We start from the raw sequence: 56,944 nt of genomic DNA on the forward strand, positions 1-56,944 counted from the left end.
ACTGCAGTGTTCCTATGACAGTCTCAAATGGGAGAATTCAGATAGCCATGATTTATCAGGTCATAACCAACTCTTGGCAGAGCTTTCAGGCTGCAGGTGAACAGCCCAGGGGCAGGCAGAGGCAAAGATGGGACATTCATAAATCTGTACATACAAAAAGAAGGCAGTTGTAAAGTGTTGCACCTGGCACATTTAAGGCATTAGGGGATAGTTGTTTGTTTCTTTCTTGCACAGCAAATTCTCCAGTGTTAAATCAACACTGTTAGTTTAAAATGAACACTGTTAGTGTAATAATTTAATTAACACTCTCAGTGTTAACACTAATAGTCAACACTGGAGAATTTGCTGTGTGGAATTACTGTATAATTATGTAATGTTGATGAACAGGGGATATGTTTATTGAGTTTAACCTATAGAGGGAGATTTTAATGACATGTAGAGATCTCGAATGATCCGAGGATTTTCCCTAGCTATAAGCAGGAGATTAGTTTTGTATCGTTCTCATAAGCGTCACTGTGTCTCTGGTGCTTTTTGTGGTACATTTTATTGGCTGATGTTTTGAAAGCCACAGAATAACCGGAACCATATCTTGGGAAAGACGCTTCTACTCCAATACCATAGATGGCGCTACAACAGCCATAAGCACTTAAAAACGATACAGCATGGCGCCGGTCGTCACGGTGTTGTTTTGTCTGTGGTTTGTGTTAGATATTTCTACACAGGCTCAGGAATCCAGCGCTGATAAATATTCGTGTTACAAGCGAGTAAAGGACAGCAGACCTGCATTTTCAAGGTGAATAAACTTGAATATGAGAATGTTATTGCGCTTTGTTGCTTTAGTACAACCGATGGTAGATTATTACCACTAGTTCTGCTATAACACTAGTATTATTCCAACACTACAGCTGTTAGTATAAAGTACACACACGTTTACTACTATTATTACTGCTACTATAAGGTGACCAGGTAAACAAGCCTGACGTAAACAAGGACTACTGACGTGCAGACTGGCCAATTAAATGTTTACAGAGAAGGTTATCGACCAATAACGGTAGCGCTACAGTCAGACCGTCCAATCAGAAGATTTTAGGCTACTTCACCACGCCCCCTTCTCACTCAAGCGAACCAATCGGAGTAGGGGAGGGCGGGACTAGTTTGTAAACGAAACTTCTCGAAATTCTATGTAAGCTCTAGAAAAACAAAATTTGTGAAATTCCGCCCGGACATTTTTTTAAGTCTAAAAAAGAGGACATGTCCGGGTAAAAGTGGACGTCTGGTCACACTATGCTACTATTATTACTACATAAAATATTTAAATATTACCGCTTATAATATTACTACTGCAGGCACTATTAATAGTAGAAATAATGCTGCTATTAAATGACTGCAGGCACACAAGAATTAATTACTATTAATACTACAGGTAATATTACTACTGTATTAGTATTACTGGTATAAATAGTAGTCCAGCTGCTAATATCACTTTTCCAGTACTATTATTACTATTATTACTACTGCTATCACTCCCATTTTAGGGCCAAAGGACACCCTATTCCTGCAGAAACATTTGCTTTTAAATGTACGTATGTACAAAAGTAACTTGAGTTTCTTCTTGCTAATATTTATAAGAGTAATAATAACAACATCCACTGTTCTGAATGTTACTATGTATTATAATGATAAAGGCAAAAGTAAAAAAATAATAATAATCTTAACGCTAGGGTTGGGCAATAATCTAGTATCAGTATGTCATAATATAAAATGTTTCAATAACAATGATACATTAATTCATTCATTCATTATCTGTAACCGCTTATCCAATTCAGGGTCGCGGTGTGTCCAGAGCCTACCTGGAATCATTGGGCGCAAGGCAGGAATACACCCTGGAGGGGGCGCCAGTCCTTCACAGGGCAACACACACATTCACTCAACAATGATACATTTTTAACCTTATTTTCCATATTTCAGTGTACAATATTTGCAGCATCTGTCACTGACTGATGTTCATTACAGGATGCTGCCATCAGTTCTTTACACTCAGTTTTTCAGAGTGTATCATGTCGACTGAGATTCAGTAATATAAATTTTGGCCATATCCTCTAGCCCTACTTTACATATTTGATAGTTAAATCTAGTACAGTGATTATAATGAAAAAGAAAAATCAGAAACTCTGGACTGAATTATTCTGGTAAATTTTTTCAAAACACTATTTTGACCATGCTTTAAATTGCAATTATTGTCTACAAATTAAGGTCCAGCATTTTAAACATAACACTGATGAATCTTTCAGCCCTACTCACTGTTTCTCCTGTTTATATGGCTGACTTAGTACCTACCCTAGGCCTCATGAGTTCCTGAACGCTTCGGACCTCCCCTCAGCATGGGATTGGCGCAATGTTTATGGGAAGAACTATGTAAGCGTCACACGAAACCAGCACATCCCACAGTACTGTGGCTCTTGCTGGGCCATGGGGGCCACAAGTGCACTTGCAGGTAGGAGTGCAGGATGGAGATTTTCTGTCCACAGCATCCTGTTTTGTTTTGTGGTTTCTATGGGGATTAGATAAACTGCACACACAGTGCAGTGGCAGAATGAATTAATTAATTACAATCAGTGTCTACAAACCTTTAGACACGTGTGTGTTTCTTAGACATTTGAAGAATATTTTTTAAGTGTAGAATTATGGAGCTGTTAAAGGTTTAATTGAAGCTAAGTGTATCTTATCTGTGTTTCCTTAAGATCGTATAAACATAAAAAGAAAAGGGGCATGGCCATCAGCCTACCTGTCAGTGCAGAATGTGATTGACTGTGGAGGGGCGGGGTCTTGTTTTGGAGGAGACCATCTTGGTGTGTATGCTTATGCACATGAGAAGGGCATTCCCGATGAAACCTGCAACAACTATCAAGCCAGAAATCAAAGTAAGTTCACAACACTCCTTCCATAACCAACTTAACTATACACATACATCATTTCTTAATACTCCACTTAAATTACATGCATTAAATTGTGTTTTATTGACATAAGCTGAATAACAAACCTGCAGTTTGTTTCAAGTTTATCACCTTACAGGGTAAAATCTATTAATCATGTAATTAACATTAATTGATCTGAATGATTAAACGAATTAAAGCAATCAGTATCAATTTCATTGATTTTCTTCATGTGTGTAGAATGTGATCCGTTTAACCAGTGTGGTACCTGCTCATTCTTTGGTTCCTGTTCCATTGTGAAGAACTACACTCTGTGGAAAGTAGGAGACTACGGGGAGATCTGGGGACGAGATCAAATGAAAGCTGAAATATACAAGAATGGGCCAATCAGGTAAAGCTGTCACCTCCCATCTACCATGAATTATCCTTATTGTTGTTTTTTACTCACTAATATTCTTAGACGATAAAGCTTTAACATTTAATAATTGCTTTAAGATTTAAAGCTTCACAATAATTGGTTAACTTGGGCATTTGTTGACTGTCAGCATATTATTACACAATATTTTGTGCAATACTTCATTCATTATTTGTAACCCTTATCCAAAAATCATTTGGCGCAAGGCGGGAATACACCCTGGAGGGGGCGCCAGTCCTTCACAGGGCAACTCACACACACACACCTATGGACACTTTTTTGAGTCGCCAATCCACCGACCAACAAGTGTTTTTGGACTGTGGGAAGAAACCGGAGCACCCGGAGGAAACCCACGCAGAACACACCACACTCCTCACAGACAGTCACCCGGAGGAAACCCACGCAGACACAGAGAGAACACACCACACTCCTCACAGACAGTCACCCAGAGGAAACCCACGCAGACACAGGGAGAACACACCACACTCCTCACAGACAGTCACCCGTAGGAAACCCACGCAGACACAGGGAGAACACACCACACTCCTCACAGACAGTCAGCCAAAGGAAACCCACGCAGACACAGGGAGAACACACCACACTCCTCACAGACAGTCACCCAGAGGAAACCCACGCAGACACGGGGAGAACACACCACACTCCTCACAGACAGTCACCCAAAGGAAACCCACGCAGACACAGGGAGAACACACCACACTCCTCACAGACAGTCACCCGTAGGAAACCCACACAGACACGGGGAGAACACACCACACTCCTCACAGACAGTCACCCAAAGGAAACCCACGCAGACACAGGGAGAACACACCACACTCATCACAGACAGTCACCCAGAGGAAACCCACGCAGACACAGGGAGAACACACCACACTCCTCACAGACAGTCACCCGGAGGAAACCCACGCAGACACAGGGAGAACACACCACACTCCTCACAGACAGTCACCCGTAGGAAACCCACGCAGACACAGGGAGAACACACCACACTCCTCACAGATGGTCACCCGGAGCGGGAATTGAACCCACAAACTCCAGGTCCCTGGAGGTCCACTGCAACACTACCTGCTGCACCACCATGCCGCCCTTGCAATACTCCAATACCCCTGTGCACTTCCAAATTATCTAAAAGCTTGTGTAATGCATGATTTGAGAACATTTATCAACCCGTCTTTCATAAGTTTTAGCGAGTGTTTTGATGAATCAAGGCAAGGCATTCATGTGATCCAACAAGCGTTAATGATTCACATAGCAAATCACAGCTGTAACATGTAGCAACAATCACAATATAATGTTTTTGTATACTGTGTAAAGCCCAGGAGAAAACCTTTTTAATCACTCTAAATTATTTTCTGATTTATTTTCAATCGTTACTCACATTTTGAAGTGTATTTAAATATGTGCAGCTTTAATTTCTTCTCTCTTCCTTTCCAGCTGCGGTATTATGGCAACGAAGGGGTTTGAGGCCTATCAGGGAGGGCTGTTTGCAGAGTTTCATTTTGTCTCTCTAATGAACCACATCATATCTGTGGCCGGCTGGGGTGTGGATGAGGATGGCGCAGAGTATTGGATAGTCAGGAACTCTTGGGGAGAGTTTTGGGTCAGTCCTCATATCATAGTTTTGCTAAATATATTTTAGTTCCATATTTTATACAAAGAGAAAACTATAAGTTATAGAGTGCTGTGGGATTTGTTGTGTGACCCCTGTATCATTGTCCTTTTAAAAACCCAGAGGTATTACATAGTAAACTAAAATTTAGACTGATAACTGAATGTAGTTGGAAGTCTTTACACATTGCATTATTAGTGCGGTTGGAGTATCCTAATGATGGATGTAATTTGACCTTTTGTCCACAGGGGGAGGCTGGCTGGGCCCGGATAGTTACCAGTGCATATAAAGGAGGAAAAGGACACTGGTATAACCTCGCCATTGAGCAAAGCTGTGCATATGGAGACCCCATAGTACCCTAGAGGAAGAGAAACCATGGAGAGCCAGCTCTGCCCACATGGTCTTAACAGAATCCAACTGAGCACAGACCTCACTAAGCACCTTATGGACTTTTTCATTCATTGAAAGATGTGCCTGCCTTGATATAGAGCCAATACTTTCTATGTAAGGCTCCATTCCAAGGCTCTGCAGGATACGCACGAGAGACAAGAAATCAAGTGTCAAAAATGCTATACAAAGCAACTCTTTCTGTGTCATATGTTTATATTCTTAGGGGTTGAATGAGACTAATGGAATTCAGCCCTGGGTCCAGTGATTCCGGGTCGGCTCGGTATCCTCCGCGACCCTGAACTGGATAAGTGGTTACAGACAATGAATGAATGAATTAATTGAGCCTAATTTGCACATCTGATATTGTGAGAGATATTGTCATTTTCTTATTAATATACGGTGCTGTAATTACGCTGGAAAGGATTAAGTGAGAATCATAAAACCTAATCCTGCAAGTACTGCACTAATAATCATTATAAGAAAAACATTATACACTACAGTAGTACCTCAGAGTCCAACAGTGTTAAATGCAGAAATTGCCACCAATTTGGAACCTGTAACAGAGACAAGGTTTAAACACCCCAAATTAATCTCCTTTTGTTGTTTTCATATAGTTACTGGGACCTGTGGGTAATTTTCTGGTAAATAAATGTTTTCCGAGGCGGCACGTGGTGCAGCAGGTTAATGTCGCAGTCACACAGCTCCAGGGACCTGGAGGTTGTGGGTTTGATTCCCGCTCCGGGTGACTGTCTGTGAGGAGTGTGGTGTGTTCTCCCTGTGTCTGCGTGGGCTTCCTCCGGGTGACTGTCTGTGAGGAGTTGGTGTGTTCTCCCTGTGTCTGTGTGGGTTTCCCTCGGGTGACTGACTGTGAGGAGTGTGGTGTGTTCTCCATGTGTCTGTGTGGGTTTCCTCCGGGTGACTGACTGTGAGGAGTGTGGTGTGTTCTCCATGTGTCTGTGTGGGTTTCCTCCGGGTGACTTGACTTTGAGGAGTGTGGTGTGTTCTCCCTGTGTCTGCGTGGGTTTCCTCCGTGTGACTGTCTGTGAGGAGTTTGCTGAAAATTTTAAAAAGTTCATTATGATTTGGAATTAAATAAATTTGAGTTGAGTCTGAGTTCGCATGATACTATAAAACCTTCTCATAACGAGAACATGCAACAAGTTTTAGAATATTTCTTCAAACACCAGATATTTCCAGATACAATAAACATGTGCCAATGAATACAAACACTCAGTAATTATAAAAGATATGTAACAGAATAATGAAAACCCTGCTATTGCCTGTAATTATTAAACTCATTCAAGTGGAAAATTACAATCATTTTGTGGAAACTCTTTATTCAGACATAACCTGAATTGAATTGAGTGACACCGAGCACGCAGTTTAGTTGTGCACCTTGTGCGTTTTGAACATACACATTTTTAAATGAACTCTACAGTGGAAGTGTTAGAAGAAATCTTTGCCGTCCTGCTGTGTGCTCGTCTCCTGGGTGATCTCTCCACCATAGCAACAGTACTGGAATCTGGAGGCGTTTTATTGGTCAGCGCCAGAAGACGTAACGCCAGCGATTGGTCAAACAGCACGCCAATCAGAGGACACGAGCAGAAGGCCCCGCCTAGCACGGTTGCAGAAAACAAGGGCATTGGGTTGCCAGTTTACACGCCCGTTAATGGGGATGTGTGTGACCTGTGGAAGATGCCTATGGAAAACTAGCATGTTTTCAGACAATCTAAAAATGAAGCAACGACGCCAGTCGTTTCAGGCGCGTTTTTGCACAACCAGTAAATCATAGGGCAGAAGCTTAGAAACATCACAGGTCGTGGAGTTTTTTTTTGCTTTCGAAATCGAATGAATTGCCACTGTGTCGCTGCGGAGGACGAAGGGCTGCAGAGACTCCATCCCTGAGCAGCAGCATCCCAGGTAACCTACAGCTGATACTGCACATAAATCCAAACCTACTGAATTTAAAATGTAAGCTTGCATCATTGTGCATTCTAAGGGTTGCATTCAGACTGACGTTACTTTGCAGCCTGTGCTGTGATCAATAACACTGGATGCTGGTGTTTTATTACATTAGCCCAGCGTTTAACATGCACCTCCATCCTGCTATAGGACAGCCTTCATGTACTGTATGTGTAGTGTGTGTGTGCTAGGGGTAAATGCCTTTTCCATGCATCATATGAGACTAGTCTCCAATTTAGTGCCATACACAGTGCATGCACTGATCTAATAACTACAGTAGTTTTAGTATGTGTAACATAGCAGCAGCTGGTTTGAATTAAGGAATGTTCCATTCCAAAATATATTTAACACCACATCCAAGAATTAAATTAGTAAAGGTTTGGGTTGTGCTTGACTCATGCAAGAAATAGTAATACATTATTAGGAATAAAACAATGGCTAGTCAATAAACAAAGTTATATGGTTATGCATAGGACTGATTAGGACAATACAAGCGTAGACCGTGTTCTGTATAAATGTTGCCCACACTTATTGCGGGCCTGCACACTAATTCTGCATTGCAGACTGAAGGCGGACACGTCAGAGGCTCATCCCACTAGGTGAAAATATGGGCCAGTCCATGTACGATTTAATTCACATGCTCACACGTCCTCAGGAATTGGCTGACCTAAATAAGTCAATGGAATTAAGCAAAAACATGTGACAAAACGTATTGATATGACCACGGGCTATTTAATTATCCTCATCAGTGTTCTGATTAAAGAGCATCTGATGAATTAGTGAGTAACTGCAGGATTAATGTTATCTTGCAGGCAGTCTCTCCATTGATAAACTGGGGATGCCTCTTAGGCTACAAATGGAGGGATTTTTTCAATGACTCTTTATAATATAAAGAGTCTGTAATGTATTTTTCTCTGGGACATCATGTAGGTCCAAAGATGCTGTGTTGTTATACATGTTGATAACTGCACAGTCATAATCCAGTCTGCAATATATTCCTCTTCATTTTCTTATATGCACTGAAAATGCGTCACATGTTCATGGTTTCTTGTAGAGCCTTGACTGACAGGTTATTGAGCCTCTGCTGTGTTCACTTATTCCTCACTCCTCTCTCTCTCTCTCTCTGCCCTTCACTCCCTCCTCATCTATACAGCTCACCCCTCCAATATCGATCCACGTGCAAACTCCAGTCTGTTAATGAGCATCCCTGTGGAGAGGAGAATCCTTTATTTTGCCAAATTTAAAAGAGCCAATACACCTTCCTCCTCTCAGTAAAACACTGCTGTTGCATTTGAAATGTTGCAATGATGTTCAGCTTGGTCCCAGTGTCCTTCCTGTTGGCCCTTTTCCTGTACTTCACATCGGAACCAAAGTCAAAAGTGGGCATTCAGGTATTTTATAGCAGCAATAGCAGCTTTGATCAACAATTACAGCAACAACAGTCAAAAATGCAGAACTGCTGGCATTTTCTGTGTCCAGTGTTGACAGGCTTGGAGCGAGTGGTGGAATGGCTGTTTGGCAGTTGCCATGTTCATCAACACCCATGTACTTTGGTAGGATTTTACACAAAGTTGGGAAAAACCCATTTCACCCAGTGGTCAGTGTTGTTTAAATACTACCTTATTAATTTTTGGTAATTTTCTATAAAAAATTATTCAGCAGGGATACCTCATCTTTGTCCTATGGACAGCATGCTGCACACTTTTTTGTATGTTTTCTCCACTCCACACAGCTGAGGAACTCTAACTTTATCCCTGGTGGAAGATGTTAAGTTGTTTTCAGTTGGAAAACTAACAAAAAACATGTTTTACCCAGAGGTATCCAAATTTTTGTATACGACTGCAGACTGTGGGTTATGTAAACTTGGCAGCCTTCCTACTGTTTACAGAATTGATTTTAGGGAAGGCACTGGTGTAGACACCTCAGCACAAACCCTCTGTGCCAGCAGAAAGTCTAGAAAATTCATAGCAGCATCTAAAGCCCAAGTCGCAATTCTATCCCTGTCGCCCTGAGCAGTGAAAACTCAAACTACCCCCTTTATCAAAATCAGTGCAGACCATGGTTCTTTAACATACAGTTAACATTTGAAGCTAAGTGGTTTGGACTGTCTCTGTTATAAAGTAATATGTGCTCTGATGTAGTACTTACAATATTCTATATTAAATTTAATGTGTAGAAAATAGGATGTAAAAGAATAAACATCTGGGAGCCATAGTATATAATTTACATATCAGAAAACACAGCTTTAGTAGTTTAGCATGAGATTTAAAACATGTTCCTAGTGCTTGTATAATATGTGGTTACCTTTTGATTTCTCATTGAATTTGAAGAGATGCTCTCCTTGCATCACAAACATAGTGACATTGTCTGTGCCACAGTGTCAGAAAAGAAATTAGATCTCATTAAATCAATGCACCTTATCATATTAGCACCCTGGAATGCAGCAAGGGCATTCAGGTGTTAAATTCTAGTCCCAATGTCACGGCAGGAAGCAGTTCCACAATAGCTGGACTAACAGTAAGCCTCAAAGACACTGAATTCATCTTGAAAGTGTTCTTTAATTATGAATAATTTAGAGCCAAAATCCTCCTGTTAAGTCTAAATAATGGATGGCGCCCCAGTATGAACCCGGGAAGAACAAGTGGAGGTGGAGAGGGAGATGGAGGTGGAGTTGGGAGGAGCAGAAAGACAGTGGTGGAAAGGACAGACAGAACTGTGGTAAATTATAGAGAGGGGAATGATATAGTGGTGTTATTAGGCTGTCCGTTATAGTGCACAATATGTATTAATTACAAATCGGAGTTAAAGTCTTAAATGTGTCTTAAAGGTTGCATTCACGATTTTAATAAAAAAATTCTTCTTCTGCGGGCGGCACGGTGGCGCAGCAGGTAGTGTCGCAGTCAGACAGCTACAACACCTGGAGGTTGTGGGTTCGATTCCCGCTCCGGGTGACTGTCTGTGAGGAGTGTGGTGTGTTCTCCCTGTGTCCGCGTGGATTTCCTCCGGGTGACTGTCTGTGAGGGGTGTGGTGTGTTCTCCCCGTGTCCACGTAGGTTTCCTCCAGGTGACTGTCTGTGAGGAGTGTGGTGTGTTCTCTCTGTGTCTGCATGGGTTTCCTCTGGGTGACTGTCTGTGAGGAGTGTGGTGTGTTTTCTCTGTGTCTGCGTGGTTTTCCTCCGGGTGACTGTCTGTGAGGAGTGCGGTGTGTTCTCCCTGTGTCTGCTTCGGTTTCCTCCCACAGTCCAAAAACACACGTTGGTAGGTGGATTGGCGACTCAAAAGTGTCCGTAGGTGTGAGTGTGTGAGTGTGTGTTGCCCTGTTAAGGACTGGCGCCCCCTCCAGGGTGTATTCCCGCCTTGTGCCCAATGATTCCAGGTAGGCTCTGGACCCACCGTGACCCTGAATTGGATAAGTGGTTACAGATAATGGATGGATGGATGGAAATTCTTCTTCGTCTTTCGGCTGCTCCCATCCGGGGTCGCCACAGCGGACCAACCACGATCCGCACAATTTTAATCAAAAAATACTTTTCATGAAAAGTATATTTCCTCACCATTTGCGAGCTCTCCAGTCTGTGTGCATGCTCAAAACAGATCTTACGTGTTTACGAAGCCCCAGTGTCTGTAAATGGGTAAAAAAGACTGTGAAGAGACAGACAAATGTTGAAAAGCATGAACAGAGATAAGGATATTGCTTCATTCTTGCTCCATAGGTGGGTAATATTGACTTGTTTTTGCTGTAGATGGAACTGACTCTAAATTCGGGAGAGTGCTAACTGCATGAAAGTAATCACCAACCTAAAATGCTACAAAACCAAACAACTCAAGTACCACGTGAGATTCTGTGGTAATTCAAACAGTAAATAAAAACTTACAAAATACAAACAATAGTAATTTTTTTCCCTTCAAACCTCTGGTTCCACATTAAGGAATGCAGAGCTTCTGAACGTAAACAAAACTGAGAACAGCGTTTCCTCACAATCACAGATGACCCCTTTAAAGTTCAAATTTGATGTTTTATATTTGTAAATATTTGAGTTTTGTGTCTGTTTGCTAGATTTGTAAATCTAGCTTGGGTATATTTATGTGGATTTGCGTACAGCTCTGTACAGGATGCACCATGATATGATAAGTAACATATTAAATATAATTTTTTTTTTGCCCAGTGTATTCATACTGAGGATGTTTGGTCTCAGTAAAGATTTAAACCTGCACATTAACAGTCCAGATACCTCTTGATTTGGCCAAATGTCATCAGCAAATAACCATTAAATGTGGATTAAAATGTGCTTGAGTGTGATCTGTATAGAATGTGTACTTCAGTTCTCTTGGAAAATCAACAAGAAGCAATTTGACCAGGAGTGTCCAGGCTTTTGAATGTACCTTAGGAGTATCCATCTATCTTCTTCATCTGTCTGCTGCTTGTCATGAAACCGTCAGCTCCCATCAGCACTCTCATCGTCCAGGAGTCAGTCTGGGTCCAGTCCGGCACACAGGGGACAGGCTGCTGCCGTCTGCTGACTAATGCTGCTACACCTGATCAATACAGAAATGAAAAAGTGAAATCCTTTCTGCAAGAGATGAGATAGACACTCAACTGCATTAGAATAAGACTACCCAGTAAACAAGGAAGGTCCCTGGACGTTCAAAATAGGTCTAAAAGTTGTCTGTCCGTCAATGACATATTTTAAATGTCAATGGACGTCCAAATCCCATCTTAATAAGTTAGTTAAGTTGTGACCAATCGATAACGTCAGTGGACGTCCAAAATGCGTCTAATAGTCGTCTTTTCAATGTCTGTGTTTGGACGTCTTTTCAACTTTCATTTTCAACCTTAAGAAAACGTTGATTAGACGGCAGTCATTACGTTATTCCAACGTTGAATCAACGGCTAATTGTTTACTGGGTAAACTGTTTTATTCATCATAAGTTTAGTATTTAGGAACAAAAATTAACAATTCAGTGTAGCTCTTGGCTCAAACATGGAAACAGGAGCTCTGTCTGTGTGTGTGTGTGTGTGTGTGTGTGTGGGGGTGGGGGGGGGGGGCACAAGAGATTGAGAAGGAAGGGTCAGAGTTAGAGTTAGTTATGATATTTAATACATATTTGAACATAAACAAAACGTAATCTACCTGCTGAACTCAACAGTACTGACTGTGAGTGCTGTGTTTACATCGACAATAAAACCGCTAAGACGTCAATATCTCCTTCCCTCAGACAAAATGACCACACTTACAAGTAAATCATTTCAGGACTAACAAACCAAGCCAAAGATCTTTACATCAAATGTGATGTAACTGATTGACCACCTAGTATTTTCTCCACAGTAACGGCAAAGTCCCAGATCAAGCTCCAGATCCGAAGTCCTCTGGTTAATGTCCACATGCACATTTTCCCCCACCCTAATTCTGATTTGTGCATTGTTTGACTGTTTATATTTTAGCAAACATACACTATATACACCTTCTTACAGACAGCTGCAAGTACTTGTGAATCGTGACTGGACCACAGATGGCTGGCAATTGTCCACTATCAACAGAAACCCAAGCCTGCCTCCAAAATAGCATTCATCTAGATGGATGGCACTGATGCAGTCATGTGCTTTGGGCCACCTTCTCTATTAATACTCAAGGGAAACATGATGGAAGAGCCCTGGATATTTTTAGACCCAAGTGTAGGTCAGAATGCAAAGCAGTGTGTGTTCACTCCCATGAACACAACAGTGGTGAGAAAAGCCACAAGCAGCCTATTGTGTTCCCCTTCCCACTTAGCTCATGCGTATCAAATCAAGTCATTAATATGGGTGAGTTTTTGGTCTTGCTTTTTTCCTTGAAGTACTCGGTGATGGGAGTTCCATGTAGTACTCGATTACTGGTCTTCAGCATTAATGTAAAAACAGCAGAGAAGTGTTTCTGAATTGCTACTCTTCATATGCCCTAAGCTCAGGAAATGTGCATAGACTCGAAGCTCCCTGAAAGCCTTTTTGCAAGCACTGTACATTTTGTTGTGGCTGTGAAAATGCTTACGCTTTGCAGGCTGACAGAAGCTGTCAGGCACCACATCAGCAATCGCATGCAGCCTCTTTTGTGTGTGTTTCTGTGCTTGCATTCCATGCCTGCAGTGTTGATATGGTAGCCCATACTCTGAAACTACAGCTTTAGTACAACCAGGTTCAGATGTAGTGGGGTATTTAGGTGTTGGAGCTCATTTGAAAGTCACTGTTTGAATCCTTTTCCTCAGGGCTAAAGAAACAGACCCCATTACTAATTGTTGATCTTCAATGTGTGCAACAGAGCTATCTGTGTTATATTTACTGATCAGTACCTATATGCATCTGTGCAGATAAGCAGACACCATGCTGACTAGCATCACGGAGAGCATCCTATGCTGTCTGACGGGCAAGACTGCCAATGTGGTCCTGCCCGTGGAGTCTTCGGATGCCGGCCCGGCTGATGGCTTCGAGTTTGTGGAGGTGAAGCCGGGTCGTGTGCTGCGGGTGCGCCACATCCTGCCCGAACGTCCAGCTGTCTCTGAATCCCAGCCGGAACAGGGTGCAGTTATCCACTGCAAGCGCAAGATTACTCTGTACCGCAATGGGCAGCTGGTGATTGAGAATCTGGGTGACGTCCTGCACTCCGAGATCCTCCAGTGCCAGAACGGAGATGTGGAGCAGTGCAGTACAGTGGAGGTGGATCTGGCTGATTATTCCACTGCCCCTTCGTCTCCTGACCCCAAGCCTGCACCTCCACTTCCAACCACGGACCAGCAAAGACCCGCACCTCCACCAAGACGCCGCAGACGGAAGCCCAAGCGCACTGTCCTGATAGACTCCGAGAGGCGCATCACCAGCTGCAAGGGCACGCATTCAGACGTAGCTCTCTTTTTCATCCACGGTGTCGGGGGCTCACTGGACATCTGGGGCCGCCAGCTGGACTTCTTCTCCAGGCTGGGTTATGAGGTTGTTGCCCCCGACCTGGCGGGGCACGGTGCCAGTACGGCCCCACAAATAGCAGCCGCTTACACCTTCTATGCCCTTGCAGAGGACTTGCGGGCTATATTTAAAAGATATGCTCGTAAGCGGAACATCCTCATCGGCCACTCATATGGGTAAACCTATTGTTTACGATTACGTTTGACAATTACTGTTGGCAATTTGGTGTCTAAACTTGCATGTTTAAATTTCACCTAGTTATCTGGTTTCTGTGACACTTTCTTTTGAGGAAATGTAATGAAATGGCATCTTCCCTGCTGTTTTTCTCATGCTCTAGGGTGTCATTTTGTACGTTCCTGGCACACGAGTACCCTGAGCAGGTGCATAAAGTGGTGATGATTAACGGGGGAGGCCCAACGGCACTGGAGCCCAGCTTGTGCTCGATCTTTCAGCTGCCCTCTTGTGTCCTGCACTGCTTGTCTCCCTGCCTTGCCTGGAGTTTCCTCAAGTATGTAGCCACACTTATCTACTCTTATTGCACCAAATGCAAAGGACATTTACCGTGTAACCTAGCACAGGATTTACCACTTATCTCCTTCCCTCCTTCTCCATTAGAGCTGGCTTCGCCAGACAGGGCGCTAAAGAAAAGCAGCTGTTAAAGGAGGGAAATGCCTTCAACGTGTCGCCGTTTGTGCTCCGGGCCATGATGAGTGGTCAGTACTGGCCGGAGGGAGATGAAGTTTACCATGCCGAACTCACAGTGCCAATATTGCTGGTGCATGGCCTCTATGACAAGTTTGTGCCGATGGACGAGGACCAGCGCATGGCAGAGGTATTAGTTCGTAATATACTTCACAATAGATTCAAATAGAGAATTAATATTGTTTGACAATGATTTTAATGGATACAACAGAATCTGCAACTGTGCTACAGTTAAAACTCCATGGCCGGCAAGGCCACAGTGAACAAGAGAACCAGTGTGAAGCATATCCTTGGTTAAGGAGCATTACGCATATGCAGATGTCACTGCAGGAGAGGCAGATGTGTACTGCGTGAAACAAAAGGCTTTTTATTTTACTGAGAAGAGGAGTGTTAACAGGCAGGATGTCAGAATTAGTTATTCCAGAGTTTAAAAGTTTTAAGACTTATTCCAAACATTGCTTGATTGATCATAATTCAGCCAGACCAGCAGGGTTTTGTAAAACATGGCAGAACATTCAGTGACTAGTTCCATCACCATTTGACTGAACTGTAATGCCATATATTCTATAGTTCTCACTGTGTTTATATATTTCCAGATCCTTCTTTTCGCCTTCCTGAAAGTGATCGAGGAGGGCAGTCACATGGTCATGATGGAATGCCCTGAAATAGTGAATACCCTTCTTCATGAATTCTTTCTCTGGGAACCAGACAACTCCAGAAAGGATTCTGACTCCAAGGCTCCTGTTGACCAAAGCGCCATTGATGCCACCATCACAGATGGAGTGACTGCAGAAACCACCGGGACACTCAAATCCAACAAGCCTCTGAACAAATAACCAATGAAGATTGGTGATTTTTTTTTTGAGGGGTAAACTAATCCGAAGGCTGTTTGACGGCAGGCTGTACCAGGTGGAACAGTCACCCAGGCTGAGAGGGCTGTTATTTGCAGGTGTAGTTTGAGCTGAGGGTTCAAGCAAGTTGCACCAAAGCAGCGAAAAAAGTCCAAGTGGTGAGACTCTGCCAAAACTGGCCAGAGAAAGAAAGATACGAAAGCTTAAAACAAGTTTCAGACCAGAAATGACGGTTTGTTCAATCTTGACGGCTTCACTTCTCTCTGCTACCTTTGGACTTATATCTTTCCTTGTCGTGTTGTCTAAACAAAAAGGACTGGAGGTCCGGCTAACGGATGAAGTGCTTGGACTCTGACTGGACCACAATCCGGACCAGGTTGTTCTGGACTGATCCAGGCTGGTCCCCATGCTCGTACAGTGCTTGTGAATCTATTATGTGATCTATTGTGACCCAGACCACGTGAGCATATCAAAAAGGGAGAAAGAAAGTCTAATCTAATCTGTCGTGATTTAATAGATTCCCTTTGCTGAACGCTGTTATCTGTTCAGACTTACTTAGTAACAACAACAATGATTGTCATGACAGACAACGTATCTAAAGTAGTGGTATCGTCTTCCTGTGTAACGTGCCCACCGCCCCAGGAAGACCAAACACATGGGGGAGGCTGGTAAGGAGACCTCCGGCAAGCAATCATTTCAAATAAATGAACATGGTACTCCTCATGTAGCTTCAGAATGTCAACACTTATATAAATATATAAATACAGTTATTCTATAATATCCAACTATATGTTTTTCCCATCTGATGTTTCCTTTAAACAGAAACAAAACAACAGCTCAGAGGCTGGTACCAATGGGGAAATGTTGGGAAAAATAAAGTGCGCAACAAGCAGAAAATTCTGTGTCAGTAGGAGCACTCGTATCCTAGCAACCAGGAATTAGAGGAAAGAGGGGCGTTGGCGGTGCCGAGATGCTGTTGCTATGGAAACGCTGATATGATTTTGGTGCTGTCATAAAAAAACAGGAAATAAGCTAACACATTGCAGTACTGCTACTATAACCTGCAGATATTAATACACACACACACCTAGCTGTATATTTATAGTCGCAACTGGGAGGACTGAAATTAATAAGTAGCATTTCAAACGCTAAATAACAAACAGATGCTGACATTTGCTTTGCTCCGACTGCAGAATTAGGCCCCGTTACTGTGTGCCACTTGACAAAATATATAAAAACAGCCGGGCAGTCTGAGCAAAGCACAAAGTAGGGCTACTTCAAGGCACAGGTTGTCATGACAACAGCAGGCAAAAAGCCCATCTGGTCAAAAAGCTGCAGGCCTGGTCTGTGTAACTGGGGTCTATCAAAGATAATTGCATCCTAGAAGAACACAAGGCATCACAGCTTTCTAGCATCTCATCAGGTTAATGTAGCAGAGGTAATGCAACAAAACGCACAGAACGCAGTCATAATCTATCTGCTAATTCCTCTGGATGAACTCTGGACTGGATTCGTTGTTTGATTAAAGCTCAATTGGCTCAGTATTCTTGACTGCAGATGTTCATTTGGGATGCCAGTTTTTAAATCTGTAAAATTTTAATCTTTACCTTGGTGGATTATAGTGTATCTCATGTATATGCATCTTCCCAGTGAATTAGTGTCTTATTGGCTTAGCGTCAAACCTTAACATCATTCATATTAATGGACATAGCCCTGACTCGAGCATGTTCGGGTTTTCATATAAATCACACGAAAAAGAAGAGCAATGCAACGAGAGCATACCTCCGTCTTTTAAAACATTCTCTTTGACAGGTTTTTAAATCTCCTGTCAATCACTAATCCACTATGCGATGATTTTACAGTGCCTCTCTGTGACTGTTTTTGTAGAGGCTCTGGGTCTAGAGGCAGAAGACCTGGCTTTTCTAAAATTATTTTATTAAACATTGTTATATTCACGGGTGGTAAAAAAGCAATTTCAGACGCAATATGAATCAAGCTTTCGGGATTACCCACAATGCAGTTTTAAAAGAGTGTAATGACTTTGTTTCTGCCAGGCGAGGAGTATGACTACCCCCTCCCCACAGAAAGGAGTTTTATATGGAGGGAAACAACCCGCAAATCTATATACCAAACAATAATCAAAAATTCTATTCTTAATTGAGGATTTATTATGGGTTTATTTTTGTGTGTGCAAACAGAAACATGGATTCACATACTGACTAATAACAAATATTTCAGCTAGCTCTACAGACTGATACCCACTGTCGATACGATGTGTATCTCTTTCATTACATCAGATTTATCACCAATTTAAAATATAATAATAATAAAAACTTTCACCTCTGGTACAAACTCAGCATATATTCTAAACAAAAAGGGTGATGACTACGCCAAATATCATTACTACTGCAAGAGTGAACAACTGAAATAAGTGAAAGTGTAACTAACCACTGTAAATGGCTTATTTCCTGATAACACACTGTTATTATTAATGCTACAGGTGGACGGAGTGGCTTTAGATGCAGTGGAGCTATGTGATTATACGATCTAATGGCTGTTCATATAATGAACCAGAGTGACTGAGATCCCAAAGGACTGGAGACAGGGAGAGAGTGTTCATCCAGGTTTAGGTTTGGGGCTGTTCTGGTTTAAAAGAGAGGGAAGCATTAAGAGACGGTCACTGGAGCATTTTTTCAAAATATAATAAAAGGATAGATCTTGGCACTGTCCAGGACTCTCTCCTTATCTTCCTCGGGATGTGTACACGACGTCAGTGCTCTAGTGTGCTGCTCCCTTTTGTGGTTCTATTTTACGCCAGTCTATGTTGCATTAAATGTGGAAAACACACTGCCTGGAAATGTGTGGATATAAGATTAAATAAAAGTCACCTATAAAAATGTTCAACCATGTGTGTGGTTTGTGTCGGAAAGAACGGACATAAATAAGCTTCATGTCATTGCTCCTTTAAAGAAAACAAATAAGGAATCACAGATTGGAGGTTTTTGCTTTGATTATTTTAGACAAATACCACAGGATCCAAAAACCCAGTGAACATGTGAATACTGTGTGTATCGCCAGTTGGAACTTGAGGTATTTGGGCTTTGGTGTTAACACATCAACCAGCTGTAATTTCTAGAGGCTGACACAAGGGGGCGCTGCTGATAAATGTAGACTACAGGAATGCAGTTTAAACAAACATTTGAACAAAGTCAAAGAACGTGTGCATTGTTGATTTTCTAAGAGAAAAAAAAAGATAACACCTTCCGTAAGCGAGAGACATAAAACAGACATGTCAACGTTTTACACAGGCACTGTTTTGTTTATTTCAGTATGTTAAATTTAGCAAAATAACTTGAAAATGTGTATGATAAAAATATGTAGAAGTGTGTTGATACTGTTTCCTATTTTCACTTTCATTAAATAAATATTTTCACTTAAAAAAAACAACAACAACAAAAAAACAGGTGACCGGTGACCAAGCTTTAACCAACAGTACACGTCCAATGTAATAGATGTACACGGCATCTAGGTTTATTACTATTATTATTATTATTATATATAATAATTAAAAATGATATATTCTTGATAAGGCGGCACGGTGGCGCAGCAGGTAGTGTCACAGTCACACAGCTCCAGGGGCCTGGAGGTTGTGGGTTCGATTCCTGCTCCGGGTGACTGTCTGTGAGGAGTTGGTGTGTTCTCCCCGTGTCCACGTGGGTTTCCTCCGGGTGCTCCGGTTTCCTCCCACAGTCCAAAAACACACGTTGCAGGTGGATTGGCGACTCGAAAGTGTCCGTAGGTGTGAGTGTGTGAGTGAATGTGTGTGTGTCTGTGTTGCCCTGTGAAGGACTGGCGCCCCCTCCAGGGTGTATTCCCGCCTTGTGCCTGATGATTCCAGGTAGGCTCTGGACCCCCCGCGACCCTAAATTGGATAAGCGGTTACAGATAATGGATGGATGGATATTCTTGATAAGTATAATTTTTCACAATTACAAGACAAACAAAGATATGATTTAAAAAAAAGTATTTTTTTCTAGAAAGTAATAGATGTATCGTGAGCAAGTGTGAAGTTTGTTTTGATATATTGTCCTTAATAATACGGATTTGTTAAATCAACACCACACTTCATTTACTAACCGGTAAAGCTAGGTATGGGATGATAACCTCAAATAATGCTGCACATCCACGAGGAGCAATTTGGAAAGGGTTAAACCAACACATTCACACAGAATGTCACCACTTACTTTAATAATGAAATTTGTTTTCATTCTGGTATTAGGGATTTTTGTAAACAAAAAAGCTCTTACTTCTCAGGTTAATAGCTTTTTAAATCTCATTAAATCTCTAAAGTGTTTTCACAGTACTGTACAATTCAAAATGTATGTGCAAAATATGTAAAAATGTAAGTATTAACCCACAGATGTGAGTGTATGAATGCACTATTGAATTCTATAGAATTAACCTAGAGTGAATTTAGACAGTAGAAAACATGATAGCCAATGCTAGCCATATTATTCATTCATTCATTGTCTGTAAGCGCTTATCCAGTTCAGGGTCGCGGTGGGTCCAGAGCCTACCTGGAATCATTGGACACAAGGCAGAAATACACCCTGGAGGGGGCGCCAGTCCTTCACAGGGCAACACAGACACACACACACATTCACTCACACACTCACACCTGCCACACCTGAGCCACTGTGCCACCCGCTTTTTTATATCATTAATATATGATGTGTTAAATATGTTTTCATAAGGTGAATTCTAGCTAAAATATTTCAACTTTGAAAATGGCCAAATTCAAAAATCTTGGCATAATGTAACATTTATGTCCATAGGTCTCAAATATAATCTAGATGTTAGGAAATCTATGTACTGTAGTATCATATTTGATTTACATATTCACATATACAAGTTTTCTGGTCACTTCATCTTGTAGTGCCAAGTTAAGGATACAGAAAATATAGTAAAATTTAAAAAATTTAACACCCATCCAGCTGATCTGATAACTAATGAACAAGACTAAATATTAGAATCCTTCACATACCATTCACAACACAGCGGTACTAACCCTACATCTTCACAACTGTGAATTAAACAATTGTTTTAAGTTTGATGAGAAGACAAAACAAGGCCTAGGTCAAGGTTCCTTTCTTAATGATTTCCCTCTAACGCTTCAAGTAAGCTGTTGAGTTTAAATCTTCCAAAACACATGCAATGGTCATCAGGAAGCCCTGAATCACAGGAAACAGCCAAATATTTATGTTCCACTGTCTCAAAGCCGTCATCCTCACAGCAACAGGTTCCGATCACTTCCAAAACATTGCTGACCCCTGTGTCACATGGCTACCCCACCCTGCGTGTATGTATATTTTTACAATTACTAAAAGGTGGAGCAGTTTCCCCCGGACGTCCCAGAGCTGAAATCACCTTTTGACTCTGTTTAGCGTCACAGACAGTTTCAACCACTTCACAGAATTTAGTTACCAAGGAATTAAACAGAAATCACATATATCATTACACACACAATCAAAAAGTATAAAATCTAACTCTCTTCGTTACAGATGGTACTATCTTTCCGATTTGGCTGTGAGGCAATAGAACATTCCATAACTGGTCTGTTGCAATACATGGGAAACACATTTTTCCACTGGTGCTTTGCTCAAAATTACGTGAAGATGTTTACAGGATTTCCAACCGCAGCCATGTCAGAATGCCCTTGGTGTGCTCTGTAAATTATGCACTGATCCAAATAAACATTTTTTAGGTCACATTTGTGCTAGTAGTGGATTGTGTTACTAGTAATTGATTCCATCGTTTGAGCAGTTGTGTTTCAAAATGTCTGCCTTGTTTTCAATCATAAAATCTGAAAATTCCTTGCTCATTTGGATGTTTATAAATTATAATAGCACAGACAGGAAGATGAACAACAGCTTAAGAATACGCTGACCAAGGCTAGGCCGTATGTTTGTGTGAGTGTGTTAAGCTGTAGTTATGTTTTTGTAATAGCAGAAACACATTAGAAGAACAGATTCGAGCTTTGACATGCTAAATAAACCTCATATGCTTCCATTACCCATCACTTTTAAGCATTGGGTAAACATTATTTACTGTTTCAAGAGATATTTCTGAGCAAATTAAATTCAAGTTCTTTATATGCTTAAGAAGGATGGTAGTTTAAGGAAAAATAAAATAATACATCAATGTAACCAACTAAACGTTCATTCTTTGATTCATTTATTCCTTTTCTGTAACTGCTCCATCCAGCTCTGAGTTGCGCTGGGTTTGGAACCTGCCTAGAAGGCACGAGGCACCAGACCATCAAAGGGCAAAACAAACTCACACACTCAGAACCAGGGACAATTTCACACAGGCAATCCACCCACTAACTTGTTGTTTTGGACTGTGGGAGGAAACCAAAGCACCTGGTGGTGTATTTCTCACAGACAGTGACCTGTGGCAAAGATAGAACCAAGATCCAAGACCCTAGAGCAGGGTGCCCGAGACACTACCTGCAGCACCAGCACGCTGCCAAACAAACAAACTCTGAGTTAAAGCAAACCACTCATAAAGAACTTACGCTGTAATAAAGGCGGAGGGTGGCACACCAAGTGTAGTGAATTACTGATGATACACTGAGTTGTTGCTCTGTGATTTATTTGTAAAATATATATTTTCTGCTAATTTTTTAAACTTGAACAGCCATTTTTTACCAGAAATATCTACTCACCCGTCATTGCACCTTGTGTTCCAGTGACCTTACAGGCCAACTAAATAAAGGGTGGGGAACTGAGGGCCTTACTCATACACAATTTGGTGATTGTCTTGTTCAAACACACATGACTCAACTCAGTGGTTAATTGCTGGACTTTCTCCCTTAAATCCCTACTCCTGATAAAGGCGAACACAATCTTGTCAGGCACAGTTGGCTACCCAGCCTCCAACTCATTCATCAGTGGTCAGTCTGTGACGACAGAACCTCTGCTGACCAGATGTTATTTGGTTCGCAACATGCAAGTAATTGTCTCTAACTCTGCATAGGCAAAGTGGACTTACAGGCAGTTACAGACTATACAGTGTCTAGTGAGTGGGAGTTAGCCCTATTTTAAGCTACAAAACCCCATTTCAATTAAAAATGTAAATAAATATTGTGAATTTTACTGGTAAAGGTGGTGTTAAAGTTTAATCTGTATATAAAATAAAAACAGACATGATCTTCTAGTGGAAACACTTCCAAAACCCACTGTCTGTGAACACAGTTCATTGCTGCATTCACAAATGCAAATCATGTAAAGAAGAAACTATATATATATATATATATACAGTTTCTTCTTTACATGAGTTTTTTTTTGTGTATATATATATATATATATATATATATATATATATATATATACACACACATTACACATCAGTCAGGCACGTTGATGACTTCTCTTTGCCTGAACTTACTTAAGATAGACTCAAAGTGGAAACGTGTCTTGTCTCAGTGGCAGGTTCCTTGTTTCAAGATTTGAGATTATGATCTTCAGGCATGGTTTAATGTCTGGCAGCACAACAAAGAACGCTGTGGACAATGTTGCCTAAAAGAAATATGACTCAACACTTTCACACTGTATTCTGTGAAGAAGAAAAAAAAACTACAGTTGCAACATTTCTGTTTAGCAAGCTGTTTTAGACAGCATTTGGCACAAATTGCAGTATAAGAGCACTAACTTTGCCAGACCGTGCAGTTCAGCAGCCACATTTTGAAGTTTCCCACTTACATAGCACTTTGAACATAGCCTGGTGTCCGCTTGTGATGGCTTCTGCTCCACCAGGACTCTGCACACATGGGAGCAATGTTAACTTCTTATTCAGATTTCCCGTTCCACTTCAAGTTCAGTCACAATAATTTAACTTTTAGTTTCAGAGTTTTTTTGTTTGTTCGTTTGTTTGTTTTTGTTTTCTCCACACAAAATGTCCCTGTCCTAACTTTCTGAAACAATTTGCTGGAATCATATTTTACAAAGTGGCATATATTTTTCAGAAAACAACATAATTTCTCATCCACATTATAAACGTGTTTGTGATCTTATCGATTAAACATAGTGTTAGTGATTGTTAGCACATTTCATTCTGCTTTTATTTATACTTTCAGTGCCCCAACTATTCTGGAAATGGGGTTTTTAGGTTCTAGGGGAGCATACAGTTGTTGAACTGAGAGAAATCCAGTAAAAATTTCCCTTCATCTTTCTTTCCTTATACTAATTTCCTATGTTCACACACAGCGTAAAAGGACATGACCTTGGACATCCATAACTTGGCACCAAAGTTGTGAGCCACTCCTAAACAATAACAAACACATCAGGCATCACATGAATAAATAAACAACCAGGCAAAAAGGTTAGATAGAGGGAGAGAGACAGGGAGATGGAAAGCAAAAAAAAACTGAATGCATCGTTTCACATGTTTGGCTGTCATCTTTAGTCTTGGCTATAAAATAAATGGTTTTTTAAAAATAGCTTTAATGCACGTGCCAAATGCTGAAATGGTTGGTTTTATTTCTCTCTCTCTCTCTTTCGTAGACACACACACACACACACACACACACACACACACACACACACACACACACACACAAGCTGCGTGTTGAAGTAGTTACTGGATATCTACTCCTATTCCCATATAAAGCTACTATTAGTCAATGCACCATAAATATAATCACTCTAATGGACAAATTAATCCAGCTTTCTTGGCCGGCACCAACAGTCTCAAAGCAACACTTTGTCACAGAGACTATAACCAGTTATCTAAATGACACGAGAGGGATTTCTCCTGGATAAAGTGAAGCTGGTTGCCTACAAAGGTGAAAAGCTAAAAATAGCATCCAATATTATTTATGTTTTATGTAATACATGTAAGAAAACATGGTGCACCTCTGGAACCTTCTTAGCTCTTATAGGGTGTTTTTAGAATGAAGGGGATAATGGACCTGCTCATTACAGCGCCTTCCCTAAACATAACAAACACTGAAAAGAACCAGATTCATGGATGGAGTGAAGCAAAGGTCTAGAATTGTTCCATTCAGCCTGAGAAGTTTGCTTGGGAGAACAGAATTGTGTCACGGATTATTGTGAACACATCATCATTACAACAAAATCATCCACGGGATATTTACCCTTTCATATAACATGATATGCTATGATACCAAGAATTCTCTGCGGCTAAGTTTGAGGAGATGTTTAGGAATGTTTATAAATGTCTTTGTTAACAAATCATAGCTTACCCTCAGTTTGTAATGAACTTGGGTTAGCAGAAATCATTGTACAGGATTTAAACAATGACATATCAGATGATTTACTTCAAAATTATAGCAGCTTTTATATATATGAGGCCCAGGCAACCAAATGCTAAGGTATATGTACTGTGTGTGTGTAAAGGCAAACAAAATTATAACCATGACCTATGCACATGTACATCTTGAATTCTGGAAGATACACATATCACCAGATGCTAATCTACGTTATAAGGCCTGCCAAGCATATACAGGAGCTATTTCTTGCTTATACTTATTAATTTTTGGATAGAGTGTCTGATCTTATATGAACTCTATACTGATGTAATAATTTTCCTGTAAAAATATTTATCCACTGTCTGTAAGCGTTTATCCAGGGTTGTAGTGGGTCCAGGGCCTACTGCGCAATGGGGCGGGATCACACCCTGGAGGGGACACAGGTCCTTCACAGGGCGATACACACTCACACAGTCACACTTACGGACACTTTTGAGTTGCCAATCCACCAACAAACGGGTGTCTTTGGGCCATGGGAGGAAACCGGAGTACCCGGAGGAAACCCACGCAGACACAGGGAGAACACACCACACTCCTCACAGACAGTCACCCGGAGGAAACCCACGCAGACACAGGGAGAACACACCACACTCCTCACAGACAGTCATCCGGAGGAAACCCACGCAGACACAGGGAGAACACACCACACTCCTCACAGACAGTCACCCGGAGGAAACCCACGCAGACACAGGGAGGACACACCACACTCCTCACAGACAGTCACCCGGAGGAAACCCGTGCAGACACAGGGAGAACACACCACACTCCTCACAGACAGTCACCCGGAGGAAACCCACGCAGGCACAGGAAGAACACACCACACTCCTCACAGACAGTCACCCGGAGGAAACCCACGCAGACACAGGGAGAAAACACCACACTCCTCACAGACAGTCACCCGGAGGAAACCCACGCAGACACAGGGAGAACACACCACACTCCTCACAGACAGTCACCCGGAGAAAACCCACACAGACACAGGGAGAACACACCACACTCCTCACAGACAGTCACCCGGAGAAAACCCACACAGACACAGGGAGGACACACCACACTCCTCACAGACAGTCACCCGGAGGAAACCCACGCAGACACAGGGAGAACACACCACACTCCTCACAGACAGTCACCCGGAGGAAACCCACGCAGGCACAGGGAGAACACACCACACTCCTCACAGACAGTCACCCGGAGGAAACCCACGCAGGCACAGGGAGAACACACCACACTCCTCACAGACAGTCACCCGGAGGAAACCCATGCAGACACAGAGAGAACACACCACACTCCTCACAGACAGTCACCCGGAGGAAACCCACGCAGACACAGGGAGAACACACCACACTCCTCACAGACAGTCATCCGGAGGAAACCCACGCAGACACAGGGAGAACACACCACACTCCTCACAGACAGTCACCCGGAGGAAACCCACGCAGACACAGGGAGGACACACCACACTCCTCACAGACAGTCACCCGGAGGAAACCCGTGCAGACACAGGGAGAACACACCACACTCCTCACAGACAGTCACCCGGAGGAAACCCACGCAGGCACAGGAAGAACACACCACACTCCTCACAGACAGTCACCCGGAGGAAACCCACGCAGACACAGGGAGAAAACACCACACTCCTCACAGACAGTCACCCGGAGGAAACCCACGCAGACACAGGGAGAACACACCACACTCCTCACAGACAGTCACCCGGAGAAAACCCACACAGACACAGGGAGGACACACCACACTCCTCACAGACAGTCACCCGGAGGAAACCCACGCAGACACAGGGAGAACACACCACACTCCTCACAGACAGTCACCCGGAGGAAACCCACGCAGGCACAGGGAGAACACACCACACTCCTCACAGACAGTCACCCGGAGGAAACCCACGCAGGCACAGGGAGAACACACCACACTCCTCACAGACAGTCACCCGGAGGAAACCCATGCAGACACAGAGAGAACACACCACACTCCTCACAGACAGTCACCCGGAGGAAACCCACGCAGACACAGGGAGAACACACCACACTCCTCACAGACAGCCACCCGGAGGAAACCCACGCAGACACAGAGAGAACACACCACACTCCTCACAGACAGTCACCCGGAGGAAACCCACGCAGACACAGGGAGAACACACCACACTCCTCACAGACAGTCACCCGGAGGAAACCCACACAGACACAGGGAGGACACACCACACTCCTCACAGACAGTCACCCGGAGGAAACCCGTGCAGACACAGGGAGAACACACCACACTCCAAACAGACAGTCACCCGGAGGAAACCCACGCAGGCACAGGAAGAACACACCACACTCCTCACAGACAGTCACCCGGAGGAAACCCAGGCAGACACAGGGAGAAAACACCACACTCCTCACAGACAGTCACCCGGAGGAAACCCACGCAGACACAGGGAGAACACACCACAGTCCTCACAGACAGTCACCCGGAGGAAACCCACGCAGACACAGGGAGAACACACCACACTCCTCACAGACAGTCACCCGGAGGAAACCCACACAGACACAGGGAGGACACACCACACTCCTCACAGACAGTCACCCGGAGGAAACCCACGCAGACACAGGGAGAACACACCACACTCCTCACAGACAGTCACCCGGAGGAATCCCACGCAGGCACAGGGAGAACACACCACACTCCTCACAGACAGTCACCCGGAGGAAACCCACGCAGGCACAGGGAGAACACACCACACTCCTCACAGACAGTCACCCGGAGGAAACCCACGCAGACACAGGGAGAAAACACCACACTCCTCACAGACAGTCATCCGGAGGAAACCCACGCAGACTCAGGGAGAACACACCACACTCCTCACAGACAGTCACCCGGAGGAAACCCACGCAGACACAGGGAGGACACGCCACACTCCTCACAGACAGTCACCCGGAGGAAACCCACGCAGACACAGGGAGGACACACCACACTCCTCACAGACAGTCACCCGGAGGAAACCCACGCAGACACAGGGAGAACACACCACACTCCTCACAGACAGTCACCCGGAGGAAACCCACGCAGACACAGGGAGAACACACCACACTCCTCACAGACAGTCACCCGGAGGAAACCCACGCAGGCACAGGGAGAACACACCACATTCCTCACAGACAGTCACCCGGAGGAAACCCACGCAGGCACAGGGAGAACACACCACACTCCTCACAGACAGTCACCCGGAGGAAACCCACACAGACACAGGGAGAAAACACCACACTCCTCACAGACAGTCACCCGGAGGAAACCCACGCAGACACAGGGAGAACACACCACACTCCTCACAGTCACCCGGAGGAAACCCACGCAGACACAGGGAGAACACACCACACTCCTCACAGACAGTCACCCGGAGGAAACCCATGCAGACACAGAGAGAACACACCACACTCCTCACAGACAGTCACCCGGAGGAAACCCACGCAGACACAGGGAGAACACACCACACTCCTCACAGACAGCCACCCGGAGGAAACCCACGCAGACACAGAGAGAACACACCACACTCCTCACAGACAGCCACCCGGAGGAAACCCACGCAGACACAGGGAGAACACACCACACTCCTCACAGACAGTCACCCGGAGGAAACCCACGCAGACACAGGGAGAACACACCACACTCCTCACAGACAGTCACCTGGAGGAAACCCATGCAGACACAGAGAGAACACACCACACTCCTCACAGACAGTCACCCGGAGGAAACCCACGCAGACACAGGGAGAACACACCACACTCTTCACAGACAGCCACCCGGAGGAAACCCACTCAGACACAGGGAGAACACACCACACTCCTCACAGACAGCCACCCGGAGGAAACCCACGCAGACACAGGGAGAACACACCACACTCCTCACAGACAGTCACCCGGAGGAAACCCACGCAGACACAGAGAGAACACACCACACTCCTCACAGAGAAGACTTGAACCAGGACTTGAACACACAACCTCCAGGTACCTGGAGCTGTGTGACTGCGACGCTACCTGCTGCACCACTGTGCCACCCTAAATTTATTCATTTTTCAGAAAACTCACCTTCAAATCTAATGAATGTAACAATTATCAAGGTAAGTTTTAAGTTTTATTTATAATGTGTGTACATTTACAGTACTCAGCATAAAAGTATACAATAAATTAATCATACTTTAATCTGTTAAATTAACTTTAGTATTCTACAGTAAAAATACACAAATAAAATTCTAAGAACTTTTGTGGGACTTAATTTAATCCAAGGTGATACCCAGTTATAATGCACGTTTGTCTAGCTCCAGTTTCAATTCTGGATATTGGTTTTAACTTGTACTAGGTACAATGTACAAAAGTGCAATGTGGCAGATTCTTTTTTCACAGACTCAGGTGAATGTGTTGGATCGAGAGTGTGAGTCAAGTGTGCCCTTAGACCTTCAATGAACATGAGTGCTTGTTATCCAACAAGTAAAACCAACAATAAACAGGGAATTGTGACCCAATTATTCTCTGCTTACACTCTGAAAAATGTTCCTGCTGGGTCAACGTTTGAGGTTTTCTCATGAAAACAGAAAGGATTTCTCCATCATCCCATACAGTAGGCTTCCCTGGTCAACCAGGTCATTTTTTCTCTGCTTGTATCAACAGCGGTTTCTTTTTTCATAATGCAGTTACAAACAGTTGATTTTACAATCTCTGATGTTTTGGTTATAGTTGGTTCTCTTGTTGTCTCTAGAAGACAAAAAGCAAAAGCAGCAACCAAAAAAAAAAAAACCTTTAAACTATTGAGCAGACACTACTGGTTACTATATATCAGAGCGCATCAGACATTTCTCACTTAAAGGTTACTTCCAAACTGTCATGAATGAGAAAATCCTAGAAAATCAAACAGTCACAGTATTTTCAGTCAAATCAGTTGATCTCACATAGAATAGAAATGCTTCAGTTAAGAGTCTGCACAATCAAAATGCATCCATCATTAAGTTCAAAGACTTTGGTCTGTTATGTAGAAAGTGCTACAGTGTCATAGGAATTCACTGGAACTCTTGAGCGTCATTCCAAAGAACAACTTGAGAATTAGTGAAATGATCACAATTCTGTGTAACTCTATTCAGTCATGGGTTGAATCAGACCGTGATGAGCCAATATCGAGAATGAAGATGACAATCATTTTGAGGAACAGGCCTGAAACGAAAAGCAACAACCACAAGAGCACTTGCCAAATTAACATGATATATTTAACACCCATTTAGCAATAAATATTCATTTGTTTGAAATAACCACTGAAATAAAAACGACATATAAAAAGAAATATAAATCTAAATCGCTGGCAGTTCCTCTGACATGGTGCAATAATGGTGCAATAATTTGTGAATACATATAGAGATTAAAGCACAAGCCAGTCAAGCTGTTGTTTTTTTTATTGAGGTGAAAATTAGTGTCTGGCAAATAAATGATCTTCCATAGCTTTCAAACTGGCAGGGAACAGGTTTGGACTTGTAACTGATTTGTTTAACAGCATGTAAATGTTAAAGATGATTAATGTTATCAGTTAAAAAAACCCTTAATTTAATTATATTTCCTTTAAATTGCTGATCTTATTGAAATGGGCATATTTATTATTAAAGAAACGATTAATTACTAAAGGAATACTGTATGCGAGAAGATTGGTTCTTGGTTCTGGTTGCAGGCCTATTACAAAAGACATAATAGCCTCTGTTAATGAGAGTACTGCTGGTTTGATCCTGGTGATGTCTCAGCAGCAAACGGCTAATGGTGTGGAACTACAGACAACTAATAATTGGATAAAAATACAGGAAATACGTATTTAATTAAACGTTAATGAAAATGTCTTTTGAGGCCTTCTAATGCATATTGATACATTTTAACGTGAGCTAAATCTAACCCAGATTTAAAGTATAAGTTTTCCAAATTCAGGTTCCCTTTATTGTTTATTCCAAATATTACGTCAGCTTAGTTGCCAATCATTTCATTTAAACAACACTAAAAAAATGTATCAGTTCCATGCAGCATTGTTTTTTGTATGTAAAATAAACGTAAAATACGGAATAAATTATGTGCTTTTACAAACTCTTATGTAAAATGCAATAAAATTGAGAATCAGATATTTACATTAATTAAACTAACAAATGCACAAAGAAAAGAATTCCAATGTTTTTACTAAACAATTTGTGTTCTGTAAATATAAATATATTCTGCATTTGATGTGTGCAACACATTACACATTTAAGGGTTAACATTACCCTTAAAAACAGGAAGAGTGAACTTCACATTATAATGACCCTGATCCAATGATAATGAGCCTGCATCCAGAAATTACATAGTGTAGTTTCTGCAGTGGTTAGCCTATAGTATCAATAACAGAGGCTCTATTTTTCTTGTTAAATGTCAGTGATTTTGAAGTTGTAATGGTAATGTAAAAATATTACATAGATTTCCTTTAAGATAAAGAAAGGAAATCAACGGTTTTGGAGCTGCCCAGCCACAGCCCAGACCTGAAAGCCATTGAGGGTCATGACCTTCCAACCTCAGAGACCTGGAGTTCATCTCCAAAGAGGAGTGGTCCAAAGCAAAAAGCTTGTTAGCAGCTATAAGGATAATTTAATTGCTGTAAAGGCAAATAAAGTCAGAAGAAACCACAGGCTCATATAAAAATTCACTATAAATCAAAAGTTGGCGTGGGCATGAATCATTTTGAGCTTAACTGTATACATCTTACATGATGTGTGCAACACATTTAAAAAAGTTGGTATAAGAGCAAAATAAGTGAAAGGTTTATAGAAAATTCATATCACACTGAAATAAAGCATTACCCTATAAGCAGGTGAATATAAAAGGTATAACATGAGTGCTCAGTCTATGCAAAAATAGGTTGTTGCTCATCATTACATACTAAACATCATAAGGAAACCTGGCAACCAGTTCAAATGGAATATCTTTCAATACAAGAGTGAAAAAGAGACTGATTCTGTCATCAAGATGATGTCTTACCCTGAGAAGGCCATTGACATTTCAGCAAGAAAATGCTTTATTTTCCATTTGCTATAACAACATATATTTGTAGACACAAATGATATTGTAGTGTGTGTATTTGTGTGTGTGTGTGTTTGACTGACCTCCCTGCAGTCCAGATATGTCTCTTATGAAGCATCATGAAGAGGAGAATCAGGAAATAGCAACCGCAAGCTGTTGAGCAGCTGAAACCTTGCAAGAGTGCACAAAAATTCCACTTGCAAAACTAACAATTAGTACACTCAATTCCCAAATGATTAAACACTGTAATTAAAAGGAAAAGTGATGTAACACAGTGGTAAACATGCAGCTGACCTAAGTTTTTTGGAGTGTGTCACTGGTCTCAATTCTTAAATGTTTATTATATTTACAAAAAAAAATCAATTACTTCAATGAAAACATTGGATATCTTTGTTCCTCAGTCCATTAAATAAAACTTTAAGAGAACGCAAATTCTTGTTATTATTGCAATCAAAATATGTCCCAACTTTTCTGGAAACATTCTGCAAAAGTATATACACTACGCTGCAAAATGCAATTATCTGTCTTTTAATTAATTGTCTTTATTGCTCATGTCCTTCATCACAGACTAACAAAGAGTCATCCTTAACAAGCCAAAGAATATCTCATCCACAGCACATTCTCACAAATAGAATCAGGCTCCACATGGGAAACCATGGCTACAATGCTGGATTACAATCAACATGTTCAAGTGGATAATGTTTAAAATGAACGGTATGCCAACCTCATGGGGTGGTAAAGCTTGTGGTTCTCCACCCGACACCACACAAAGAGCAGGGTGATTGTTCATTCCACAAAAACTGATTTATTCACTTGGGAGAAAAGCAGTCAGCCGTGGCGATAAATAGGAATACAAAAACCTTAAGATAAACAATGAAATAAAGCGCCCCCCTCAACACCACCACCACCTTTGGCAAGGATAATAGCAACAAGTCTTAAATGTACGGCTTTATTAGGCTGAGTGAACACTTTGAGAGAGATCTTGGACTATCACTCAAAGCAGAACCTTTCCAGATTCTTGTGGTTTGAGCAAATGAACCACAAATTTTCTTTCCAGTCAACTGTTTCTTTGATACACAGAGAAGTGTCCTGGGTCACCGCCATTAAAAAAAAATCTTTGGATAAGACTACGTTAAGACAGTTCCAGAAAAGGCCAATTCAGTTTTCAAGACTATTTAGGCACATATTATATTATATTGTTTCCTAAGTGAAAATTAGGTGTAGATGTACTGATTTGCTATTCTTATCATCAGTCTCAGATCGTTTACTTCTTTGAACATTTGAACAGCACTGATGCCAAGCAGAAACCTTCTCTGAAATCTCAAAAGTTTCCTTTTTTTTTAGAAATTACTAGGTAGAATTTTGACCATAATTTACAGCTGCAAAATCACAGTGATTCTCCACTGACCTGTAACAGGGAGAGCAGAATATCTGTCGTTGCTACTCTGGGCTCAGCACTGTGGAAACTGCACTATGTAACTTTTGGGGGTGGGTAAGAAAGCACAGTTAATATTTTTGTAATCTCAGAGATGAAAGCATTATCTGTCAGTGTTGACAGAGTGATGGTCTACTGTTTTGACAAAGTATTTAAAAACAGGAAGGGAGAATTTTTTTTTTTTTAAGGGTTATTTTTTTACATTATATGACCCTGCCTGCATCTCAAAATTACATAGTGTAGTTTCTGCAGTGGTTAACCTATAGTATCAATAACAGAGGCACTATTTTCCCTATTAAATGTCAGTGATTTTGAAGTTGTAAAGTTTACATTGTAATGTAAAATGCAATAAAATTGAGAATCAGATATTTACATTAATTAAACTAACAAATGCACAAAGAAAAAAATTCCAATGTTTTTACTAAACAATTTGTGTTCTGTAAATATAAATATATTCTGCATTTGATGTGTGCAACACGTTACACATTTAAGGGTTAACATTACCCTTAAAAACAGGAAGGGTGAACTTCACATTATAATGACCCTGATCCAATGATAATGAGCCTGCATCCAGAAATTACATAGTGTCATTTCTGCAGTGGTTAACCTATAGTATCAATAACAGAGGCTCTATTTTTCCTGTTAAATGTCAGTGATTTTGAAGTTGTAATGGTAATGTAAAAATATTACATAGCTTTCTTTTAAGATGAAGAAATGAAATCAACTGTTTTGTAACTCCTCCTTGGATCACCACCTTAACGTGGTGGAGGGGTTTGCGTGCCTGCGTGAGCCTAGGAGCTATGTTGTCGGGGGCAATAGCCCCTGGTAGGGTCTCCCAAGGCAAATTGGTCCTAGGTGATGGGCCAGACAAAGAGTGATCCATAAAGACACAGATGAAAAAGACAACGAGGACACAACCCGGAGCAGGGTTACCGGGGCCTCACCCTGGAGCCAGGCCTGGGGGAGGGGCTCCTTGGCGAGCGCCTGGTGGCCGGACTTTCACCTATGGAGTCCGGCCGGGCTTAGCCCGAAGGGGATACATGGGTCCACTCTCCCATGGGCCCACCACCTGTGGGAGAGGTAGTAATCCGGGTCTGGTGCATTGTGGATCGGGTGGTGGTCGGGGTCGGGGGCCCTGGCGTTCCGATCCTCGGTTACTGAAACTGGCTTTTGGAACATGGAACGTAACCTCTCTGGTGGGAAAAGAGCCTGAGCTGGTGCGCGAGGTTGAGAGGTACCGACTAGATATAGTTGGGCTCACCTCGACACACAGTATGGGCTCTGGAACCAATCTCCTCGAGAGGGGCTGGATGCTCTTTCACTCTGGAGTTGCCCAGGGTGAGAGGCGTAAGGCAGGTGTGGGCTTACTCATAGCCCCCCGGCTTAGCGCCTGTACGTTGGGGTTTACCCCAGTGGACGAGAGGGTAATTTCCCTGCGCCTTCGGGTTGGGGAAAGGGCTCTGACTGTTGTTTGTGCTTATGCACCGAACAGCAGTTCAGAGTACCATGCCTTCTTGGGGACCCTAGAGGGAGTGCTGGAGAACACTCATTCTGGGGACTCCATTGTTCTGCTGGGGGACTTCAATGCTCACGTAGGTAATGACAGTGAGACCTGGAGGGGCGTGATTGGGAGGAACGGCCCCGCTGATCTGAACCCGAGTGGTGTTCAGTTATTGGATTTCTGTGCTCGTCACAGTTTGTCCATTACGAACACCATGTTCGAACATAAGGGTGTCCACAAGTACACCTGGCATCAGGACACCCTAGGCCGCATTTCGATGATCGATTTTATAGTCGTATCATCTGACCTGCGGCCATATGTTCTGGACACTCGGGTGAAGAGAGGCGCTGAGCTGTCAACTGATCACTACCTTGTGGTGTGTTGGATCAGATGGCGGGGGAGGATGCCGGACAGACCTGGCAGGCCCAAACGTGTGTTGAGGGTTTGCTGGGAACGTTTGGCAGAGGAACCTGTCAGAAAGATCTTCAACTCCCACATCCGGCAGAGCTTCGACTGCATCCCGGGGGAGGCTGGTAACATTGAGTCCGAGTGGGCCATGTTCCGGACCTCCATTGTTGAGGCGGCTGAACGGAGCTGTGGCTGCAAGGTTGTCGGTGCCTGTCGGGGTGGCAATCCCCGCACTCGGTGGTGGACACCCCGGGTGAGGGGGGCTGTCAAGCTGAAGAAAGAGTCCTATCGAGCCTGGTTGGCTCAGGGGACTCCGGAGGCAGCCGACAGATACCGAGGAGCCAAGCGGCTCGCAGCCTCGGCAGTCGCTGAGGCAAAAACTCGGGTGTGGGAGGAGTTCGGTGAGAACATGGAAAACGACTTTCGGTCGGCTCCGAGAAGTTTCTGGCAAACCGTCAGGCGACTCAGGAGGGGAAAGCAGTTTTCCACCAACACTGTATATGGTGGGGGTGGGGAACTGTTGACCTCGACTGGGGACGTCACCAGACGGTGGAAGGAATACTTCGAGGATCTTCTCAATCCCACCGGCACGTCTTCCGCAGAGGAAGCAGAGCTTGGGGACCCCGGGGGGGGCTCGTCTATCACTGGGGCTGAAGTGGCCAAGGTGGTAGGGAAACTCCTTGGTGGTAGGGCCCCGGGGGTGGATGAGGTTCACCCCGGGTTCCTCAAGGCTCTGGATGTTGTGGGGCTGTCCTGGTTGACACGTCTTTGCAACATCGCGTGGACATCGGGGGCAGTGCCTCTGGACTGGCAGACTGGGGTGGTGGTTCCCCTTTTTAAAAAGGGGGATCGGAGGGTGTGTTCCAACTATAGGGGGATCACACTCCTCAGCCTCCCCGGTAAGGTCTATGCGGGGGTACTGGAGAAGAGAGTCCGACCGATAGTTGAACCTCGGATCCAGGAGGAACAATGCGGATTCCGCCCCGGTCGTGGAACACAGGACCAGCTCTTTACCCTCGCTAGGATCCTGGAGGGTGCATGGGAGTTTGCTCAACCAGTCTACATGTGTTTTGTGGATCTGGAGAAGGCATTCGACCGTGTCCCTCGGGGTATTCTGTGGGGGGTGCTCAGGGAGTATGGGGTACTGGGCTCTTTGTTACGAGCTATCCAGTCCCTGTACAAACAGAGCAGGAGTCTGGTTCGTATGGCTGGCAGTAAGTCCGACTGGTTTCCAGTCGGAGTTGGACTCCGTCAGGGCTGCCCGTTGTCACCGGTTCTGTTCACAATTTTTATGGACAGAATTTCTCGGCGTAGCCAAGTGGCGGAGGGTGTCCGGTTTGGTGGTCTCAGGATCCCATGTCTGCTTTTTGCAGATGATGTGGTCTTGTTGGCTTCATCGAGCCGGGACCTCCAGCTCTTGCTGGACCAGTTTGCAGCCGAGTGTGAAGCGGTAGGGATGAGGATCAGTACCTCCAAGTCCGAGTCCATGGTACTCAGTCGGAAAAGGGTGGAGTGCTCTCTCCAGGTTGGAAGTGAGATCCTGCCTCAAGTGGAGGAGTTTAAATACCTCGGGGTCTTGTTCACGAGTGAGGGAAAGATGGAGCGTGAGATTGACAGGCGGATCGGTGCAGCGTCAGCAGTAATGCGGGCTCTGTACCGGTCCGTTGTGGTGAAGAAAGAGCTGAGCAGAAAAGCAAAGCTCTCGATTTACCGGTCAATCTACGTCCCAACCCTCACCTATGGTCACGAGCTTTGGGTAGTGACCGAAAGAACGAGATCGCGGGTACAAGCGGCTGAAATGAGTTTTCTCCGCAGGATGTCTGGACTCTCCCTTAGAGACAGGGTTAGGAGCTCGGACATCCGGGAGAGACTCGGAGTGGAGCCGCTGCTCCTCCACGTCGAGAGGAGCCAGTTGAGATGGTTCGGGCATCTGGTTCGGATGCCTCCTGGACGCCTTCCTGGAGAGGTGTTCCGGGCATGTCCAACGGGGAGGAGGCCCCGGGGCAGACCAAGAACACGCTGGAGAGACTATATGTCTCGACTGGCCTGGGAACGCCTCGGTATACCCCCGGAGGAGCTGGCGTCGGTGGCTGGGGAGAGGGAGGTCTGGGTTTCTTTGCTCCGACTGCTTCCCCCGCGACCCGGATCCGGATAAGCGGTGGATAATGGATGGATGGATGGATGGATGTTTTGTAGCTGCCCAGCCACAGCCCAGACCTGAAAGCCATTGAGGGTCATGACCTTCCAACCTCAGAGACCTGGAGTTCATCTCAAAAGTGGTCCAAAATCCCAGTGGAGTTATGCAAAACGCTTGTTAGCAGCTATAAGGACCATTTAACTGCTGTAAAGGCAAATACAGTCAGAAGAAACCACAGGCTCATATAAAAATTCACTATAAATCAAAAGTTGGCGTGGGCATGAATAATTTTGGGCTTAACTGTATACATCTTCTATATTTCATTACTTATATGGATTTTCCCTCATTTGTTGTTTTTTTATTTTCTTTTAATATACAGCTGCTTTTTCCTTAAGATACAATAACACGCTCATTTGTCCATAAATATTTCTTAAATAGGCTCATGATCTGTTGCCATACACGTCTGATCCCTCAAGCTCTACTCCAATCATCCTTGATATTTAAAGAAAACTTTAGTGAATCTCTGTGAATCTGTCTTATTTCCAGTAAATGAATCTGGGCTTTCTGTCACAGAAAAGGCTTTTCCCTATGACAAAGCACAACAAGTACCCTGATTTCCACAGAATAAAGGTCACTAATGAGTATTAGGGCTTACTTAGACACGGTTTTAAACTTGTAATGAAACAGACTAAACAAACAATTTTACATTGCCCTCTCATTCGTTTCCCAGAAAATAGCCTCTTGTTCCACCATCCAAAAAGAAAAAAACCTATGTAGCTCCTCTATGGGCTTAAATGGAGCCATATTTTGCTTTGTCTTTAGCCGAGCTCTGTCAGGCAATATTTCCCAGTTTATTTTTCTTCATATGATGAACAGAATTATAAAACTCATGAGTACATTTTAGAAGACAGAATGAAATATTACTCTTGTGCCTACACATTTAAACCCAACGCCTCATCATCCAAAATATAACACTGGTTTCCATCATTTACAGTTGTCAGCTAAAACTAACAGTGAGCACAACTGTTAGCAACTTGACCAAGAACTTTCTATGTGTATATATAACCCATAATTGTTTATAGAAGTCCCAATACAGTAATTTTTTACCAAGTTATTTCCTAAAAAAACAAAAACAAGAACACTGCATTTTCATAGTGGAAATGTTCAGCCATGGCACTGACCTCTTATTTTACTCATGATCTGTTTTCTAACTTATGAACAAAACAACACAATTTTCCAGAGGATGGAGCCTTTAAGAAGCAACCATATGATGAACCAACTCTCATCAACACATTGTGAACACATTAACTTTGCCCTAGAATGACATTTAAAACTGTTTTTTACAAATCCAAGTAACTACTAAATATGCTTGTGTGCTCTCTCGGAATATGACAACAGTGAACGAAAAAAACATTGTTAGTACTACAAGTAAATACCACTTGTATAAAAGACAGCAGTAGATACTCTCTCGCGACTGGAAAAGCTGCCTGAGGGACAGAAAGTGGACATGTGTTATTTCTGTCTCACCCTGACCCCTGTCGCCCTGAAGTAGTGGTAAGAGCCTTGGCCACTGCTTCCGTGTTGCCCTCGGACGTTTCTCGCTGAAGCCAGGTATTTATTTATTCTGAAGATTACAGTGCTGGAGGGCCGCCCATAAGCCCTCCATCTGTTCACCATTAGCTGTTTTTAACACCCGATATTCACACTGCAAAAAGAGCTGGCCGGCTTTAAAAGCTCTGAAAGTCTCTCACCCTCTGTGTTTTTTTATTTCTCTTTCTCTCTCATACACTCTCTCTCTCTCACTCTCATACACTCTCTCTCTAGTAAACTATGTCTTCAGCTTGCAAGATGTTTTACTTTTGAAATGAGTTCCAGGAGGGATTGTTCTCTAGCTTGATTGAAGACATTCCCCATTCACCAACCAAACCGAAGGCCATGTACGCTGCAGCATTTGTGTGAGGTGCGTCCAGTTTTTGATTGAAGGCACAACGCAGTTCACCACCAATAATAATAGCAATAATAATAGCAATAATAATACTGCTAATAATAATATGATAATAATAATACTACACATTGACAGTGAAATAACACTTTATCCCATGACTATGTGATGTAGAATTACCACTAAGTTTGCGAACATCTCCCAAATGTTTTTAATCCTATACTTTTCGTCCACTACACTTTTGAGGGTTGCCAAGAATTGTGTAAAAATCAAGAAAATGCCTGAAAATTACCCTTAAATCAAAGGGATCAAAAGAGAATGACAAAACGTACACCACTACAAGACAAATCAAATCTGAATTTAACTTTGACATGCAGAGTGTCATCTAAGAATGGACCACCTACAGGACTTGGTCTGGATTACACTACCAACAGAGTCATCTTAGATATTTAAGAGCATCAACGACAGCTACTGGACCACCATGACCATCTGAACATACTATGTTCATCCCATCACAGCTAACAGTTGTCTTTCAGTGGTTATGGGATGTTTGATCAGTGACTGACTCCAGGATTCAGCAGTCTGCACTGCTCCCAGATCTCAGTCTGAGTGATCCTAGTCCTACACTTCTTTATAAATGGTACTTCACATTGCATCTGACATTTAAAATCTTCTTAAACCAAAGAAGAAATGTTATCAAATGCTACTGAGGCTAATGATCAGTTATTTTATAGCTCCACTAGTTCCACATTTACCTCATTTCTACAAACCCAAGGATGTTTTTAATGTAAATGCAGAGTAAGTTCACATATAAAATGTATGACGTTACCTGCAATGTGTGTTGTTTAAACATCAAGCAAACAAACAGCCCTTTAAAATTGTTTTCACAAGGATGCACATGTTCATACATGTCATGCAATTCTCGATGAACAGGACATGATATCATCAGCATTAACAGCCGACAGCTCTTCCATTTCTGAATCATGTTCAAAAACACACAAAAACCCTGACTGTGAAAAACACCAACACCGTGTCACACAATGGTTCTGCTGTGCTTCATTCAAGCTTCATTGCATTTGCACAAAAAGGTCATATAGAATACAGAAGATAGCGCTTCTCTCTAGAATCTATTGATTACACTAACGTTGAAGTTTTTTTTTAATGAAATTAATTGGTAAAACTCAATTACCACAGAAAATGTTCACTTTGGTGCCTGTGCTCTAGATTTCACTGTATTTCTCAGTAACGTATCATCTTCTGCTCACTCCAGTGAGAGTGAGAATTAGCAGCTTAAAAGTGCATGTGTAAAACAGGCTTAAGTATTTGTGCCACAACCAGTGAAGCTAACCCTTTTGGTTACTTGGGCAGATCATTGTCCATCATCACACGGCCAAATCAGGGCTCATTTAAAGCTTGTCTAACAGAGGATGAGAGTGACCATTGGTCCACTTCTTCAGATAAAAGAGAGACGCACAGTGGCAAGGAGGTGTAAGAAGCCTCTGGTCAGTGTGTGTGTCCGTGTGGCCGCAGCCCCCACCACCTACCCTCCTGCTGGATGATGGGGGACAGCCAGGGCCTTGCCACATGCGATTAACGAAACAACAGTAATCTGAGCTAGTGTGTGATCATTGCTCCCTCTGAGGAGGAGCCTCAAACACAGGGAGGAGAGAGAAAGAGAGAGAGAGAGCAAACAACCAGGACCAAAGCCCACACTCTCACTCAACTGTTATTTTATATGCACCTGCTTTAAACGAATGCTACTTATTTGCTTTCTGCTTTCTGCTTGTCTTTATTTCTGTTTTACAGCCTTGAGAAACCATGAGAACAGTGAATTCATTCGATATCTAAGAGGGACCCAGATGAATATGAGAACGATTTACATGCTGCTTACGCTTACGAACCTGTGACTTCCTAGTGTTGGAATTCCTTAAAGGACAATGCCAAAGGATGAGGAAATCCCGAGCCTGCCTCCCAGGTCTCCAGACTCAAGCGAGTGATGCAGATGCTGAGGAAAAATCTGGAATTGGAGAAAATTTGTTCAGTGAATTGTGACAACCACACAGACTCCATCTGAAGGGAACAACACCACAAAGCCCAGCCTTGTCAAGCCTGGCCCTGCTCAGCTTGGCTTAGCACGAGGTTCTTACTAATGCATGGATATACAAGGTGTAGGGGGAACAAAATCTGTCGTCCCCAATCCCGGCTTCCAGCACAAAATGAGGGATTTCCCCTCCCAACCTCTTCCCTGAGGTCAACCCAACACAACGCCACCCTGATAAGTCCGACTTAGCCGGGCACTCGGTAAGGACACATCTCCTTTTGCTAGCTTAAGCTTCTGGTTATCGCACAGGTGTTTAAAATTGCAAATAGCTCAGGTTCCAGGAGGTTCCTAAGTTGAATCTCTATTGAATCGCTTGTATCTCTGCTTTTCCTGATCTAAACAGACTGTTAGAGACATCAGATAGCTTTAACAGTAACAGTAATTACATTCAGTAAACCACCAAAGTCAATTCCATAAAGGATTTGCAGTTATGGCTCACTCATGTGTCATCCATGTAGACTGTACTGTAGATTTGATGCAAGTTCACAAGGTGCCCATGTTGGAAACCTAAAAGAACTTTATATATATACACTGTAAAAAAGTTCTTGTAAATTTTACAGTAAAAACTGGCAGCAGAGTTCCCAGCCATTTAACGTATTTTTACAGGAACACTACTGTATCTTAAATTTACAGCATATTACTGTAATTGAATAATACAATAATTTACTGCAAATACTGCGATTTACAGTAAAATAGTGGCAGCAGAGTTCCCAGCCATTTAACGTATTTTTACAGGAACACTACTGTAACTTAAATTTACAGCATATTACTGTAATTGAATAATACAATAATTTACTGTAAATACTGCGATTTACAGTAAAATACTGGCAGCAGAGTTCCCAGCCATTTATCGTATTTTTACAGGAACACTACTGTATCTTAAATTTACAGCATATTACTGTAATTGAATAATACAATAATTTACTGTAAATACTGCGATTTACAGTAAAATACTGGCAGCAGAGTTCCCAGCCATTTACCGTATTTTTACAGGAACACCACTGTATCTTAAATTTACAGCATATTACTGTAATTGAATAATACAATAATTTACTGTAAATACTGCGATTTACAATTAAATACTGTAGCAGACTTGCTGTAAATTTACAGCAATTTTTACAGTGTATATATATATATATAAAACTTCATGTTTCAGGACTGCTTATCTGTTATTAACACAGATAAACTGTACCACTCAGGGCTGTAAACGATCTAGTGATAGTGGTCAGTGAGAGGTGGTGTGTTTTAGTGAGGAAGAGGCACTAGAGTTTAAGCCTATATTCATCTGAGCTTCTCAACTCCTTTAACCTGGGATTCAATTTGGCTTAGTTTACAAGCCCGATGAAGGGCTTCCCTTGATCAAGCAGTGAGAATTGTCTCAGCACACCCAAACACTTTGCCTGTCCTCAGGGGAAACTCCATCAGGGGATGAAACCTCCAAATCGGCCTACGGAACCAGCCTGCTCCATGTGAGACGTGACGCTCCCAAGTACATTTCGGGTTTTTTGTTTTTTTCTTAATCCTTGCACATGGTTCAGATTGATGGCTTTAGAGTTTGTTTTCTCAACCTTCCATGCTCTAACATGCTCAGATGAGATGCATTCAGCTCCTGCCAAGCCTTAATCATCAAGGCATTTAAACTGCCATCACACAAAACACCTAAACGTATGGACATTCCAAGGAAAGGGTACAAACTCTTCACAGAATATGAAATTTTTGTGAGATACAGCCAAAACTATGAAGCATACCTGCAGTCAAATGCCATGCAGATGTATGATGCATAATGATTGTGGGTATATAGGAATAGCTTGTGGTGGGTCAGGAGTCTGCCCGTAATCACCAGTCGCCACCAATCGCCAGTCCATCGCAGGGCGACACACACTCACACATTCACTCACACACTCACACCTATGGTCACTTTGGAGTCGCCAATCCACCTGTTGTTTTGGACCGTGGGAGGAAACCGGAGCACCCAGAGGAAACCCACGCAAACAAGGGGAGAACACACCAAGCTCCTCACAGACAGTCATAGACAGCTATAAGGAGATAGACAGTAGCTAATTATCTAAAGCCACCGCACACTTCTGTGTATTGAAATGTATTGCAGTATCATACAGCAGGCCAAAGATGAGATGGTATATTAATGCAGACCAGTTATATCTCTTTCCAACTTTTTTCCACGTGTCCATCATCTCAGCAACAGAAGAATGTCTCTCCTCTGTGCACCTGGACTTTTATTTGCGTCAGATGTTTCTGATTTACCTATGCAGGCTATATTTTAACAAGCGTGCAGACACTTGGATGAAGATGGTGGTGAAAGAAAGCAGTCAGGAAACACTATACTAAAGCATGTTTCAGTGATCTGAGGTCCTGACTGCAGAATAACTGTTCTGACCTTGGGATGGCTGACTGTGTAATGATATCAAATTCCTCTTTCAGTGACATCTGTACATCCATAAATCAAACTGAACGAAAAGTAGTTCACTTTATGGCTCTGAAGGTACTGCCTGGGCTGGTTGTTATATAAAGACGCGAATGTAAAAGGCTGCAGTCCAAATGGTCTTACTGGGTGACAGCCAGAGTGCGTGCAACATCTGCACAATTTTGTCAAATGCAAAGTATAACACACTGGCCAAACAAACCAAAAAGGTAAACGCCCACACACATGATAGGACCCAGCAAGGGAACGGTGGCAGTTTTTAAACTGATGATGGATGCCTTTGCTCTACTACATGAGCATGCACACACACACACACACATTTCCAGGCTCGACAGGGTATTACACTTGTTGCTATAAATAGACCAGCACTAATGGCAACTAGTCAGCTCGAAAGAATGATAGCTCAATATTAGGGTGAAGAACAGAAATAAATTGAATTCAAGTACAAATTTAGAGTTGTAAGCTTTCAAACAGCTGCTAGTGAATGTAACGTTAGCCACTCAATCATGTCGTCAGGAGCGACAGGTTTTATTCGGGTATCCTCCGCACTGCAGAAAGTAACATGATAATAAACAATAGTACTGCCTACTTAAGTCTATTTTATTCAACAGTAGCCCTTTATGAACATCCTCACGAGCAGAATTAATGTCAACACAATGGTTTAGCTGAATGTTTCTATGAAAAACAAAAGCAGTATTTGTCACTGTTGAAGAATTACAATTTTACACAAACGATGAAGTTAAAGCCATTTTATGTGACACTCCAGTTAAAAGATTTGAGATTTTTGAAAATAAATAGAATATTTTGTATTGTATATTATTGTGCTGATAATTAAGGTTTCTTTACTGAAGTTGACATTGATGTTGGCAAAAAGAAAAGTTTTTCTGTGCCATCTGTACTGTGATCTGTAGATGGAACTATATCAATATATAACACTTATCAGAAACATGTTAACCTGCTTAGTAAATGTCCCAGCTCATCCTAACTAATAGACATGGCACTACATTTATGGAGAACAATTATCTATTACCAATGTGAGAGTAAAAGGATGTAAAAGTGCATTACTTTTTAGCAAAAGGCTGTACCAGCAGGGTTCAGCTGAGCTCCGAAGAGCCGGTTAGGACCTCACAGCACAGAGAAACAAGCTTCACTTTAACTCATTTGAAACTCTGTGCTTCACTTGAATAAGACAGGGCTCTAATACGAAATGGAATGCCACAGTGTCAGATATGTTGTAACTATCGATTTTCAAATAAAATCAAATAAAAAACAAATAATAATAATAGGCGGCACGGTGGTGCAGCAGGTAGGTGTCACAGTCACACAGCTCCAGGGGCCTGGAGGTTGTGGGTTCGATTCCCGCTCCGGGTGACTGTCTGTGAGGAGTGTGGTGTGTTCTCCCCGTGACTTTGTGGGTTTCCTCCGGGTGACTGTCTGTGAGGAGTGTGGTGTGTTCTCCCCGTGACTTCGTGGGTTTCCTCCGGGTGACTGTCTGTGAGGAGTGTGGTGTGTTCTCCCTGTGTCTGCGTGGGTTTCCTCCGGGTGACTGTCTGTGAGGAGTGTGGTGTGTTCTCCCCGTGTCTGCGTGGGTTTCCTCCGGGTGACTGTCTGTGAGGAGTGTGGTGTGTTCTCCACGTGTCTGCGTGGGTTTCCTCCGGGTGACTGTCTGTGAGGAGTTTGGTGTGTTCTCCCCGTGACTTCGTGGGTTTCCTCCGGGTGACTGTCTGTGAGGAGTGTGGTGTGTTCTCCCCGTGACTTCGTGAGTTTCCTCCGGGTGACTGTCTGTGAGGAGTTTGGTGTTTTCTCCCCGTGACTTCGTGGGTTTCCTCCGGGTGACTGTCTGTGAGGAGTGTGGTGTGTTCTCCCTGTGTCTGCGTGGGTTTCCTCCGGGTGACTGTCTGTGAGGAGTGTGGTGTGTTCTCCCCGTGTCTGCGTGGGTTTCCTCCGGGTGACTGTCTGTGAGGAGTGTGGTGTGTTCTCCACGTGTCTGCGTGGGTTTCCTCCGGGTGACTGTCTGTGAGGAGTTTGGTGTGTTCTCCCCGTGACTTCGTGGGTTTCCTCCGGGTGACTGTCTGTGAGGAGTGTGGTGTGTTCTCCCCGTGACTTCGTGAGTTTCCTCCGGGTGACTGTCTGTGAGGAGTTTGGTGTTTTCTCCCCGTGACTTCGTGGGTTTCCTCCGGGTGACTGTCTGTGAGGAGTGTGGTGTGTTCTCCCCGTGACTTCGTGAGTTTCCTCCGGGTGACTGTCTGTGAGGAGTGTGGTGTGTTCTCCCTGTGTCTGCGTGGGTTTCCTCCGGGTGACTGTCTGTGAGGAGTGTGGTGTGTTCTCCCTGTGTCTGCGTGGGTTTCCTCCGGGTGACTGTCTGTGAGGAGTGTGGTGTGTTCTCCCCGTGTCTGCGTGGGCTTCCTCCGGGTGACTGTCTGTGAGGAGTGTGGTGTGTTCTCCCCGTGACTTCGTGAGTTTCCTCCGGGTGACTGTCTGTGAGGAGTGTGGTGTGTTCTCCCTGTGTCTGCACGGTCCAAAAACACACGTTGGTAGGTGGATTGGCGACTCAAAAGTGTCTGTAGGTGTGAATGTGTGAGTGTGTGTGTCTGTGTTGCCCTGTGAAGGACTGGCGCCCCCTCCAGGGTGTATTTCTGCCTTGCGCCCAATGATTCCAGGTAGGCTCTGGACCCACCGCGACCCTGAACTGGATAAGGGTTACAGATAATGAATGAATGAATGAATAATAATAATAATAATAATAATAATAATAATAATTATAACTCTGCTTTATCCAGTCCTTATCTGAACATATAATTATTTTGCTCTAAGACTTTAGACAAACAACCAAATTTAATATTTTATCACAGATTTGACGTGACAGACTTAAACCTTCAAATCTGGGTTATTTACTATAGCAATCATTCTGTACGATATCATATATCATTTTTAATTCTGTTTAGTACCATACTGATGTAAAACTTGACATGAATGAATGAATGGAGACGGTGATTAACCATAGCCAGTGTAAATTACACGCAGACTGTACTTGAAACACACAAATCAAGGGTAATACAACATGATGTTATGTTTAAACAGGCCGCCAGATCACTCCCCACACCCACATTCAATATGTCACTAAAACATTTTTCGACCACATGAGTCTGAGTCTTTTCCGTTCCAGTTTATTTCACAGCAGAAAGCCTTCTCAAACTGATGACTTGTATAAATACATGAGTGTGATTAGGTTAGGGAAAAAAAGACAGGTAGAAGCAAACGATTTGAACATTACCGTCATCTCTCCTGACACTGCCTTAGAATATTATACTATTATAATATTATAATATTAGATAAAAGAAGGGGGAAAGTATGCACTGAGGAAAATCACACATTGACTTAACTTCTACTTAAAGCCTATAGGCACCTCAGGGAGTTACAGGAGTAAAATATAACCCAAAGCTTCTGGGAAATGAAATCCGAGTTAAGCTTTAACTCAAACAATATGGCACAAGTCAACAAACAGGGATGTGTAATTATGTATCAGGGATCAGAAGTTTAAAAGTTCCAGCTTTCTTTCGTGTGAGGAGAAGGTGTGTTGGGATGGTTAGCATATGTGGGTGTTCTGAGTGTGTACAGTGCAATGTGTGTGTGTGGCCGCAAGATTAACCCAGCCGGCTGCTTAAACACCCTGAGAGAAAGCCAGTCCCAGGTGTTAGCCCACGTGACTGTAGATAAAGCAGGTCGCATTAGAGTTAATCCTGCGCTGATCTTTGGAGTGTGCTCCCATTCCCTTCGCTGCTGCTCGTTTGCCTTCTCCCTGCTCTTTGAAGGGAAGGGAAAGGACTTCACTAGGCAAGTTGTCTGGGCCCACTTTTCTCAGTTCTTGACAAAGAGGGGAAAGAACTGGAAAAAAAATAGAATGTATTGTTTATCAGAGGTTGTTTGTTTTGTGTTGGTTGGTGGTTTCATTTTGGAGTTTATTTCCTTGAGATAGAGACACACTCCAGAACATGGTTAACTCTTTAGGTGGTAAGTTGAGCACATGCTTTCAGTTATTATTATGGTCTGGTTTTGGGCGTGTGACCAATTCTAACAATTTCATAACCACTTTGCTAACAGTTGTGTAAGGGTGGGCACAAGGCAGGAATACAAACGGCACAGGATTACATTTTCCCAACAATATCTATGAAAAAAACTGAACAACAGGCCAGTGTCCTTTTTAAACACAAACTTCTAGACTGTACTCATAGCGATGATTTTGCTCTACGACACCTGCAGCAGTCATTAGGTCCAAATGTGCTACCAGAAGTACTAATATATTGTGCTTTTCTTTACCCATGCATATAGACTAGAAGAAACGTCCATGTATATTAACACTATCAATGTGTCCTGCAAAATACTATTTTTTTTCTCCTCTAAGCTGAGCTGTGCTGAAGTATTTTCTGGCTGCTCTCTGTAAATATGTTATTTCAATGATAGCAACGTGACAGATTAAATATATGCTCACAATCAACATAGTTCCCTGTAACAGGGTGATCTACTAACATTCAAACCACACACACACTCAGGGGTCTCATTCTGTTTGTACTGGCTGTTTTTGTAAAGCAACACTGTTATGCTGCTTCCTTCAGTTTTACGCCTTATCAATACCCCAGACGAAAAATTAAGTTTACACTTGGCCAGCCGAGTTGCTGTATCAGACCCATGTGAATACCTGAAGTGATCTTTTCACAGCCCCATGAATCAAGTCCTGTTTGTTCTGGAACCTTCCACACAGTCACACTCTGATCGTTTGAACTGTGGATGATGGGCCCCAACTGAATGAAATATGTCATCCATGTGCTCTAGATTGATGGGGTCTTTATCATCCAGTCTTTTTAAAAATTATTTATCTGGGACCATAGGGAAGACTCTGTTCTTTTTCAATGCTTCGTGGCTGGGTAAAAAAGTGTCGGTAAAGCCGTGCTTCAGCAGGTCTGGAGCAGCTTTTGGATTACAGGAATAATTCACCCAGAAATGCTAACATTGCGGACAGTGAATGAAAGTTAAACAAGAGAGTGAAAACTCTCCAGGCAAAGAGAAGACTCACTGGGCCCACAGTGCTGTATCAAGGACACATACATTAAATATATTTAACTAATTACCACTCTCAGAAACAAACCTTGTATTTTCAAAAAAGAAACTTTCACAACAATAAAAAGGAAAAAGTTTTCAAACGACTGTTTCTATTGGTCCACATCCCTCCAATAGCCCAGGTACCATCCCACCCAGACTGCATGTCCTTATTGAACCCAGCAGTAGCCCGTGTTGAACTCATGTGGGAGGCCCTAATGCACGCTGGCTGTGTGAAGACTGATATACTAATGATTTATGTTCTGATTGGCTGCTACAAATGAAAGGACGTCCATATTTCATGTCCTAATATTAATTTTGGTGGCCTATATAAATCAAAAAAAGACGCAGCCTGTTGTCAAACAAATTCACAGGTATGAAATACACACAGAAATATGTCGGGAGAGTTTCAGGCCAGAATCTTCTCTGACACAGGATAAATTTGTTTTACTGTAGCATTATGACTTAATGTTATTGAGATCAAAATATTTATGCGTGTTTACTCTCACTTATAGAGCATCGCTTTTGTCTTGCACAGGCAATTATGAGTCATAGGGATCTGTGTACAGAATGACAGACCGCCATTGTAGTATTTGGTCGCAGAGTTTCTGGAATTATTTCAGCCAAGATGTTGAATATGAGGTCTATGTCATCGTGAAAATCTGCACCTCATAATAACAGCAGAGGTTGTTGCAGAGGTACTGGAATCAGTTCAGAAATGGGAGGCCGTTTGTACTATCGTGATATAGGAAAAATATCAAGGGACTTGATTGGAGTTTACTGTATATAGCAATAGTTGGAAATAGCTATCAAGAGGCCTCTAGCCAGTCCACGTTTTTGTTCTTTTTCAGCCATGTGCACACCTGAGCCAGATAATCCATGTAATACAGAGCTTGATTACTTGGCTGAGACTTTTTGGGACAGGGCTGTTTAAACCAGGCTTGGGAACATTTATGAGATGGAAATATTCTCATCCTCAAAAGCCTCTAAATTGTGTGCAAGAAAACTGATGATGTTTTACTGATGGAGTAACTCCACAGATACAATTCTAGCTGACATTACTATGTCATAACTTAGGCTTCTGGAGTAATACATCATAATCTTACAGCCAACCTCACTGTTTGTATATCTACAGCAGTTAAGGTCAGCTCTGATAATGAATACATAAACATGCATTAAAAGTAACTGCCGTAATGTGTCCAGCACTGATCACCAGAAAACACTTACATGTGGATGGTAGCAATTTAGCTAATTAGGGCAATTAATCAATTGACCGTGTCTTAAAAGTGAGAGAAGTTTGATTATTAATTCTACAATTAAGTAATCGTTTTAGGGAGATGGAATTAAAGTGTAGCAAATGATTATTGGATATTCACGCTAATATTCAGTAATGACTGGGCAGCTGCTAATATACTCCAATTATGGAGATGTTTATTGGCATACCAGCATTTTTAGGTCATAAAAACATTACGCAATCTGGATTAATGGGGACTTAGGTGCAAAGACTTAAGTGCTTGGCTGTACAAGCAAATAATAATATAATAATTTATTATCATCTGTGGGAAAAGCTGAGAGGATCAAAGCTTGCCAAAAGACAGGCAACAATTTGAATTACTCAGTTTGTAACAAATCCAAGACACACAGACTAGAAGATAAAAATGGAAGAAAAAAAAGAAAAAAAAACGTAGCGCCTTTAAAACGAGATAAGAGTCTCAGGGAATTAAATCCCAGATGGAGCAATTTTAGGGATATATTAATGGACAGAAGGTTGCATGTGACTTTATTTATTTGTTTGTTTATTTAATTGTGAAATAAAAAATTATCATTTTGTACCACGGGCGGCACGGTAGCGCAGCAGGTAGTGTCGCAGTCACACAGCTCCAGGGACCTGGAGTTGTCTGTGAGGAGTTGGTGTGTTCTCCCTGTGTCTGCGTGGGTTTCCTCCGGGTGACAGTCTGTGAGGAGTGTGGTGTGTTCTCCCTGTGTCTGCGTGGGTTTCCTCCGGGTGACTGTCTGTGAGGAGTGTGGTGTGTTCTCCCTGTCTGCGTGGGTTTCCTCCGGGTGACAGTCTGTGAGGAGTGTGGTGTGTTCTCCCTGTGTCTGCATGGGTTTCCTCCGGGTGACTGTCTGTGAGGAGTGTGGTGTGTTCTCCCCGTGTCCGCGTGGTGTTTCCTCCGGGTGCTCCGGTTTCCTCCCACAGTCCAAAAACACTTTGTTGGTAGGTTGATTGGCGACTCAAAAGTGTCCATAGGTGTGTGAGTGAAAGTGTGATTGTGTGTGTTGCCCTGTGAAGGAGTGGTGTCCCCTCCAGGGTGTATTCCCACCTTGTGCCCAATGATTCCAGGTAGACTCTGGACCAACCGCGACCCTGACCTGGATAAGAGTTACAGATAATGGATGGAATGGATGGAATTTTGTACCACTTCATAATGCACCAAAGAAAAGCCAGATTATATATATATTTATGATTTTATAATAATGTATTAATACAAACAATGCAATAATACTATTCTTAATGAAGAAAAATTGTATTGTGATAGAAATATTTAAAACAGCTTGCAAAATAATACTAAATTACATGCAGGGTTCATTCCCTGAAAGAGTTAAAACAGTGGATTACTATTGGTTTATTGTAGAGAAAATGTGTGGTGTTGTGGTATCTGTCCTTGAAAGTCTTTGTGGTTAATGTGACACCAACTTATCTATCACCAGACAGCGCAACAAATCCAGGTTCACTATCTATACTAGTCCAGTCTCAACAAACAATGCTTCACAGCCCTCTGAGACCACTGCACAGCAAGTCTGCCAGACCGTTTTTCAGTCTGGCCCGTCTGGATTTGTTCTTAGTCAATACCCATATGCCGTTTCCTGATCTGGGGAAATGTTTTCTGCCTGCCGATTCTTGAAGACAGAAGCTAGCACACATTGAGAGGAGGGGGAAGCACTATTTGTACTGCAAAAATAGGGGGTTGTTTTACTGGAAAATGAAACTAAATCTGAAAGGAATTAGACTATGGAGAAAGGAAACAGAGAAAGAACAACGAGCTACTGGATGCCTGCAAATGTACCTCATGAACTGAGGATGCAGAAAGACGTGTCATCCTAATACTGCATGGGTATGGCTAATGGGGTTCAACAATATTATTCATGTCACCACTAATGTGGCTAATAAATTACATGCACACACCACCCATTCTGTTCACAGGAGATGAAGCTGTGTTTGTCAGGCTGAAAACCAATCCCATTTACTGAACTAACAATTTCACAAGGCAGACAAGGTATGCACTGGGATCCCACTTCTGCAAATATTGAGGTGGAATGTTTGGACATGCTTGTAAATACTGATGCGGGGGTCCCTGCCCTGGCGGATGTTCTACGCCCTCCTCAATATGGAGAGAAGGCTTTTTGAGAAGAGCATAATAGGTTGAAAAAGAGGTCTTTAGTGGTATTGAATAGAGATAGATAAGAAAAGAACATCAGGGAGGAAGCTGGAGTCCTTAATGGAAAAGAAGTTCTAAGAGAGTGACTCATTTCCTAAGAATGATTCTAAATTTCAAGATGAATGCAAAAAAAAGTTCACATGTTTAGAACGGGGAACTGAGTAACCTGTGTTGCCACAAAACAACCCCACATTATTTTCACAACAGTGTTCACTGACAGTGTTCACTCTAATTTGGATGAAGAAGGTGTTGATAAAACGTTACGTAAATTCTCTGCAGTTCTGAACAGTTCAAAACACAACGCATCTGAATGGCGGAGAGAGATAGTTCCTAAAAGAAAAATAACTTGATTTCATGTTGACGACAGCTTATCTAACAATGCCTAAGAAAGGATCTGTGTCTGGTCTTCTGCTTTCTGTCTCACAGAGTTTCAATGCTCCACATCATTCTAAGATGAAGTTATGGAAAGGGGCCTTTCTTGCCTTCATCCTCATTAGCACTGCAATCTCACTCCTGCTCAACAAAACCATGCTGCCTTCTGGGTCCACCAGCCCCAGGGCCTCGGAACAGTCCATGAGTCCTTTGTCAGCATCATCATCAACCTCATCATCGTCATCGTCATCCTCCTCCTCACCCAGGACGACAGGTCTTCGGCGGGTGGCCAGATCAACGGATAGCATGAGTTCTCTCATGTCAGAGTGTAAGATAAACAAACTCTGCACTCTCTCTCTTTCTCAGCTACGGTGTGGATTAAGCAGCGTAAGAACAGACTGACGAGTGGGATTAGTATATCGTTCCGCGGTCAGCACTGTTTAATTTACACATGTCACCACTTCACACACACATCACACCTCATGTGTCATGGGACCCAAGGCTTAGCCAGCTATCAGAGAGGTAGAAAAGAAAAGCTCAGTTTCTTACAGCATTGCGATAATTATAAACTGAGAGTGAACTTTGGCAAACAGCTCTGAGAGTTTTATGGTTTTATTTTTTAAAGAAGACATCTGTTTTTAAACTGATGTACATTAGGTTACCAGTGAGAAACTGGCTCTTAGAGAGTTCATATGGGCTCACTTCAGCTATTAGTGTAGCTCTTTTTGGTTCTTTTTGGTAAATGGAGTAGTTTTGGTTGCTGAATAATGTTCAAATGACAGAAAATATCAGTCTACAGGTAATTGTGTAATTGCATTTTAAAAAACAGACATGCCTTGCTTTCCCCACCACTCTGTTACAGTGTCCTACCTGTTCCAGAGCTTCACAGAGGGCGAGCTGCAGAAGGTGATCAGGATGCTGGTGGACAAAAAGGCCAACTTGTTGGACACAGTTGTGGGGAGCGGCCGGGGCAGAAGGACCAAGAGGGCAAAGAGGGGCCCGAATCCCTGCAAACTCCACCAGAAGCAGCTGACGGTGAGTGACCTGGGACTCGGCTACGACAGCAACGAGATTGTGCTCTTTCGTTATTGCAGCGGCAAATGCACCAGTCGCCGGCGCAGCAACTACGACATGGTAATGGAGAAACTGCAGCTCAATGACCCACCCAGCCAGAAAAGCAAATCCCGGGGCAAGGAAGGTGCCAAGAGGGACAACGCGCGCTACAGCCCCTGCTGCCGGCCCACCAAGTATGAGGAGGACATGGTATTCTTTGACAACAATGAAAAGTTCTCCATTATACAGAATGTGTCAGCCCGAGAGTGTGGCTGTGTATGATGCTGCAGAAAACCGAGAAACCGAGAAGGCCTGGGGAACGGTAGGAGCTTTGGTGAGGGAGGTGGGTAAAAAAAGCCACATCTCAATGTGGTGATAGTGCTAGCTTTATAAAGGCTACAGGCAACTTCATGGTAACAGTGGAAGCTTCAAAGTGGCTAAAGCCAGCTCTGAAACCCCTGGTAGCAGTGGAAGGTCCAGTCAAGTCTGTGGTGACATGGGAAGATGCAGAAGAACAGTCCACTCTCTGGTTACAGTGGAAGCATAAAGCTTTACTCATGGAAACATACATGAAGACGGACCTAGTGTATGTCATAATTGAAACCACAGAAGTCAGAGCAGACAGGAAGGCTATGTCTGATGCTCATGCTGTAGGAATAGTTTGTACACAGCTGGAATTTTGTCATCACTCCTGCTTCCTGGTTCTCTTGCTTCATGTGTCACTGCAGAATGCGGCTCATGAGAGCTTAAGAGAAAATGATTATTTCAGTTATTGTGATGTATGCTTTCAGTGCTAAGACAATACTGCTGCCTTCCACCAAAACAAAACTAACCTGGAATTCCACTGAATGAAGACGTTTTGGTCGATGAAAACTAATGAGAATTTCAGATCAACCATTCCAAGACTCGACAGGAACCTTGCGCTTCTAAAGAAGTGTACAGAAACGTATTTGTCATGAATGCTATGTAAATACTGAAGTATGATGTTCAAAACACAGCTACCTCATTTATTTTGGGTTGGAGAAATATACATGCGATGAATCTAGCTGAGCTACACCCATTCTCCTGGGACTGACGGTTCACTGATAAGACTCAGTGAAAACACACTCAGATATACACATGCACACAAACACATACACACATGCCTGTGTGTCTTCTCAGGTCAGATACAGTAAATAACCTCCGCCATTGTCACTTTAGGAGAACATCTATTAAATAATTGTTTTCAGTTTCTCTGTTTTCAGTTTCTCTTTGAAGCACGCCTGCCCAAACCTTGAGCACTTGTATACTTCCGGGCGCTGTATTTGGCCTAGGAAGTTGTCCTAACCTCACAGAACTTGCAATGACATTATATACTTACACATAAATGCTTCTAAATATATTGTTAGAAGTATTGCAATAATAACAAAAAAAAATACCACACTATTTTGTAAAATCGGGGCAGATAAGATTAAGATTGACTTATTTATAAAATTTTAAATATTTTCAAAAATAAAACAAAATACAGTACAGAAGAAGAACGTATGCTTCCAAATTGTCCTCATGTGAACAGTGGGTTCACAAAAGCTGAACATGCGATAAACAGTTTTAATTTTTCTCCATCAACACGCACTGAGAGCAACAGCGTCTAGACGTTCCATCTTCTGTTTTGTTGCAAGAGCTATCCATATAATGTTGCTGTTTTAGTTTATCTCCTCACAAGGACTGTCCATTATAGTCTGTAAAAAGCATTTCGCTTGTAACTGATACTTCAGACTCAACATGCTTCAGTAATAAACAATTCACAGCACGGCAGCAGCTGAAGACTACTTTCATTTTATTGAGAGAGCCATAATGGAGCTGTTTAAAAGCAGTGTTACAATGAAATATCCACAGCTGCCGTCATATAGTGCAAATAAAAGAAATGGTACACATGCTCAAACATGAGAAACGCATTCACATCTATAGAAAATAACTGCCATTTCTAATTTGTGTTATTAAGGTGTTGACATATACATTCATGTTTATATTTGTGTACTGTTTCATATTCAGGTCCTCAGCCTGCCACAAACAATGCACTTTAACCATCCATCCATCCATTATCTGTAACCGCTTATCCAATTTAGGGTCGCGGGGGGTCCAGAGCCTACCTGGAATCATTGGGCGCACGGCGGGAATACACCCTGGAGGGGACGCCAGTCCTTCACAGGGCAACACAGACACACACACATTCACTCACACACTCACACCTATGGACACTTTCGAGTCGCCAATCCACCTGCAACGTGTGTTTTTGGACTGTGGGAGGAAACCGGAGCACCCGGAGGAAACCCACGCGGACACGGGGAGAACACACCAACTCCTCACAGACAGTCACCCGGAGCGGGAATCGAACCCACAACCTCCAGGCCCCTGGAGCTGTGTGACTGCGACACTACCTGCTGCGCCACTGTGCCGCCCGCACTTTAACCAACAAGACAAAAAAGGTTTGGGTAACTCACCTTTAAAGCTTTACCCAAAACTTAGTAAAAGCACAAATGCCCTCTATAAGAAATCACTTCAGTCCAATTCAAAATGCAACAAAACAGATAAAAATAAAGTCCTTGATGTGCTTTGTGACGTAAATATAGGGTGACCAGACGTCCTCTTTTACCCGGACATGTCCTCTTTTTTAGACTTAAAAAAATGTCCGGGCGGAATTTCACAAACATCCGGGATTTTGTTTTTCTAGAGCTTACATAGAACTTCGAGAAGTTTCGTTCACAAACTAGTCCCGCCCTCCCCTACTCCGATTGGTTCGCTTGAGTGAGAAGGGGGTGTGGTGAAGTAGCCTAAA

At 42.8% G+C, this 56,944-nt stretch overlaps 3 protein-coding genes across 3 annotated transcripts; all 3 read left to right on the plus strand.

The window, feature by feature from the left end:
• Window positions 1-640: 640 nt before the first annotated feature.
• Window positions 641-6,643, plus strand: LOC136678610 (cathepsin Z-like). The gene is made up of 6 exons (XM_066656661.1): window positions 641-793; window positions 2,331-2,494; window positions 2,742-2,921; window positions 3,174-3,324; window positions 4,801-4,966; window positions 5,224-6,643. Exons 1-6 carry the CDS (start codon window positions 663-665, stop codon window positions 5,335-5,337), a joined length of 906 nt encoding a protein of 301 aa, XP_066512758.1. The 5' UTR covers window positions 641-662; the 3' UTR covers window positions 5,338-6,643.
• Window positions 6,644-7,027: 384 nt separating this feature from the next.
• LOC136677610 (protein ABHD8-like) lies at window positions 7,028-18,689 on the plus strand. The gene is made up of 5 exons (XM_066655175.1): window positions 7,028-7,285; window positions 13,670-14,434; window positions 14,596-14,766; window positions 14,874-15,090; window positions 15,557-18,689. Exons 2-5 carry the CDS (start codon window positions 13,683-13,685, stop codon window positions 15,794-15,796), a joined length of 1,380 nt encoding a protein of 459 aa, XP_066511272.1. The 5' UTR covers window positions 7,028-7,285; window positions 13,670-13,682; the 3' UTR covers window positions 15,797-18,689.
• A 34,468-nt stretch (window positions 18,690-53,157) lies between these two features.
• On the plus strand, window positions 53,158-54,411 carry LOC136677683 (neurturin-like). Its single transcript, XM_066655275.1, has 2 exons — window positions 53,158-53,404; window positions 53,939-54,411. The coding sequence occupies exons 1-2, from the start codon at window positions 53,158-53,160 to the stop codon at window positions 54,409-54,411; spliced, it is 720 nt and encodes a 239-aa protein (XP_066511372.1).
• Window positions 54,412-56,944: the final 2,533 nt, after the last annotated feature.

The sequence above is a fragment of the Hoplias malabaricus genome, chromosome Y, assembly GCF_029633855.1.
Source record: "Hoplias malabaricus isolate fHopMal1 chromosome Y, fHopMal1.hap1, whole genome shotgun sequence".
Lineage (NCBI taxonomy): Eukaryota > Metazoa > Chordata > Actinopteri > Characiformes > Erythrinidae > Hoplias > Hoplias malabaricus.

Excerpts from the sequence above, each read along its gene's own strand:
- LOC136678610 (XM_066656661.1), top strand. The coding sequence starts at position 663 with ATGGCGCCGGTCGTCACGGTGTTGTTTTGTCTGTGGTTTGTGTTAGAT. Across the intron at positions 794-2,330 it reads AGCAGACCTGCATTTTCAAG|TACCTACCCTAGGCCTCATG; the intron begins GTGAATAAACTT and ends TGGCTGACTTAG. Across the intron at positions 2,495-2,741 it reads GGCCACAAGTGCACTTGCAG|ATCGTATAAACATAAAAAGA; the intron begins GTAGGAGTGCAG and ends TGTTTCCTTAAG.
- LOC136677610 (XM_066655175.1), top strand. The coding sequence starts at position 13,683 with ATGCTGACTAGCATCACGGAGAGCATCCTATGCTGTCTGACGGGCAAG. Across the intron at positions 14,435-14,595 it reads CTCATCGGCCACTCATATGG|GGTGTCATTTTGTACGTTCC; the intron begins GTAAACCTATTG and ends CTCATGCTCTAG. Across the intron at positions 15,091-15,556 it reads AGGACCAGCGCATGGCAGAG|ATCCTTCTTTTCGCCTTCCT; the intron begins GTATTAGTTCGT and ends ATATATTTCCAG.
- LOC136677683 (XM_066655275.1), top strand. The coding sequence starts at position 53,158 with ATGAAGTTATGGAAAGGGGCCTTTCTTGCCTTCATCCTCATTAGCACT. Across the intron at positions 53,405-53,938 it reads GAGTTCTCTCATGTCAGAGT|TGTCCTACCTGTTCCAGAGC; the intron begins GTAAGATAAACA and ends ACTCTGTTACAG.